The sequence below is a fragment of the Papaver somniferum genome, chromosome 6 (genome assembly GCF_003573695.1).
Source record: "Papaver somniferum cultivar HN1 chromosome 6, ASM357369v1, whole genome shotgun sequence".
Classification (NCBI taxonomy): Eukaryota; Viridiplantae; Streptophyta; class Magnoliopsida; order Ranunculales; family Papaveraceae; genus Papaver; species Papaver somniferum.
In genome coordinates this window covers 38,730,639-38,802,727 of record NC_039363.1, presented here as the reverse complement: position 1 = coordinate 38,802,727, position 72,089 = coordinate 38,730,639, and the positions used below count along the sequence as shown (strand labels likewise).

The 72,089-nt window shown below is 35.8% G+C and overlaps 1 protein-coding gene across 2 annotated transcripts; it reads left to right on the top strand.

Annotated features, from left to right (window-relative positions):
• The first annotated feature begins 37,329 nt into the window (after positions 1–37,329).
• LOC113287347 (katanin p60 ATPase-containing subunit A-like 2) lies at positions 37,330–42,902 on the top strand. 2 transcript variants are annotated; one of them, XM_026536081.1, is made up of 11 exons: positions 37,330–37,658; positions 37,914–38,063; positions 38,159–38,217; positions 38,879–38,944; positions 39,070–39,177; positions 40,519–40,585; positions 40,877–40,961; positions 41,116–41,276; positions 41,453–41,554; positions 41,908–42,130; positions 42,532–42,902. In XM_026536081.1, the coding sequence occupies exons 1-11, from the start codon at positions 37,620–37,622 to the stop codon at positions 42,663–42,665; spliced, it is 1,194 nt and encodes a 397-aa protein (XP_026391866.1). In that variant the 5' UTR covers positions 37,330–37,619; the 3' UTR covers positions 42,666–42,902. The 2 variants fall into 2 exon arrangements, with proteins under 2 accessions (XP_026391866.1, XP_026391865.1); XM_026536080.1 differs by having other exon boundaries at positions 37,332–37,658; positions 37,887–38,063.
• The last annotated feature ends 29,187 nt before the right edge of the window (positions 42,903–72,089 follow it).

The following is a 72,089-nucleotide window of genomic DNA, read 5'->3' as shown; positions in this document are numbered from 1 at the left end:
TTATCAAAATTTATTCGGCAATGATACATGTGTCTCAACAGACATGTTCAATTCATGAGTCTCAGAACATTTACAAATCACGTTCGACTCAGCAATACAAGGACTCATCGTCCCATGAAGTCAGCAACTAACTCCACAACCACGAGATGTCAATCGTGTCACATGGGGGATATTAACTAGGGTTTGGTCTGGAGGTCTATGACACGTGTATTCATGCACCCGATGAGAACGTGAGCAAGTCGTGCAATCAGCTGGAAGAGTTAGCAAAGAAGTGGATGGAAAATCAACCAAGTCTCTGCACGATGAACAACTGGTTTTGACATGATTTTCCACTTCCCCACTCTTTGACTCCAGCAACTGTCACACTTCATGGGATCAAGGTGTTTACAATTCAGCAATATAAAAATGCCTCTGAATCCTGATTGAAACGGACAAGAATTTCTCGACAAGTTCATACAGACAATCTTTCGTCTACACGAACTCATCGTCTGAGCAGTCACTCTCAACTGAGTAAATTCAATCATTCAGAAATTTCTTACGCAGAATACACAACACACCTACAATCTCGATCACCATTGATCTCACACATTTCTCAGCTTCCCTCCTACAGATCAACCCATCCTCTCTTGTGACCGAATTGAATCTGGAACGACCATTGTCTTGGTTTAGGCCGGAGTCCTACAGATTGATCTCTCGAACTTAAAGCATTCCCTTCTTGCAGTGCATCTGTGTGAGGTTGAGCATTTGCTCGGTTCAATGAGTCTCCGCACGGTCATCTCCTCAATTCTGTAAAAACTAGCAAATCGTTTTCCCCATCTACAGGTAGTGTCTGTAGCGGCTTAATACCGTTTGGTGTTCAAATCTAGACGAGCTCCGGGGATTTTTCTGCAGTTTCGGTTTTCTGCAATTGCGGTTCCACGTTAACAAAACTTCACGTGTCTTGTGTTTTCCATTTCCGCATTATATAGTTTATATTATAATATAATTTATACAAGTAGTGTGTATTCAATTCTAGTAGATACATCCATATAATTAAGATCAATTACGAGACTTGTTTCTTGTGGAATTCATATCTTGAAAGATAGGTAACAAGGTTCATACTTAGAAGAATTCGGATCTAAATATATTGGATACGACTAGATTGATCTTGGATATTTATTTTTGAGATCGTCCAAGTACGTTTATTAACAATAAGTGAAAAAGTGGGGTCAAACAACCTCACCCAATATTTCTCTTAGCAATATGTATGGAATAACTCCAATATACATTTCAAGAGAATCAACTAGACAATTAGACTCAATCTTAAGAAAAGTATATCAAAGAGCTATATCTCAATATCTCAATTCAATCCGCAATCAAACAAATAAGAATTTGCAAGCCTGATTGAATATAAGAGAAATAACTTGAACGGTACCAGAGACCAATGTTCAAAGATCAATCAATTTCAATCAACAACCAAAGGTTGGATTTACCAATTGATCGATTCAACATACAACCTGTGATATTTCAATTATACAACTAAATATAATGCGGAAAATAAATAACACAGACACCAGAAGTTTTGTTATGAGGAAACCGCAAATGCAGAAAAACCCCGGGATCTAGTCCAGATTTGAACACCATACTGTATTAAGCCGCTACAAACACTAGGCTACTACAAAGCTAACTTCGGTATGGAATGTGTTGAACCCTAATCAATCTCACACTGATTCAAGGTACAGTCGTGCTCCTTATGTCTTTGATCCCAGCAGGATACTACGCACTCGATTCCCTTAGCTGATCTAACCCACAACCAAGAGTTGCTACGACCCAAAGTCGAATACTTGATAAACAAATCTACATCACACAAAAAAGTCTATTGAATAGATAAATCTGTCTCCCATAGATATACCTATGAGTTTTTTGTTCCGTCTTTTGATAAATTAAGGTGAACATGAACCAATTGATAACCGGGACTTATATTCCCGAAGAACAACCTATATTTATCAATCACCTCACAATAATTTTAATCGTTTAATGAAACAAGATATTGTGGAATCACAAACGATGAGACGAAGGTGTTTGTGATTAATTTTCTATCTTGCCTATCGGAGATATAAATCTCAAGCCAATCTTACGTTTGTACTCAATCACGATAGAAAACAGCAAGATCATATCACGCAACTACAGAGAAAATAGTTGGGTCTGGCTTCACAATCCCAATGAAGTCTTTAAGTCGTTAACCTACAGGGTTTCGTGAAAAACCTAAGGTTAAAGGAGAATCGACTCTAGATTATACAACTAGTATCACACAGGAGGTGTGGGGATTAGGTTTCACAGTTGCTAAAGTTCTCCTTTATATATATTTCAAATCAGGGTTTGCAATCTAAGTTACCTTGGTAACAAAGCATTCAATATTCACCGTTAGATGAAAACCTGATTAAATTCAAGCTAATATATTTCAACCGTTAGATCGAACTTAGCTTGTTATAGACAAATAAAATGTACTTTCATTTAGGTATGAGTAACCGTACCTAAACGTGTACACTTAGTCGGTTCAACAATATTTAACCAATGGTTAGCCATATGAGCACTTTCATATCAACCTTATTCATCTTTACCATAACTAGTTCAAACGACTCAAATGAAACTAGTTAGAGAGTTGTTCAATTGCTTAGATCTCATAGAAGTATACAAGACACAATCGAAGCAAAATCGATTTTGATTCTCTCGAATCAATTCATGAACAATATAGTTGCGGTTTGCAAAGATTTCATTCCTTATTATATAAATGTTTTAGTTCATGAACAAACAGATTTTAGAAAATAACCTCCTTAAGTATGCAAACGGGTACGCATACTTAAATAGTCGGATTGAGTTTGTTTTTTACTTTCAAAATCCAGCAGAAATTCACGAACGTGAAACTTTCGCCTGCATGCGTACGAGTATGCATACTTACGCGGATTTCCAAAAACCGCCGGTAAGCGTACGGGTACGCATACTTTAGGTTCCCGGTTTTGGACTTTTACACAAATGTGAGAACACATTATATTTATATCCTAAAACGGTTACTTGTTCTAAACTCTCATTTCAATCATTGAAACTTTCTTAGAGGATGTTAAAATAGTTTTTATTCACAAATGATTAGCATCAAAGCGATTTCAAGTTATTGAAATAATCACCATAACTTTCGTCACGAGTAAAGATGAACTTGGCTAAAGAGAAATATTGCCAACACATATTTCGAGAAATAGATAAGCGAGATAAACTCGGCTCGAAATAGCAAATGTGTATAATTGAAGTCTATATAGCAGTACGATTTTTGTCTCAAATAGGAGATAGAGTAGATAGACTTTTGAGTGATAGATAAGTTCAAGTATCCACATACCTTTTGTTGATGAAGTTCCACAAGTTCCCTTGAGTAGTTCTCCGTCTTCATTCGATGAATGCCGTGGATTCTAAAGCTCAACCACACTTACTATCCTAATCCGAGACTTAGCTATAAGTAGACTAGAAATCAAGAGTTATAGTTATGGCAACTAAACTTGACAAACAAGCTTGAGATAACAACTCTTGCGAGTTCGACCGAGCAATGCTCTAACAATCTCCTCCTTTGTCAATTTCAATGACAAAACTATCAATACTATGGAATACAAAATAAATAAACTTTGTAGCTTCTCATCCACATGCTTGATCTCCTTGGTTCTTCAACATTAATCGAAATCTTCGTCATTTCCAAGTACTGCAATGATTCTAAATGTGTTCAACTCAGCATCATCGTTGTTGAAGATCCGTAGCTATAACAATGAGAAAACAATAGCTCTCAATCATTGTTATACAGTGTCATAGTATTATTACACAACATCAAAGTTCAATTGTATCACAACTTAGACAACAATACTATGGTGATATGTATCACTCCCCCTTAGTCAATACTTCATCTCACATGAAAACCACTCCCTTACCTAATGATCAGAAAACCATATGTATGTTTAGTGTGAACTACACATTATTTCTCCCCCTTTTTGTCAATAAAATTGGCAAAGGTACGAAAACTAGTGGGATCCTAATGAAATTTCCATAGATATACTTCATGAACAAAATAAAAACACATATCAACTTTTTAGATGAAATCATATAGCTTAAACTAAATGCATTCATCAAGGAGTTTATAAAGATACAAGATAACCCCTATAACATTCTACAGACGCACTCCCCACAAAGATTTGGCAATTAAGCACAAGTTCAATTATATTTTTTTGATACTAAGAGAAAATTTTATTAGATTGTTGAATTGGTTAGACCATTCATATCAGCATATAATGCTTCCACAATAAAGTTTAGTGGATATTGCATCCATCTATTACTAAATTGAAACAAGTGAGAATGTTTGGCTAGCTTATCAGCTGGTTTATTGAATTTCCTATGAATAGATTCGTAAGTCCTCAAAGGATGTCTACTAAGAAAACTAATGATATCAAGAGCCAGTGCCTGCGATTCCCATCTTAACCTTTGGTAAGCTCCATTAGCTGCTGTCACCACATTTTGAGCATCAAGTTCAAAGCATACTTGTTGTAATTTTAGCTCCCCTGCCAATAATATAGCTTCCATCAGCCCCTCTATCTCTTCTTGTTATGCATATAGGTGTCCACGTTCATGGATGCGACATCCTTGTTCAAATTCACCTGCGGAATTGCGAAGTATTAGTCCAATTCATGTATGATTAACAGTTAAAACAGATTTAGAATAAGCATCACAACATATTGAGTAAGTCAGTGCATTAGGGGGTATCCATTTGTCCTGTGAAGAGTTACTTGAGTTTTGGTTATTGTTACTTATGGGTTTCTTTCTCATACATGATCCTGTCATGTGGTAGGACTTTAAACAAGCCTACAATAAACTGCAAGCGCACAGTGTCTATAACATAGATAACGAAAAATACAGGTCGATCTCACAGGGAGTTGTAACGATGCGAAGGTAAACTTCTAAGTTCTACGATTACTAATTAAAGACGAAAGAGTGAACAAAGGGGATTTTGTTTTCCGATACGGCTAGGATTGATGATTATACTAAAGAAACAAATGTAAAACAAATACAAAGATAACTACGGTTTCGAATCCGCCACCTAAATGTTTAGAACTACTTAATTTGATATACTAGTTCTCTTTTAATCAAGGAGTTATAGAGGTTCTAGCCTCAAACTACCTTGAAGATGTGATAGATCACTTGCACAAATTGATGATTTAACCTCAAGCCAAAAATCTGTCAAACCCAAGCATTGGTTGTCTTGTTACAGCACAACCAATCAAAGACTGAACTATAAGTGTCAATTCCTAACATTACCTATCTGTTTAAGGCATAGGCAATCACAAATTGAACTAAATTAGTTTACAAAGCTTGAATACATAACAAAGAATTGATCAAACTATCAAGGATGCATGACATACAAGGTGAAAGTAAATTGTTATGAATTCAGAGATTAAATCATGCTTCTCAATATAAATTCATGGAGAACAAGTAGAACAAAATCAAGAAATTCTAATTATTTAGGGGTTTCATCTCAACCCTAGTTAGAAAACTAAAACATGAAGAAAAGTGAAATTAAACTTAAATTAATTACTAAGGATTGGTGCACCGGCTACTCCGGGCATAACCACAACACATACCCACACCTTCTATTTATACCCAGAATTCAAAATTAGGGTTTACAATGTTTTCCCCCAAATTCCCAAATTCAACAGTGACAAAATTAGGGTTCCACTCACCTAATTCGATTAATTAAATCACACCCATGTCGTCGTTGTTCCTCTGCTTGCTGTCTTTTCTCCGTCCTCAGCTATTTTTCTCTGCCACGTCCATCAATTCTCCTTCCCAATTTTCAAAACCCTAGCAGTAGGGGAAATCAGTGAAATGAATTGGTAGACGTTAGAGAGAGATAGGGTAGTGATGGGTTGGTGGTATAGGGTGGTGATGATTTGATTTCTCGAGCTCTGCTCGAGTTGGTGGAGGCAGCAGGAGAAGGTGGTGGGAATGGTGGTTGCAGAGGAGGTGAGAGAGAGAATAACGAAGAGAGAAGGGGGTTGTTTGGTTTGGGTATAGATATTTAGTACTCGGGTGTTGGGCGGTTGTAGCAAATTGGATGAACAACGAGGATGAGCCGTGGGATATGGAGATGATGGATCGATCTAACGACGAGATGGAAGGAAGCGAGGAGCGACCGTTGGATGTGAAAGTACAACGAAACTGACGGCTCAAGATGGAGTTAGGTGCTATAGTGTTTTTCAGGAGCTTCAGATTTTGATGCACTATGATGAAGCGACCGTACGATGCTGAGATGATCCAATCTGACAGCTGAATATGAAGGCGGGTATGGATATTGGAAATGGGTTTGGGTGAGGGTTTTGGGCCTTGGGTATGCCAAGCCCATATCTTCTTTAAGAACAATTATTTCTCTTCAATCCCAGTTCTAGCCTTTTGGTCTTGCGCACAACATTCTTCGCGGCTTCCTTGTGTGATTCCTCTTGGCTTCCACCACTTTTCTGCTCTTTTTGCTCCGTAATTCATCCAAACTTTGTTTACAACCTAAAAATGCAAAATTAATTAATAAAAATATTTATTCTTGAAAACAATGAAAATACAGAATATGGGATAAAATGTAGAATTAATGCACAAAAGATGAGTTAAATGCCAAGAAAAATATATAGAAAAATGCACTTTTTAGCACTCATCGAATACCCCCAAACCTGAATTTTACTTGTCCTCAAGTAAAACAAAACTAAGGAAATCCTACCTATACCACTGTCGCTGGTCTCTCGAATGCATATAGCGTATGCACTAAGCCTTTTAAACCACTAAGTGTCCCTAGTGGACGAGTGAAGTCTCGTGAAGGTTTGCTTAGAACGTACCTACAAAGTTCTAGGACAAAATATAAGCTCAGATTCCATGAAATGTGACATGTGCAAGACAGTAGAAGCTCACAGCAAAATGGAGATGTCAATCTAGCTATCAAAGGCACAATCCTAGCACTGATAACAAATAAAGACATGTGATAAGAGTGTAAAGTGTATCTACACATGTGTAAAGAAAGATCGGATGTTATGACTACTAATCACCAAGAGATAGTTTCTCAGGCTAAGAACCGAGGTCGGAATCTAGCTAGCTGTCCGGACTTTACGAGAATTGTGAATGAGTTGGAGGTATTTCACAATTACTCGCGTTGTACATCAATGGCATACACCCTTCCTTGCTTATAACACAAAAACACAAAAGATGACTCTTTACATGACTCTTATTTACATTGACTACTCTCTTTTATTTTTGGAACAAGAGAGGATGGAATTGATAAATACTTGATTTTTTTTTATTTTTTTTAACAGAGTAACACTTTTGATACATATACAAAAGGAAACAAAAATTACATGACTCTTAGCAAGATGTAGCCCTTTTTGATGCACCCAGTTAAATTCGATGGTTGTTTTTCTTAATGTAACCTCCACCTTCTATCCCAACCAACCAAAGAACAAGCTAGTCAAGTTTCGTTCAGTATTCTAAAGTGATTGGCAATCATGATTTCCGATAGAACACCTCAAGGATGAGGCTATACATGTATTGGTAGATCGTGCGCGTGCAAGTTTCTTATCACATGTGAATTGTGCTAGAATTAGGGTGCCTAAATATCTAGACTAAGAATCCTTATGTTTACATACATGCACAAGAGTCAACATTTCAAGGTAAATGAGCTCCATTTTTATTAATTTTTTTTTTTTTTTCAAAAAGAAAGAGTTCTGTTTTCAATTATTGCATGCTATCGTGGTATCTACTCTTTACCCCCAAACCTAAACTAAACATTGTCCTTAATGTTTCAAAAGATGAACAAAATTGTAATACAACATACGAAAACGATCATGTTGAGTAGAGAAAAGGAAAGAGATTACCAGATGTCGGCGGAAGTAATTTTTGAACTCCATTATTCAATGCTAGAATCCAACAAGAGCTCAGCTGATAGCATAATGGATTAGCACAATATATACAAGAAAAGAAAAATAAGACTCGACTGACTCGAGATAGAGAAATTGAACATATACCTACTGGATTATATACAAAGAAAATTCACCATATATATACAACCTAAAGAGTTGAGGATCAACCCAAACAATGACATGGATAAACATCAACAGTCTTACACATATGTAACATGAAAGTGCAAGTAAGACTGCAAAACTAAATGTGCCACCCCCAAACCTGGATTTTTCAACAGAGATACTTTTGGACACAAAATCTACCAATTTCAGGGGTGCATCATGCACAAGGTCTAATTCATAGTGGACATTGTTAGGGACGGGCAGAGATACACATTCCAACTGTGGCTCCTCAAAGGTATCATATTTTTCCGAAAAATAGTCCAAGAGGACTTGTGAAGCACACAAATCTAACCCAAGACTTGGAACTGTCCACAAAGTGGGTTTAATAAGCTCTCGACCGACATTAAGGCAATCATGTTGTGACTTAAGCAGGAAAACATATATGTCTAGGTTATTTTCATTTGTATCATTACACGATTCAACACTCCCTAAGTCAGAAACAAGTACAATATCATGCTCATGTTCATTAAACAAATCAACAAATCCCAACTCAGAATCATCATCATCAAAAAATTCAGTCTCATGCATAAGAAAACCAGAAGAAACATCATGTTGTAACCTAGGCAAGGAATCAGACACATCAAAGTTATTTTCATGCATATTATCATTGGTATCGACAGAAAATTCAGCATTCCCTAAGTGACAAACAAGTTGTGTAGCATGCTCACTTTCACAAAACAATTGCACAAGACCCAAATCAGTACCAAAATCATCAGGATATTGATTGCGATGAATATCAACATTAGAAGAGACATTATCAATGGAGGTCTCTACACTATGGTCTAACAATTCAGAGTCACATGACTCCAAAATTGAATCTTCATGCAGAACTAGATCCTCTAACCTCATATCATCATCAGAGTAATACACATACTCTTCCCTATTAACAGCTTTGGTGTCCTTAGTCCACTCATTTTTCTCTACATGAGGTTCATATTCATTATCAGTTGCATGAGTAGGACTGGACACACTATTTTCAAAATTTAATTCATCATTATCATTGTAACAAGGATTTTTCCATTCTGGAGTGCAAGTCTGTGAGTGAGTGTCTTGTGTGTCATAAAGAGCATCAACATGATGTGTTCTAGATTGCCTCAGGCCATGCAACTCAGGGCAGTTTTCAATCAAATGATCTGAGCTATCACACGACATACAAACATGGAGTTCAGTTTGGGTACATGACCTAGGGACAATAACATTTGCATTTCTACATTTTTCTAGAGCTTCAACTCTCCTAGTCATGCAATTCATGTTTGTATTAGAGTCAAAATCAGACTCTAACTCATGGGGGTTACCCATATCATGTGATAGTATCCTGGTTTCCCTAATGGGTTCCCATTGATGGGTTTGTTCTGCTAGTTCAGCAAAAAATGACCATGCATCATCCACAGTTTTTTCAATAAATTCACCACTACACATGGATTCAACCATGGATCGAGAACTAAAGTCTAGTCCCTCATAAAGAATGGCGACCAGTCTCCACTTCTCAAAACTATGGTGTGGACACTCAACCAACAAATCATTAAACCGTTCAAAATAATTATAAAGAGTCTCTCCATCTAACTGGACAAAATAATTTATACTTCGACGAATGCTAATGGTTCTATGATATGGAAAGAACTTTTTGAAAAATTCTGTTGTGAGTTGGTCCCAAGTGGTGATCGACTTCGGTCTCAGCATGTAAAACCATGATTTAGCCCTTTCTTTTAAAGAAAATGTAAACAAACGCAATTTTAAAGAGTTCTCGGACATGTTTTTAAATTGCATAGTCCTACAAATTTGCTCAAACTCTCTTACATGATGATAGGGGTTTTCAGCATCAGCCCCTCGAAATATTGGAAGAATTTGTATCATGTTTGCATCTAATTCAAATGGACCATCGGTCTGGGATAAGACAATACATGAAGACATACTTATTCTCGCAGGATACATGTACTCATGGAGAGTACGGGGTCTATCAATTACAACATCCATTGTTTCAAATTGGGGTGGATTATCAACTGCTGAAAGTGGGAGTCGAACTAGGCAGTCCAGATGGGTACTAATTACGAGATCAATCTGGTCTACACATCAACCAAGCATTCATTCTGATTCCCTAATACCACAGATGCAAACACATACACAGAAGTATACAAGGGTATTTACCTGTGAGAACGACCCAGAATATGAACAGCAAAAATGACCTGCCTTCCTTTTTCTTCTTTTTCTTTGGCCAATGCAGTGGTCTTCTCAGCACCTTTGCCAACAGGCTAGAGTCGCACAACGGACTTGCCTTCCTTTTCTTTGGTCTGCACAAAAGCTTGCAGAAGACCGCCGGTACAGAACTGGGACTAGATGTACAACAACTTTATATCCCTCCTGCTAGTTCCCTTTTCTTGGTTTGCACAAAATATTGCAGACTACCTGTTAAGCTCCAGAAATGTTATCAGTACCAAGACATGAAAGCACGATACAAATAAGAAAAATGACAAATCTAAACTAGATTGTACTAATAAAAAAGAATAGATTGCACTGGACTATAATGGTTATGAACTAAAAAGAATGTACACAAAGCTACCACTACCTAATACTAAAGCTAAAAAATTATCGACACTAGCAGTAACAAACTAAAAATGAAATGTTAAAATTTTAAATCACTAAAAAGCTACTGGACAAACAAGATATATATTACATATGCAAATGAATAAGAAACCAAAGAAAAAGAAAAGAGAACCAACGCCTAGATGGGATCTAATCTAAAATATAAAATCAAAAGATTACCAACTACTACATGAAGACTACTTGAACTACTGTATGGTGACAAAATCTGACAGTTTCAAATTCAAATTACTGAACTCTAACAAACATATATACTAAAGGAGCTTATACTACCACTAACTAACAAAAACGTCAGCCTACAGACAAGCTATAAGTGGAAAATTAAGAAAACTAATTAGATGCAATTATGTAGTTACAAAATTCCTACTGTGAACTAGTGAAATGTTAAAGCGCTAACACCTAGACCCAACAAGCTAAAAAAAAAAAAAAAACAAATATTACTAGCTACAAGACAACAGAAAATGTAAACAAGAATACAACAAGAAATGTCAGAAGATCCTACTAGTACTAAATGGTACAGGACAAAGTTTAACCACGACTAAATTATGCTACTACAGAAAGCTAAGGCCATCACTGTAACAAAACAAAATGCAAGGCTAATCTATATATACTGAAATCAAAAGATAGGTTGCAGGATGAACACTAAACCAAAATGAATATACTACAGTTTGTAAACAACAACAAAAAACTAATTCAGACTCTAGTTTACTATTTCCAAACAAAATACAAAAATGTATTAGACTACAAGTTATAAAATGTACTTAGCTAGAAGCTACAGACGAAAACTAAAACAAAATAAACAGACTAAGATAAGAATAACTAAGCAAATTCAAGAGAAAAAATGTACTATTTACAAATCCTAACTACAAACTAGTAAAACAGAACCTATTAATCTAACTACACCGTTTGACAACTCCCCGGCAGCGGCGCCAAAAACTTGGTAGGACTTTAAACAAGCCTACAATAAACTGCAAGCGCACAGTGTCTATAACATAGATAACGGCAAATACAGGTCGATCTCACAGGGAGTTGTAACGATGCGAAGGTAAACTTCTAAGTTCTACGATTACTAATTAAAGACGAAAGAGTGACAAAGGGGATTTTGTTTGCCGATACGGCTAGGATTGATGATTATACTAAAGAAACAAATGTAAAACAAATACAAAGATAACTACGGTTTCGAATCCGCCACCTAAATGTTTAGAACTCCTTAATTTGATATACTAGTTCTCTTTTAATCAAGGAGTTATAGAGGTTCTAACCTCAAACTACCTTGAAGATGTGATAGATCACTTGCACAAATTGATGATTTAACCTCAAGCCAAAAATCTGTCAAACCCAAGCATTGGTAGTCTTGTTACAGCACAACCAATCAAAGACTGAACTATAAGTGTCAATTCCTAACATTACCTATCTGTTTAAGGCATAGGCAATCACAAATTGAACTAAATCAGTTTACAAAGCTTGAATACATAACAAAGAATTGATCAAACTACCAAGGATGCATGACATACAAGGTGAAAGTAAATTGTTATGAATTCAGAGATTAAATCATGCTTCTCAATATAAATTCATGGAGAACAAGTAGAACAAAATCAAGCAATTCTAATTATTTAGGGGTTTCATATCAACCCTAGTTAGAAAACTAAAACATGAAGAAAAGTGAAATTAAACTTAAATTAATTACTAAGGATTGGTGCACCGGCTACTCCGGGCATAACCACAACACATACCCACACCTTCTATTTATACCCAGAATTCAAAATTAGGGTTTACAATGTTTTCCCCCAAATTCCCAAATTCAACAGTGACAAAATTAGGGTTCCACTCACCTAATTCGATTAATTAAATCACACCCATGTCGTCGTTGTTCCTCTGCTTGCTGTCTTTTCTCCGTCCTCAGCTATTTTTCTCTGCCACGTCCATCAATTCTCGTTCCCAATTTTCAAAACCCTAGCAGTAGGGGAAATCAATGAAAGGAATTGGTAGACGTTAGAGAGAGATAGGGTAGTGATGGGTTGGTGGTATAGGGTGGTGATGATTTGATTTCTCGAGCTCTGCTCGAGTTGGTGGAGGCAGCAGGAGAAGGTGGTGGGAATGGTGGTTGCAGAGGAGGTGAGGGAGAGAAGAACGAAGAGAGAAGGGGGTTGTTTGGTTTGGGTATAGATATTTAGTACTCGGGTGTTGGGCGGTTGTAGCAAATTGGATGAACAACGAGGATGAGCCGTGGGATGTGGAGATGATGGATCGATCTAACGACGAGATGGAAGGAAGCGAGGAGAGACCGTTGGATGCGAAAGTACAACGAAACTGACGGCTCAAGATGGAGTTAGGTGCTATAGTGTTTTTCAGGAGCTTCAGATTTTGATGCACTATGATGAAGCGACCGTACGATGCTGAGATGATGCAATCTGACGGCTGAATTTGAAGGCGGGTATGGATATTGGAAATGGGTTTGGGTGAGGGTTTTGGCCTTGGATATGCCAAGCCCATATCTTCTTTAAGAACAATTCTTCCTCTTCAAGCCCAGTTCTAGCCTTTTGGTCTTGCGCACAACATTCTTCGCGGCTTCCTTGTGTGATTCCTCTTGGCTTCCACCACTTTTCTTCTCTTTTTGCTCCGTAATTCATCCAAACTTTATTTACAACCTAAAAATGCAAAATTAATTAATAAAAATATTTATTCTTGAAAACAATGAAAATACAGAATATGGGATAAAATGTAGAATTAATGCACAAAAGATGAGTTAAATGCCAAGAAAAATATATAGAAAAATGCACTTTTTAGCACTCATCATCATGTTGTTCAGATATTGGATGTTATGGATAACTTCTACAGGTTTTGGTTTCTTTCCATCAAAAACACTTCTACAGCGTTCCTTCCATATTTCCCAGCTTGCATTTGCCATTTTAATCACCCAGTCACTGTCCAGTCTGATGAAGTCATTTTTGAACCAGCTTGTAACCCATCTGTCTACACTTGTATCAGCATTCTCCATGCTCCTTCTAGCTCCAGGTATTGAGGTCCATACATCTCTAGAAAATGGACAGTCGCATAATATATGCTTAGTTGTCTCCACTTCCTGATAACATAAACTGCAATGATCTCCACTAAATTGTGTGACTCTGCCCATGCGTTCGCTTGAGGGGATCAAATCATTCATACACTTCCATAAGAAAGTCTTAATTCTCGGCAGTGTTTCCAGATTCCAAAGCTGCTTCCACAGTGCTGCCATGTTAGCATCATACACATCAGCTGCATTTGTCTTTGTCTCTAGGAGTTTCCTATAGGCAGATTTGACAGAGAACTATCCATTTCTGGTCAGTGTCCATATCAACTTGTCTTGTGAGTTAACTGGAATCCGCATATGTAGAATGTTATTAGCATCCTCAGGAGAGAACAACTGCTGAATTACTGTGATTTTCCATGACTTGGTGTCATGGTCAATAAAATCATTGACAATGATGTAATTCACTGCCAGTTCGAAATCTGCAATGGATACCGGTAGTTCATTTTTCCCTATGATCCAGTTGTCCTTCCATGTAATGATATTCTTTCCGTCACCTAGAATTCAGAAATTATACTTTTGAACAAAACTAGCTTCTCTTGAATACTTTTCCATGCCCATGTCGAGTTCTTCTTTCTTCTTGAGTGCAGAACTGAAGTATCTAGAAAATTCTGTACTTTCAGAGCTTTGGCCCATTCCTGGTGAGAATTATGACACAACCTCCACTTAGCCAGCAGTGCTCTATTAAAACACCTAAGTATCTAAATCCCATTCCACCAAATTATTTTTTCCTGTTTACCCTGTCCCAAGAGGTTTAGTAAACTCCTTTTCCATTCCGCTTATTCCACCATATTTTTCTTTGTACACTGTCCATTTCTTTTATAGTTGCTTTCCGAATTCTGAAAACTCCCATTTGGTGTGATGGCATAGCATTTAAGACATGCTTTACCATCACAAACCTTCCTGATTGATTCAAAAATTTACCATTTCATCTCAGTAGTCTTATTTTAATTCCTTCCACAATAGAGGAAAAAGAAGTAGCTCTTTTCCTATTGAGAAATAAGGGGATACCCAAATACCTTTCATCCAATGAAATCTTCTTCATCTTCAACCTTCTTAGTAAAATTCTGCAGCGTCTTGAATGAAGGTGCTTGGAGAAGAATACTGCAGATTTATTGAAGTTTATTTGTTGACCTGACACATCACTAAAGTCGTGAATGACTTGCAGCAAATTGTTGACATTATGAAGATCTGCTTTCACAAATAGCAGGCAATCATCAGAAAATAGCAAGTGTGACACTGGTGGTGCGTTCCTTGCTGTTTTGATTCTTTGGATTTTTTTTATCTGCTTTTGCTTTGGCCAGAGCTCTTGTGAACACCTACATTGTAAGTAAGAAGAGATGGTGATATTGGATCACCCTGACGAATCCCCTTAGATGGTTTGAATGTTTTGCATGGGTGACCCATTCAACATGATCTGAACTTCCGTAGTACTGATATATTCGTGTATCAAATCACAAAAATGAGCAGCAAATCCAATACTTTCCATTATTTTCTGCAAGAACCGCTCCACACGATCAAACGCCTTTAACATATCTAACCTGGTTTAATTGGGGGCCCTAAAAATTAAATGGGGGCCTGCACTATAGGACAAAAAAGGTCACCCCACCCTAATTTGGTTCATCCCTTATAATTTTTTTTTAAATGGCTGAAATGCCCCTAAATAATTAGTGATAATCTTAATTAATTAGTGATAATTTTATTTAATTAGAGTTTAATTTTTTTTTTCCAGATTTTTTGTCTGCAATTTTTTGACTGATTTTTTTTTTGCCCAGATTTGTATGAAAAGTCGTCATGGTATAAAAAAAATTTAGTGACGACCCTAAACAGTCGTTAATGTTTCGACTGTTTCAGTGACGACTCTAAACTGTCGAAGATTCATTAATGACGGAAATGTACGACAGTTTTGAGTCGTCATAAACATAATCAATTCCCTGACGACCCTTTGTAAGAGTCGTTATTGGTTTGATTATGTGTATGATGACTGTAAACAGTCGTTAATGTTTTAAAAGTGTCTTTACAGACAGTCGTTAGTCTCTTAGAAAAGTCGTTATCGTCGTCGTTAATGGCGGAAATGTACGAAATTTTAGAGTCGTCATGGTATTGGAATTTTTTCAGTGACGACTCTAAATTGTCGTTAATGTCTATGAAGGGTCGTTAATTAGGGTCGTTGTTTGAAAAAAAAAGAATATTAACCAAGGGTAAAACAATATATTCGCGATCGGATTAATACGCCCCTGAAAATTTGGGGTACAAATAAAATGTCATGTCCCCCATTTAATATTTATGGCCCCAATTAAATTAGGATATCTAGATTTAATACCATATATCCCATTTTTGTTTTTTTTTCTTCTCATACAATGTATCAGTTCATGTGCAAGAGTAATGTTGTCTCCTATCTGCCTTCCAGTGACATAGGCTGCCTGCATTGGTGAAATCAGCTTCTCCATCAATGGTTTTAGACACAGAGCCATAATCTTTGTAATAAGATTATAAGTGGTATTACATAGAGTTATCGGCCTGTAATCTCCAGGAGTTCGAGGCAGTTGAACTTTTGGTATTAAGCAAAGCTTCATCTTGTTCATTTTCCGGAGCATTCTTCCACTTGCAAAGAAGCTTTGTATCATTTGTATAACATCATCCTTGGTAGTTTCCCATTGAGTTTGAAAAAACCCAGGTGGGAATCCATATGGGCCTGACGCTTTCCACGGATGCATGCTTTGTAAAGCATTAAAAATTTCTTCCTCCTTTGGGACACTGGTGAAGATAATATTTTCATCTTCTGTGATGCAGTTTGGCAGGAGATTAAAAAGCTATTCATTACTCTCTAGATTAGTTGAACTCATTATGTTGGTGAAGTGTGATGTGAGCAGATCATAAATATTTTTCCGACCAGTACACCAGGTACCATTGGGTTTGAGAAGTGATTCAATACGATTCCTTGATTTTCTCATGTTCGTTTGTTGATGGAAGTACTTGGTATTCTGATCAACTTCTCTAAACATTGTATCTTTAAACTGTTGTGTGTAAAACTCCTCTTCACGTGCATGCCATTCATTTATTTCTTGCTCAATCTGTCTGACTTGTTGTGTGATGTCATTAGAAGTATTGGATTGTTGCAAATCAGTTAACTTCTCTTGTAGGCATTTTATATTATCATGAATATTTCCAAAAGTCTCCCTATTCTATTTGGACAGATCTATTCTAGTTGCATACAGTTTTTTGTCTAGTCTGTAAGCAGCAGAGCCATTTACATCTTTTTACAGTTTTTTGTCTAGTCTGTAAGCAGCAGAGCCATTTACATCTTTTGACCAGGATCTTTTAATTTGATCCCTACAAGAAGTCTCCCTAAGGTAACATTCAAAAAAATTCCAATTCTAGATTTTACTGTTTCATTTGGATAAAAATCTAAGAAGATGGGACAATGATCAGATGCTAGGAAAGGTAAATGTTTTAGAATAACATCAGGGAAGGACAAGATCCAATCAGGATTCATGGGAGCTCTATCTAACCTAGATTTTATTCTACCAGTGCCATTCTTGTTGCTAGTCCAGGTATAAGGGATACCATGATACCCTAAATCAGATAGTCCTATACTTTGAATGAGCTGCACAATTTTTGAAGCTGTAGAAGAAGCGTCGGAGTTATTAGCTCTCTCATCTACATGCATAGTTATGTTTAAGTCTCCTAATAAAATCCATGGTGCATCTATGTTGAAACCATCTTCTTAGGTTTCACAAACATTTTTAATAAAGCTCCATTGGTCTTTCCTTTCTTGTGGGTATGGAGAACCATAAACACAAGATAGGAGCCATTTTGGCTTAGCAGGGTCATTCTTAACAAGACAATGGAACATGTTTCTATATTGATTAACAATATACAGTTGGAAACCATCTTTGTATAGAAGACAGATGCCTCTATCTCTACTATTGAAGCAACATAAAAAAAATAGGAAAACCTAACGGTCTAACATGCTGAAGAATTTTATCTGAGTTTATTTTTGTTTCCTGCAAAAAAATAATGTCAGGCTGTATCATTTTATTGAGATCAGATAAATAATTCTTTGTATCCTTCGCAGCATAACCATTGCAGTTCCAGGAAATGATGCGCATATTGGAGAAATAATTGTTGAAGATAGTAAACAAAGTAAAATACGAAGAATTTCTAAAACTTGCATTGTAACAAACATACGGAAAAACTTGATTAGAAAGTTTTGAGTATACCTAAGCAGTCATCTCCTGACTAGACATTATGGTTTCAGATGTGTTGGTTCCTGATTCCGTTGCTTCCATCATCGAGTTCTTATGAGTTTCTATAACAGTAGTTACAGTGTTGCCATTAGTGGTGGGTGGTTGAACATGGATATCATGCGGGTTCATTGATGGTTCATTATTAGGATAGAGTTTCTCATTCTCTTTGTTTGTCTTGATTCATCACTGGCTCCATTAGCTTCTTCTTCATGATTCATCTCAAACAAAGAGATTTATTTGACCATGCTCCTTTCATCATTTCCTTCATAGATATTAACTTCATTACTTAGATATTCTGCGTATTCTTCTTCTGAAAGATTGTCAAGGTACAAGAGATGGGAGTATGGAGGCATTTGCTGTCATTGTGATCTATGACAAAGCATTTGTCACAGATTTTCTTAGGCTGAAGTTCCCAATGGTATCTAATCCAAACTTTCTAAAATGTAGCAGTGTTCCACCAGCCGCCCCTACGCACCGGTTCTGTGAGAATGATTTCCAACCTAGCTTTAACCGAATTTCCATATCTAGGCCTGCAGTTTTATGGGTGTGTAGATATTTTCTTCCCAATAAACCCAATTGCTTAATCCACAAATAAACTGTTTAGGTGTTCAAGCTTCAAATATTTGAACTGTAAAGTGAATATTTGGTGAGTAAACTTATACTCTGAGATTGGTACTCCATTTGTGTATTTTTGGACAGCAAAAAGTGCTTCCCCTACGATCCAAGGACCGTTTTGAATAACCTCATATCTTTCTTCTTCTGAGTTTAGTCTCACCAACATCAAGTTATTTCCATTGACTCTAATCTGCTTATTCTTGTAGCTCCTCCAAAGCGAGTTGATGTGTGATATAATAGTTCTCATATCGATCTTGTGTTTCCAAATAAGTTTTCCTAGAATTCCAAAATTCCACTCCTCTGCAGCATCTTGAACAACTTGTGAAGATACTACTAGTCTTCTCCTTTCTGGTAGATCAATATTGGCTCTTCTGAGTTGTCTTGAGAGTTGATTTTTGTTTTCTGAGGAAGTCGCCATATTAGGGTTTCTTGAGGTTTCTTTGGCGTATTTTATATGCCGAAGTTGAGAAGTATTGAGTTGGTACTAATCAATATAGCCTTTTAAACAAAGTTTGTTGTGATAACTGTAGACTTTCTTAGAATAAAAATATTATTTCTTATATATTAGTGTTGAATTTTTCTTGCGGTAGCTGTAGACTTTCCTAAGGAAATAAACTTTCCTCCTATATGGTAGAATAAAATCTTGCGAATTTGGTTGACAAGGATTTGTATTCAGCATAATATATTTTTTCTGAAAAGGAAATAATATGATAGTTATGGCTCAAGCTTTGTTTACGGCTGTTCATACGCAGCAGTTTTGGGGGTAATTTTTGAATTTGAATTTTTCTGCAATGGAGGTTTCTAACTATGGACTGGTATGGGGAGGGATTTCTGATTTGACTAGATTGGGTTTGATCTAAGAATATTCCTAGACTGATACTATTGATATAGACCATCATAGAGATGATGGTTAGCACCACTGTTGTAAGCTTTGATCTTTGCAATACCACTGTTCTTGAATCAGGAACATTCCACATTGTTGAATATAATGTCACCACAGGATCCCACAAAGTAGTCAGGAAGACCTGCAAATTAGTTTCCCATGAGAAGAGATTGAATCATATTAGAAAGTTGCAGAAAGATTAGGAAGATTGAAATGATTGACAAAGAGATCAGAATAAACCTAAATTTATAAGACTTCTAAAAACGCAGATAACATATATTAAAACTTGAGAAAAACTCCATTAAAAAAACTCCACAACTTTTAATGAAGCATATCATAAAAACGGATTGAAAACGTATAAGAGGGATCAAAGAAAAGAAAGAAAACAACACAAGTTCAATTAAGAACTCTCCCCCATAAAATTTCATTCCCGAAAGAACAACAAGAGCGACCGTACTTTCACGAGAAAAGAAGGATTTCTTTGGACATTAGCAAATCACGTGAAACATGAATGTGTATCCAAAAATCTCAATTAAATTAACCACAAGAGAACTTATAATTAATTTAATCGGAAATGTTGACATAAGAGAACTTACGGAGCCGCACAGTATTTACATAAAGATATGGATCAGGGAAGATCAATACTGCAGAATAAACAAAGATTCATTCAATTTTTCATCACTATTGCACAATGACATATAATAGACTTTAATCTTTGTAAACAAGAATTCATCCTATTTTCCATCAATATTTGCATAATGGCATAATATGCTTAACTTTTGTTTGTCAAAAGTTCATTCTATCTTTTATCAATACTTTCACACTGACATATAATAGAGTTAACTTTTGAACACGTACGGGATAATCATAGTTCACGGACGCAAACACATATCCCATAACAATTTTCAATATATAAAACCATAAAGATTAATACTTCAAAATCATCTTCCAAATAAACTTTAGAATTTAAATAAATAAATCTAAAAACATTTCAAGATGAAAATCGTTGGAAATAGCTATGTGTACTCACAATAATTGTTATTCCAAACCCTAGTTATCCTTCTTAAAACATAAGAATAAATTCTCATAAGAAGTTTCCTAGACATTAAGACCTTTGAAAAATTCTTTATCATCCCCGAACTCCTTGTCATCAATAACGATTGGGACATAAGATTCATGAAGATATGAGTTGATATCAACAAACCTTCTTGACTGATGTCGAACTAGGGCCTTCTGAATTTCAAGAGTCCTAAACACAAAAGCCTTTATTTGTTGCACTTACTTTCTTAATTCCTTCAATTCTTCAAGAACACCAGAAAATTTCTGAAGATTTGAAGGGACAACCCTTGGTTTTCTCACATTCCTCCTTTTTCTTTTCAAATTTGAGTGAAATGTCTTTTTCCTTCATGATTGATGGCTTAACAATCATATTAACATCTTTTTCATCAGAAGTTATGAGGCCTGGAGTCTCCATAACAATACGGGTTAGTGAGAGGAATTTCTAAGAACAAGCTCTACAAGCAGACTCGTGATAAAAGAGTTTCTTAGATAAGTAAAAAGGAATGTAGGGTTAAGGAACCTTTATACATTTAATGGATTCACGTACGCACAACTCTTACCCTAAGAAAGGAAGAATTGTCTATTTTCACCCTCTTTTATTGATAAAACATAGACGAGTCCTTTCAATATCAATTAGATATGAAAAGATGGAAGAATTCTAAGACAGTAAAAAAATAAAATAAAACAAAGAAAGAAAGAACACCTTTTCTAAAGCCTGTGGAATGCCAACTCTTGTCTCTTTTGAACCAGGCGCGTGAGACAAGACACTTAACCAACACAATTATGTTGTGCTGGGGTGAACTACATTTGTCCGCCATACCTTTCTTGAATGGAATTCCTAGTTCTCTGTTTCCCAGACTGTTCAGACCGAAATCGTTTTCTTAATGGTCTAGACACATCTTTGGAAATTAACTTCTTTGAAGAGGAACAAAGATTACATACCTTAGTCGATTCCTGAACAAGTTTGAGCTTGTTAGCTAATCGATTTGCACTTCGTTGAAGTTTGTTGACATATCTTATCTTATGTTTGTACTTGAAACATTTTGACAACTCATGACCTCTGAGAGTACAATAACAACATGTCAAACTGGAGGAAGGTTTATATATCACATCTGTGCAGGATGCTAGACATACCGTGGAACCTGCAAAATTAGAAAAAGAATTTCCAGAGAGCAAAGAGAAATCCATTTTATCCTCCAAAGTGGTTGAAGTTTCTTCTGGAAGAATATCGAGATTGATGAACGTATTGCTACAATTGTCAAATCAGCATTTTCACATAAGAGTGCAACATTTTATTTTTCGTCTTTATTAGAATCATAATGGTCAGACATTTCATCAAGAGTTACAGCAAGACCTTTGTTTCCAGTGTACTTTCTACGATTTGGACACTCATTTGAAAAATGACCAAAACCTTTACACTTGAAGCACTGTGGCATATCCTCGTCATCAGTATTGTCAGTATCCCTATTTTTAGGAGGAACACGATTATAAGGTTTAACTGATGACTTCGGTTTGTCTCTAGTGAACCGTTTACTTATCTTCAAAAGAAGATCTCTAAACTGTCTTGTGATCAATGAGACTGACTTGTCAAGATCTTCATCTGAAGAATCAGTCTCAGAAAGATCATCATCAGAGATGTCAACACTTTTACTTTTATCAAGTAATTTAGTGTTCTTTTGTGTCTTGGAAGCAATATCCTTTCCCGATTTGGATATATGATCATGATCAAAGATCTTTAACTTCCCAACAAGAGTATTTCTGGAAAGCACATCAAGGTTATTTCCTTCAATGATGGTGTGTTTCTTAGAATCGTATCTAGATGGCATAAATCTGAGAATCTTCATCACAATGTCCTTTTCAGGAATAATCTTACCCAATGCAAAAGATGTATTAACAATTTCAGACACTTTATGATTAAACTCATCAAATGAATCTTCATCTGCCGTACGAAGGTTTTCCCAATCAGAACTTAGGTTTTGAAGCCTAGCTTCTTTTTCACAAGTATTCCTTTCAAATACAGTTTCTAAGATATCCCAAACATCTTTAGACCGAGTCCACGTAGTCACATGGTGCTGAAGATCTGGGGTAATGGTGGCGTAGATGATTGCATTCAACGGTCAGAATTTTGCTTCACAGCAAGAATCTCGGTAGCATCATAATCACCAATATCCTTTGGAAAAATTACAGTGCCTATAGTAACAACCGGAGGATTATAGCCATTAACAACGTAAAGCCGTGATTGAAAATCACGTGCTTGAAGAAAGGAACGCATCGCAATTTTCCACCCTAAGTAATTCGAGCCATCGAAGACTGGTGGTACGTTTATTGAGATAATACTTCAGTCCATAGAGTCAGATCGCTACAAACACAGACTTATGAGGTCTTGAACGTGTTTGCCTGCTCTGATACCAATAGAAAAAGCGGGGGTCTAACAACCTCACCCAATATTTCACTTAACAATCTGTATGGACTAACTCCAATATACTTTCAAGAGAATCAACTAGACAATTAGACTCAATCTTAATAAAAATATATCAAAGAGTTATATCTTAATCTCTCAATTCAATACGCAATCAAACAAATAAGAATTTGCGAGCCTGATTGAATATAAGAGAAATAACTTGAATGGTACCAAAGACCAATGTTCAAGGATCAATCAATTTCAATCAACAACCAAGGATTGGATTTACCAATTCATCGATTCAACGCACAACCTGTGATATTTCAATTACATAACAAAATATAATGCGGAAAAGAAATAACAGAGACACCAAAAGTTTTGTTAACGGGGAAACCAAAAATGTAGAAAACCCCCAGGACCTAGTCCAGATTTGAACACCACACTGTATTAAGCCGCTACAAACACTAGCCTACTACAAAGCTAACTTCAGTATAGAATGTAGTTGAACCCTAATCAATCTCACACTGATTCAAGGTACAGTCGTGCTCCTTACGTCTCTGATCCCAGCATGATATTACGCACTTGATTCCCTTAGCTGATCTCATCCACAACCAAGAGTTGCTACGACCCAAAGTCGAAGACTTGATAAACAAATCTGTATCACACAGAAAAGTCTATTGAATAGATAAATCTGTCTCCCACAGATATACCTACGAGTTTTTTGTTCCATCTTTTAATAAATCAAGGTGAACAGGAACCAATTGATAACCCGGACTTATATTCCCGAAGAACATCCTAGTATTATCAATCACCTCACAGTAATCTTAATCGATTAACGAAACAAGATATTGTGGAATTACAAACGATGAGACGAATGTGTTTGTGACTACTTTTCAATCTTGCCTATCGGAGATATAAATCTCAAGCCAATGTTACGATTATACTCAATCACGATAGAAAACAATAAGATCAGATCACGCAACTACAGGGAAAATAGTTGGGTCTGGCTTCACAATCCCAAACCGGAGGTGTGAGGATTAGGTTTCCTAGTTAATAGAGTTCTTCTTTATATAGATTTCAAATCAGGATTTTCAATCTAAGTTACCTTGGTAACAAAGCATTCAATATTCACTGTTAGATGAAAACCTGATTAGATTCAAGTTAATATCTTTCAACCGTTAGATCGAACTTAGCTTGTTATACACAAATGAAATGTACTTTCATTTAGGTTTGAGTAACTGTACCTAAATGTGTAGTCGGTTCAACAATAGTTAACCAATGGTTAGCCATATGAGCACTTTCATATCAACCTTATTCATATTTACCATAACTAGTTCAAATGACTCAAATGAAACTAGTTAGAGAATTTTTCAATTACTTAGATCTCATAGAAGTATACAAGACACAATCGAAGCAAAATCGATTTTGATTCACTCGAATCAATTCATGAACATTATAGCCACGGTTTTCAAAGATTGCATTCCTTATTATATAAGAGTTTTAGTTCATAACAAACCGATTTTAGAAAGTAACCTCCTTAAGTATGCAAACGGGTACGCATACTGAAGTAGCCGGATTGAGTTTGTTTTTTACTTTAAAACTCCAGCAGAAATTCACGGGCGTGACACTTCCGCCAGTATGCGTACGAGTACACATACTTACCCGGATTTCCAACAACCTCCGGTACGCGTACGGGTACACATAGTTTAGGTTCCCGGTTTTGGACTTTTACACAAATATGAGAACACACTATGTTTATATCCAAACATGGTTACTTATTCTAAACTATCATTTCAATCATTGAAACTTTCTTAGAGGATGTTAAAATAGTTGTTATTCACAAACTATTAACATCAAAGCGATTTTCAAGTTATTGAAATAATCAACATGACTTTCGTCACGAGTAAAGATGAACTTGGCTAAAGCGAAATCTTACCAACACATATTTCAAGAAATAGATAAGCGAGATAAACTCAGCTGGAAATAGCAAATGTGTATAATTGAAGTCCATATAGCAATACGACTTTTGTCTCAAATAGGAGATAGAGTAGATAGACTTTTGAGTGATATATATGTTCAATTCTCCACATACCTTTTGTTGATGAACCTCCATAAATTCCCTTGAGTAGTTCTCTGTCTTCATTCGATGAACGTCGTGGAGTCTAAAGCTCAACTACACTTACTATCCTAATCCGAGACTTAGCTATAAGTAGACTAGAAATCAAGATTTATGTTTTTGGAAACTAAACTTGACAAACAAGCTTGAGATAGAAACGCTTGCGAGTTCGACCGAGCAATGCTCTAACAATAAGGTTCACAGACTCCAATTGACCCCCCCAAAAAAGGTTCACAGACTCCATTGTCTAGACTTTCTGATTGAGAAGAGATAAAGATATAAACTTTATACACATATTGTCAAAGATCACTAAGTTGGTCTAGTTTGAGTTGTGTTAGGTTCGTCCATACAAGTTTCCAATGAAAAAGTTAGTGGTGCACTTGGTACCCTCTTATTTTCAATTGGTATCAGAGCAGGCAAAAACCTTTAGACCTAAGAAGTATGCGTTTGTAGCGATCTGAATTACGAACAAGAGTACAATCTCTATTAATGTACCACCAGCCTTGGATGACACAAATTACTTATATATGGTGGAAAATAGCTAAGCGCTCCTTCTTGAAGGCTTGTGATTTCAAAACAAGAGTTCAATCTTTGTTAGAGCTATAGTTCTTCTAATGATCATGTTCCTAACTCTAGCGTTTCTGACTGTTTCCTGCAACACAACCTTCCTACTCCAGAAGAAAAATTAATCTGTTGATTGAAGAAATTCACTCAGCAAAGATTAAATTTCAACCGGAGAAGGAACTAATCTCTAAAAAGGTTGCAAGCATGGAACATGAGCTTGATAAAATGAAGAAGGAACAATCAAGGACTGACAAACTTATTCATGATCTCAAAGTTCATAAAAAAAGAATCAATATGTGACGAGAAATCTAATAAGAACGATAAGTACGAGAAAATTTTTGATGGGGCAAATAAAGATGGGAGCATGGGGGATGAATCAAAATTTGACATTTGTCCCTCTTTTCCTTACCGTTTTTAACAAATCAACATTTTTTTTAAACCCTTCCCCAAATCTGATCAAATCTTATTAGTATCTATAAATGTTAACTAACCTTAATTAAGGTCTAACCTAATGATGAAGGAGGTATAATTGTTCCAAAACTTGGGGTAATCAGCAAGATTAATTTTGTATTTATTAGAAGCTTCAAATAAGGTTATGGAGTGTGATCAATCATTCATCCAAGTAATATAGGTGAGACGGATCCTCCTTGGGGTAATCGGCAAGATTAATTTTCTAATTATTAGAAGCTTTAAATAAGGTTATGGAGTGATCAATCATTCATCCAAGTAATATAAGTTAGACGGAGCCTGGTAATGCGATATTTGAGAATCCACGTCAATAACTCGGTGTAGATCTAAGACTAATATAGAGATTAAAATACTGATATTATCAAAGGAATAAAAACACTGATGTCTAATTTAAAATAGCGATTTACAACCTTGTTCTGTTTGTTCCTCGGTTGATTGGACGATGTAAGAACCGAATCGGTCCAATTAATTTTGAGGTTTTGCTATCTATATAGAGGGGGAAGTTCCTTAGTGGGATAAACAATCTTTGATCATTTTAATTTAATAAACATTAAATCTTTTAAATCTCTAATGGAGACCTAGTTAAACTGTAGTTATAGGATGAGGAAAGAGAAAAGATTCGGAAGAGGACTAAAGTTGCTATTGCCGATGGTTTTAACAATTCGTATGATAGATCTTCAAAATAGATTTTACCTCATAAACTGTTCGATAATTGTCATTATTTTTTTTCTTTTAACTTTCTTCGATCATATATGTTTTGAGTGTTTCTTTGTTCATGCCTTCTAGATTTACATAATTTAACGATCACGTTGCACTGTTAGAAGATAAGTATTTTTTTTCCTTCCTTGGCAATATTCCGTCCATAAATATAGGATAAGTCACTAGCAGTTAATTAAAAAAAATGTGGAAGGGAAATCAGGTTTAAAAGCTGAAGACCTTAATTAGCTAAAAGCGACAAGGAATAGGGGAATAAATGTCGAATTTCTATTCATACCCCATGCCCCCATCGGTTCCTGCCCCTGTCAAAAAAATTGTCGATAAGTACACCTCCTATAAACATATTTATTGGGCTAACTCCTTTATCTCTTGTTGAGAGGAATATCAGTCCATCTGTAAAGACATGAAACCTTTGTCTCAGTGTTATGTAAAGAATGAGATTATTCTTCTGATGATCAATGTGTTTTGAGATTCAAAAACTGAAAAATCCTTGTTCTCACAATTCTCAATCTTGGAAGAGGAAGGGATCTCATACATTGAAAAAGACAAATCTTTTAAAGGAGATTGAGAATATTATACTTGACCTTCGGAGATCTATCAAAGTGTTAAGGAACAAGTTGCGAGCAAGAGACATTCAAATTCCTTCAGGTAAATCTTCAGATTTTGTTCTTGATCCTTCGGTTTGTATAGAAAAAATCCAATTGAATAAGAATTTCTTAACGAAATTTTATATTCTTGAGAAACCTCGCAACCCACCACCTAGTGGGAGGAATTTCTCTTTGCAATAATATTTTGTTTGGTTCTCATCATTCTATTGGGTGAGAACTACAACCTAAAGAGGGTAGAATTTTCTAAACAAACTCTTTATTTTACCTTCTATAGGAAAAAGACAAAACTAGTGAAAAATATCTCGTATAAAACTCAGAATTTCTCAAAAAGTTGATATATGCTCCTATAGATAATTCTTGTAGTCTTCCTTACACCATGAAGTAAGTCATATTTTGACTTGGTGTAATCACAACGTTTAAGTCTAAAAATGGAATGACTGGATGTGAGTATCAACATGTCTTGTTTACTTATGTGATACTCTCCTTGCTTATCTGACTCATAAGAAAGAGACGAGAACAAGATCCATGAGATTATCTACAGAAGTTACGAAAGGTACAGTAAGAACTCCATATATTAATAAACTCTATATATTAATAAAATATCAAAATTCCAACTTGAGCCAGTTGTAAATAGTAATAACCTCCACATTTTAGTATTAATAGTTTTTCTAATCCCGTCATAAGAAATTTACTTCCATATAAGTCACTATTGGAAACGTTACAGATCTTTTTACATCAAAATTTAAGATGAAGCAAAATACTTATCTATAGTTGTTTGAGAAAAGGATGTAAATTTTTGGATTCTTATCGCATCTTTTGATCTGCGGATGCGTAAGACCTCATCACTGTGAACACATTCTTGTTGAAGTCAAAATATTTACAACTTGTCGAGCATGTTTAACGCTTCTTGGCATGAAACATTTGGTATCTCTGTATTATAATCATTAGGATTATCTCCATCTAATTTCATCGTTCTTCGATTAAAGTATATACGACTTGTTGCTCATTTGGATGCTTAAGGAATACATCCGTATCCATTGTCATTTCATATTTTGAATTAGCAAAAAAGTCATTTTTCTTTTGGTATACCTCCCTATATTAATAAACTCCATATATTAGTAATTTTGTGAAGTCCCAAGACTATTAATATATGGAGTTTTTACTATATGTACTGATAAAAATTCTCTTCATTACGTTGATATATAAAATTAATAATGCTTTTCTCCGGATATTTTGTTTACCATAAAAGGTCTACTTTTAGAGTTTAGAAGTTTGAATCTTTTCAAACACTGGTTAGAGAAAGGTTAAAAAGATAAAAAAAAGTGTATGTCTTTCGACAAGAATTTTATTAGATGATGCACCACGGTTCCGTAATTTGGATGAAAATAATTCATGGACTTAAGAAGGTTATAAAAAGGGAGAAGCCTCCTCTCATTCATTCAAAGAATTTCTTGCATCGAAGAAGCCTCCAATCATGTTGTCTTCTTCCAGTATAACTTCGGAAGAAGATAACTACTGGACAATACAGTTCCCTACTAATAGATTCGCTTTGAATATTTTGATATCTACTCTATAGTCAAGACAAGGTTGTTGCCACACCTTGTAATGATCTGTCAAGCTTCCATCTTAATGAGTTTAAATAAGATGTGAAATATTCCTCCAAAAGAATTGAAGACGGGATCGAGAACCTTGAATCCAGGTTGACTCTGATTGGGGAAGAATTAAAAGCATACATAGATGTTGAAGATTACACCCCCTACAACTCCAGTATAAGATATTTTTAACTATCTTCTTTTATTTTTACTAGTTAACTCCTTTTAGGAAATTATTGTTAGTTTAAGGAGGAACATTATCTTTTGGAGTAGTTTTTATGTGTTACGTTATCTATTCCAAATACTATCATCTTACACCTTTAAAGTTTAATTTAATTTAATTTAATTTTGGAAGATGACCCGCGATACTTTATCTTTATGGATTATATATGCATATTGCTTATTTTGTGAGATTTGTTCTTTGTTATCATATTTCTGGTGATTAGAAAGCATATCTCATATGTTTTCTTAGGTTAAACTCTTAACTCTTGTTAACATAGGAGTAAACTATTTTGAGAATTGCAGTTTTAATCTCTCCACGGTTAAACTTTGTTAATATACTGCTAGGGACTCCACAAGATGTTCTCTAAGAATTTGCTTTCCTCCTTGAATGCATAACCGTCAGGGAGTGGTGAACCTCTACATCCATACATGGATATGAAAGTTATAATTCTTATGTTGAGTTATATTGCATAAATTGTCCTCTTTGTTCATAACTGGCCTAAATAATAATTTTTGTCGATCATTATTTTTCTCACGAAAATCTTATGTCTTAGTGCCTCTAACATTAAGATCGTTATTTTTATTTTCTTTGATCGTAACTGGCGAGAAGAGAGAAAAATATTGGGATACAAATCTAATTTGTTTGTAACTAGCAAGCAAATTTTTTAATGTCCAAGAAAATGCTTCTCTTGTGATTATATTAAGGTCGTTTATGTTGTTCTTTCGGGAATGACATCAAATAGGGGAGAGTTCTTTTTGAACTTGTGCTTAATCGTCATATCTTTGTGGGTAGAGTGGATGCATAATTGTAGGAAATGCTTGTACCTATATATCTCCTTGATGAAGATGTCGAGTTTACTTGGTGAAATCATCTAAACTAAAAGCTGGTATGTGTTCTCTAGTCTTGATACTCTTTTTCTTAATTTAGACCATTATATAAGGGGGAGTGGATCATAGTCTATAGTTTTTACCTATTTTGCAAAAGAAGTAAGTATTAACTAACGGGAGAACATATCACCATAGTATTTCTTAAAAGTTGTGGTGCAACCGAACTTTGAGGAAGGTAACAATACTATGTTTCTGGATAACAACCATTGATTAAAGTGATTTTCATTATAATAAAGCTCTTTAGAGTATTCTCATAAGTTGGGAGAAATCTATGTCTCTGTACACCCAAGAGAACTATCACGACAGATCGTCAACAACAAAGGTGTTTAACGAACACATACAAAACCATAGAAGAACTTGAAGTACAAAGAATTCAATACGATGTTGAATAACCAAGGAATCAAGCATAGTGGATTTTGAGTTGAAAGATCATTTTATATTGAATCCATACGTATTGAGCAGTTTTGTCACTAAAATTGACAAAAGGGGAGATTGTTAGAGCACTGCTCGGTCGAACTCACAAGTTTTGATATCTCAATCTTGTTGCCAATGTAAGATGAACAAAACTATATCTTGATTTCTAGTCTACTAAGTCAAGTCTCGGACTAGGTATAGAAGTTGGTAATTGAGTATCAGACATCAATGAATAACCCTCGCGAAGAAATTTGGAGATCTTCATCAACAATCTATGTGAAGACTGAACCATTCTATTTACTCACAATCTTGACCATTCTATCTTTATGAGACTATGTCGTATGACTTCTAGTAGATTTATTGCAAACAAGAAATTTCGAGTCAATCTTGCCTTGTACAACTCGTGATATGATTCAAGCAATGGATGTTCATTGGTTCTAAGTAATCTTAGTTCGAAACAATTTATTATTCAAAGAAATATTTTTGTGTCATATGGACCCAAGCAGTGATATTTGTATCAATGACGTTTGGGAAGGTTTAAAACATCAAAGAGAGAAATTCGAAACTACTCTAATTTGGACTCATGGTAGGTTGGCGAACCATCTCACAAACCATATATATATATATGAGTTTTTGGAATATTGGTTCGCAAATCGTAAGTCCATAATGGGACATTTCACCAACCCGGTTCACGAACCATGGTGATCTGAAGTTGGTGAAAGGCCTAACGGTTGGCGAACCTAGTTTATGAACCATTGACATCTGAGTTCACAAACCGTAGCGCCCTGAATTCATGAACTGCCTAATAGTTCACGAACCGTTTCACCAATGGTCTTAGTGAATATTAGCTGATGCTCAAAGACTTATCTTTCAGAATATGTTTAGCATTACTATGACTCTCATAAATACCTCTAAGACATCTATGACCACTAAAACACCTTGTGTATGTGGATCATGATTAAAATCTTAAGTTCATAAATGAACCACGATATTTCTTATTAGTTCGCATATTTGCCAAGAACAATCATTATACACGGTTCACGTACCGGGCCACTATGTATATTCTTATATGTGATTTCAAGAAAAACTTCTCACATGCTTACGTGAAACGCTAATTGGAGTTTCATCTATATAGAAAAAGTGTTTGCTTGAATCTCAACTTATCTTAGCTTGAACTCTAAGAAACCCTCAGTATTGAACATCTATAAATAGAGACACTTATTAAACTGAAAAATTCAATCCTGACACTTTGTGTGCTAGTTGATTGCTAGATTCGTCCTCTGTTGACGTAGGTTTTCTATGAGAAACATAATTATGTGTGGACTTAAATACTTCACTTAGGGATTCGTGAAGCTAGGTACGACTATCTTTACCTTGATAGTTGATAGACAAATTTTTATGTCTGATTTGTCTCAATCATATATGTATTGTTAATGCTCATTTTTGTACTTATTATAGTGTATTATGTGTTTTACATGTATTTTCGGGAAATAAATTTTTGTTGACAAATTGGCTCAAAAAGTGATAGTCACCCTGAAAATTACTAAAGGCACCCACGTCTTTGATAAGTGGCACCCCTTCTCATTCCTTTCGAAAATGAATTTTTATGGGAATTTTACTTAAGCAAAGAAAGATTTCCTGTGTAATAAGAGAGAATATCCTGTATAACAGAAGAGAATATCCCGTGTAATAAGAGCGAATATCTTTCCAAGATTTGATTTATCTAACAGCGAGTTCAAGTTGGAGAAGGAAACATTGTGAAAAATAAAATAAAAATGATTCCCAGAGATATTTTCCACTAATTTTTTTTTTTGGAGTTATGGAAGGAGATATTCGAGAAGATAAGAGGTGCTGTGTTAGAGCATAGCTCGCTTGAACTCACCAAGCGTTGGTATGTCAAGTTTGGTTGTCATATTTTAGTATTAAAACCCATCTAGAGTCTCTTTATTAAACACTAGAGTAAACTTCATTTAGGTTAGACTAAAAATAGTCTAGGAATGTTGAGACGTACAAGTATTACTCCGAAGACCTGAAGAATGTAGAAGTATTCTGTATTGAAAACATAACATGCGAAGCTATATATATTGTATATAATACTCTAGTGATGTGACCTGGTCATAATGGTATGATCACAGTGTCAAGGAAAACATATTACGAAGTATGAACGCTTATCTTTTGGAACTTCGTAAGTACGACATCAACATAATCTATTGTATATAGTTATTTTATTATCTGTTCATTATATAGGTATGATTTCATCCTAGAAAACTATGTATTTTTATATTAGTTTAAGGAAGTAGATGTATGAACTTGTTTTCATAATCGAAAGGAAAATCATAATTGGTCTTGCTATTCTTTGAATATCATTTGAATGACCAATGAAATATGACTTTGATAGAACCTATCTTAACTTGTTGAGATTTATGGTATAACCGGTCATAGCCTATATAATATAGTTTGTTGCAATCGGTCATGAGCTTCATTGCAAATCTAGTTGTGACCGATCATAAGTTATATTGGAATGCAAGTTGTAAAACGGTCATTACTTACTTTTGGAACCAAGGTATAACCGGTCACAAGATGCATTGGGAAGTTAATTGTAATCGAATCACAAGCTATCTTTGGGAAGCAAGGTGTAACCGATCACAAGCTAACTTAGGAAGTAAGGTGTAACCGATCACAAGCTACCTCTGGGAAGCAAGGTGTAGCCGGTCACAACCTGGTTTGGGAAACATGGTATAACCGATCACAACTTACATTGTGAGGTTGGTACAACCTATCCCAAGAAGCAAAACCGAGTTTCCAATATTTACATATCTCTGTAAGTTTCGTGTGAAGCTTGGAATTAGGGTTTGCTAAGAAACTTATAGATGTCAACATATTTGAACATGTACGTAACTCTTATCAATTATTGTTCAAAGATATTCCTTGATACTCAAGGTGATCCATGGTACGAAAAATTGAAAAGCATTTAATTATGATTTTCATCATATATGTTTTAATTACCAGTAATTAAAGCATATCCCCTGGAAAATATTATTAGTTAATGTGTTAGACTAATAATAGAAGTTTTCTATGAGAGTTCTCGGAAATATAGGTTTGGCATTTAAGTGGAAATAGGAAAACTGAAATTAGGTACTTTAATGCATATCTTGAGAATATTTTCGGTTTCAAATTTCCTTGTTTTCCAAACAACCTTGGTCTATAAATACTTGAGTTTGAATTTCTTGCAAACTATCCTAAGAGCCTGGCAACTTCATTTCTTGTTGTTTATGGTGGAGCCATCTATTCGGAGAGGAAAATACCCTAATTAGGTGAAATATCTTACGACCGTACGTTTAAAGACTTCTGTGTGATCAAGAAGCTCTACGAGTACCGTTAGTGGGAAACTAGATAATTACAATGTTATTAGTTTTCGATTATTTATTTTATTGACTAACAGTTGTTGAAACTTTTATTGCACCTAGTTTGTTTATTCTTGAGAATCTTCTATTTTGATATAAGATTCACTCAGAGTAGATCAAAGTATCGACGGGATCTTTAGAACCATCTTCGGATCTAAAGACATCTTGTGATAATCCATTGTTAATAGACTTCGTTCTGTGCGTGATTGATCACAAGAGGATTTAAGTGTTGTTGTGCATGTATTTGAAGGCAATAGAAGATTTGAAGATGAAAAATAATTCTAATTAGTTTTCGTATCTTGTGGATTTAGTGCACAAACCTTGATCTGCTGGGATCCAACTAGAATCAATTTATATTTGATAGATCTGATTGATTAGTTGTGTGAGATCGACATCGCTTTATAGTTTCTCGATTAAACAGAAGAGCCTTTGTCAATGACTCATCAAATATGTTTAGCAAGATTGATTAGAGTGGTTACCAAACAGATTCTTCCTTTGTTGTTTGGAATACGATCCAAAGGACTTGTTATTCACGTGCGTGACTCTAGAAGTCGAAGACACAGGTATACTGAGGGAACTAAGTAGATAGGGATAGTCTGCTTGGTTTCAACTATACGAAGTTGGTACTGGATTTTGTATAGCGGCTTAATTATGAGAGTATTCAAACTGGACAAGGTCCGAGGGTTTTTCTGCATTTGCAGTTGCCTCGTTAACAAAATCTTGCGGTGTCTTTTACTTTGTTTTCTGCATTATAATTGTTATTATAATTAAGTAAAATACACAAGTACATTAACTATATAATACTTGATATTGATCATATAGAGTTTCGGTTATTACCGAACCTATTATCAAGTACACACTTTGTTGTTATATCGTCTCGATCTTGTATCCATAGTCAATCATACAAGTGATCTTGTTGTTATATTTTCTCGATCTCGTACCCATAGACGACCACACGAAGTGTGAACCGAATTAGCTGTATTTTCTCGACGTTGTCCATAGACGATCACATTCGGTAAAGGACTTATAGGTGGATAAATTAAAAGATTGTGGTGTATTTTGGTACCCTCGTCTTTTTATGCTGGGTATAAATAGGAGTTGGGGGAAAGACACTTGAAGAAGAGAGGGAAATTTGAAGAAAAATAAGTTGCAGTTTCGCCGATTTATCTTTTCATCATCTTTTCTTCTTTGTAAGCACTTTTGAGCTGTATTTTTATAATCTGAAAGAGTGTTTACTATGAGGAGCTAAATCCCATCACTATGACCAATATTTCACAATTGTTTGGTAACTATTATTGATTTTTTATGACTTTTTTCACTTATTTTAATTGATTTATGATTTTCACTAAGTAGTTGTGATTTTGTTTGATGGTGATGCACCATGCTTCTAATACAATTGATATTTTTAGAAATCTACTTTTGTCAAAGAAATAAAGTCTATAAAAGGTTTAAGATTGTTAAGAATCGATAAATCCATCACTCAAATATGATTTATGGTGGAATTCTGAGTTCGAATTTCTCTTAGTATTGTTATCATCTTTTATTTATTTGCTAGTTTAAATCAAATTAGGTCTAAATCAGGGATCTTAACAAGCCCGAGTAACGAATTACTATGTACCACTTCTACAATCACATCAATAGTTATGGTTTCTGATTTTTCTTTTTTGTTATACAAAGTTCTCTTTGTCTTAGACTTTGTGATTCCTCAAGATAGGTATCTGAAAACTATCCTTAATTGATTAGTTCATGATTTAAGTTGACTACTTAGCGCAAGTTGAATAGAAACTTAACTCGAGTCAAAACAAACTTTAAACCATGTTCAAGAAAAACCTTCTCTAACAAGATTTGAATGTTTGGGTTCACTATTAAGTAATAGGTGTGCTAGCACAGCATCACACATGACAATTATTTTTCTGTCACAGCACAACATAAGATAACGTTACACGCCTTTTAACACGTCACAACACGACTGAATCTCTGACACATCACAACATAACACAACACACGAAACATTAAGCATGTGACTTCGTGAATTGAACTGTGCTTTGCCAGCACATTTTACACCTCTAGATTCGGCTACCTTGTTGTATCGGCAGACTCTACTGACTCCATACACATTATTGCAAGATTATCTTGGACCACATTGGCTTCTAATGTAAAGGCAGTAGCAATGTGACAAGAACTATCTTAGTAAAGGATAACATATATTATCCTCGGCATATGTTCTTAACGACCGTAAATCCTTAGTAGAGTAGTAGATGCCATTGAGTCCCTCGAAGATGCATCTAAAGATGCTACATAGCTTAATCTGAAGAATTCCTTTGAGTATTCAATAAGAAATGAGTAATAAGCAGTCAGATTTAGATTTATTCCTTGAGAAAAATCAGTTTGAGATTTAGAATCGAAAAGTGATGATCTAATATAATATGAGAATACAAGAATCTAGCTCCAAAATTGTCTTTGAGTAATCTGATTCTTCAGTGCCATAACTATACTCTTCGTAACAAACGAGTTTATAGTATGATTTAGAGAGGAGTGTCTGTTCTTAAGCTAGAAAACCTAACTCCGGAACTCCTAAAGTCTTTATATACCATACTAGTGAAATTACATATATATCTTTACTATCAGATATCATATAATTATCAGTCGGATATCAACAAAACCTTATCTGTTTCGTTATTAGGTAAGCATCCATTATAAATATCCGATACCAATATCGATATCCGATATGGCGGACAATATCCTAAAATGTGTAGTACAAATGAAACAGATAGCGGATATTTGGGTATTGTGGGACTCAAAAGAAGAGAGTTTTTGTAAGGTTAAGGCTTGGTTCAAGGTGAACAAGTTTGTGCAAGTCCCTAAGTGGGTAAGTTTTGTATTTCTTCCCTTTGATGCAATTAAATGAAGTGATTGTGTCATGTTTTAAGTGTTTTTGGTTGGCTGATTGTTGTTGACAAAGTATGGCAATGTTTTAATGTATTATGGGGTGCATTTGAGAAGATAAGTGAAGAGAAAGAAGGTAAAAAACTTCCGCTTTAGAATTGTTGAGTTGGTTGTTTGCATTGGTGTAAACTTATAAGGCTGAAGTGCAGGTGGGTGAAACTTTATTCACAGAACTACTGTGTTACCGGATTACGCCTGTACAGAAAATTTGTCTGGGCCATTTGAAGGTGTGACAGGTATCCATTTACAGCCCTATGAATCGAGGGTGGGGTGACAAAGGAAAGAGCAAAAGACACCATCATAACATGTCGCAACCTACTTAACTGGTGTAAAGCGAGTGTAAATGCTCACAGTACTAGAGAGTTGCTTCGTGTACTTTCTAGTTGAAATGATTTTTATGTTTTTCCTTGAAGTAGCGGAACTGTTGGAGTTTGTAGAAGAATTAAAAAAATAAATATTGTAATTTGGTCGATCAAATGCACATGTTCTTAGTGTGATGGAGATTCCCCCGTCAACCACAAATTTTTAAGATCTCTCTCAATTATTTAGTTTCAATAACTCTTCTTCTTCTTCTTCTTCTTCTTCTTCTTCTTCTTCTTCTTCTTTCCTATCTGTCTCTACAACACCAGAGAGATAGAGAGAAAGAAAGAAACTTTCAGATCTCTCTTTCTCTCTCTCTCTCTAGCAATGGCAGATGAACCTTCTATTACTCGATGGTCATTTCAGGTACTACTACTGTGAATTCTGTCAAAGTAGAATTCAATTTGATCTCGCGGTGCTATTTTCTTTTTTTATATATACTTCCAGATTTTTTGATGTTAAATTCGTGAAAATTAGCTCTAATGTTCCATGAAACATGACTTAGCTAATGTAATTCTGTGGGAATATTATGTCAGCAAGATTTTAGTTGCTATGAATCTGTATTCTAAAGGGAATTATGTCTTGATTCTGAAGGATTTTAAACTGTCTTATGATGCAAAGTTTGGAAGAAAAAAGGAACCTGTCAAGAAAGATGATGAACATAATCAAATTACTAATGCACCAAATGGTTATGAAAATTCTTCAATGAATGGGAATGGACATGCACAGAATACATCTGACCTGGCTATCTACGAGCAATATAGGCTTCAGGTGTGTGGCTTTTCACAAATCCAAGTCATGATTTTTGTTATCCCATCCAAGAGATGAAGTGGTTTTGATACACTTTGTTGTTTTTTATGTTTTAGGGGCAGAGGAACCTTTCAAATACTAATGGAATTGCTAATGGGGGAATCAGTGATAAACCGTATGAAAATGCTCTCTTATCTAGATAACTAATTCTCTGCTAATTTTGATTTGTGCTGGAAAATGAATCAACTTTTACAATTGGTTGACTATGATTTATTGTTCAAGTGAACCTGGGTTAGACTTAGATCTATATAGTTTTATCCGATACTTACAGCAAAGGCGTTCATATTTCCTTCTCAACAAAAACGAAAATTACTCTGACATATAGTATGAATACAGGCTACTTCACCTACTCAAGTGAAAGATATCATAAATTGTGTAAAATTGTAAATCACTTGATTAACCAAGATAACTGCCACAAAAGTTGATGTATACCCCCATCTGTTCCTTAAGAGTGTCAATTCTTAGTGTAGTTGTTCTTATTTGGTAGCTTTTAATGCATGTGGTAAGTCTCGCTTCAACTAGAGAGGAGATGCAGCCACTCTTGTGTTTCAAGGTTTTTCATCACCTGAATGGCTAGGATTTAGGACCATGTTTGCAGTGATTTCTGTGGATATAACAGAAACATCTTTGCTGCATACACATTTCCTTCATTTATGAACTCTACGGCGGCATTTACTTTTTGGCGCTCTACAGTATAGAAGAATACGGAATTCTGTAATTTAGACTGATAATATATGATCACCATCTGAAAACTTATACCAAAATGGTTTATGCAGGAAGAAATCACTGTTTCCGCCGTTTGAGTCTGTAGAAATGCGAAACTTGGCTGAGAGTTTAAGTAGGTAAAGTTAATCTTACATTACTTTTTTCATCTTTACTTATCAAGGGCCTAATGTACTGCAATTTCAATCTAAACCTGTAATGGTAGTGTGTTATTTGTGCTTTACTTTCTCCGCGTTTTCTTCAGGGATATTATCCGTGGAAACCCAGATGTGAAATGGGAAAGCATCAAGGGGTTAGAGAATGCAAAACGTCTTCTTAAGGAAGCAGTTGTAATGCCAATTAAGTATCCTAAGTAAGTATCTACTGCATCATGCTATATAGAAATAAAGTTCTCCTAATTTTGTAAAGACTTAACTAGTTAGCTGCAGCCAGAAAGGTATAATCTTTATTATGTGGTTGACTGCAAATTGCATTGCTGATATCTGGTGTCCTGTGTGAGTACATTTTTGTATTCTGTTCTATTCCCATCTAACAAAAGAGTGACACAAAATAGATAGTCCTTGATTTCACTAATCGTCTTTGATGTGCTGATGTTCTAAATTCTACCTGCACCTCTTATATTGACATATATATAGCAAACATGGAAAAATATCAGTTTACATTGAATTAGCAGTTGGTGGAAGGGTATTTTAGAAATACAGAGGGTCTATATTGGAAAGACTTTGATAACTTTGGCAACTAGCTTGTTCCTCCTCGGCCTGGATATAGCGGAGAACCTCTATTTTGAGACCGGCTACACCAGATGTTAGATAATGCTGATACTTTTAACTCTACTAAACTAATGTTTTAAGCATTTATGAGCATCAGTATTACTGATAACTTTTGTTCATCATTTGATGACACTTCAAATCGTGAGTTTGATGAATGGCTAGAATTCTGTAAGGTGTTCCAAACTCGAGGAGCATAGCTAACATCGTTGCATAAATCAATCTCTAGACTGACCTCCATGTGGTTGTGAAAAGATAGTAAATATATTCAAAAGACAACATCTTTTCTCCATCTGATGGTTTTGAATTGGCTTGTGATGATGGGATCAGAAAACGGCAACCCTTGTAATGACGGGTTCTTGTGGTCTTTCTCCTGAGTCATCTCGTAGATTAATGTTGTATATTTCCACTGGGTGGGTAAATTATATTATTGTTGCAATGATACCACCCTTGGGTGCTGGACGTTGGTTGAATCTTTTGCAGGATCATGGAATTTATGTGAACTGTCTCATTATACTCGTGAATCAACATTTTTTATCCAAGGACTTTGAATTTTTCGTGAGAGATTCATGGAATTTAGTAGAGAACTATGCTGTAGACTGTACTAACAATAGAAATACGCAGTGAGAGCTAGATTTCCTTAAAATTAAAACTCAAAATTTGTTTACTAGTGATACTCCTCCGTAACTTTTCTCTAGATATGTTCCATAATTGAAGAAGCTAAAATGGCAAAGGTATGAGGAAACAACCTCTCCTCATCCCAATTTACCCTTTTTATCCTTTTATCATCAAACTTCTTTGAAGTTCATGTACCTCTCAATTGTATTTTCTTAATTTTTTGGGTTATGGAGACAGTCTGGCCAGATGAAGTTAAGATAACTGAAATCTTTAAATTGCATTTGTAAACTCTTCTCCTCATATTTTAGGTATTTCACTGGTCTTCTATCACCGTGGAAAGGTATTCTGCTCTTTGGCCCTCCAGGAACTGGGAAGGTTAGCTAGAAACCTTTATGTTCTTTACCAAATTCTGTTAATTTTTTTTTTTTATTATTTTTTTTGTCTATTTTATTTTCTATCTCTGTAAGGTGAGTAAATACTGCAAAAGGGAAATTTTGAGCTATATGTTCCTTTTGGGTATTTGTAAATCATGTAACATTACCTAAGTTCAACAACAGAGGCTTTTTTCTTTGTTGCAGGGTAAAGGATTCAAGTATTATGTACACAATGTATGCTGTATTTAAATCTTATTTCCACTTCTGATAGCAATCTACTTGTGTACCACAGACTATGCTTGCCAAGGCTGTTGCAACTGAATGTGGGACTACTTTTTTTAACATCTCTGCTTCATCCATTGTCAGCAAATGGCGTGGTACGGCACATTTGTTTACTTATTCTCTTAATATTATGTTTTCTCATATCTCATATGTCACTTTTCACATTCTCTAATAGTATGTTCTAGCACAAGCTCTCATATTGGAAACTGGATTTCTTGTTTGATTCCTTTAATCTATGTGAAATTGCAGGTGACTCGGAAAAATTAGTAAAAGTATTATTTGAACTTGCAAGGCACCACGCTCCATCAACCATATTTCTTGATGAAATTGATGCAATCATTAGTCAGCGAGGTGAGGGACGCAGTGAGCACGAAGCAAGTCGACGCCTGAAAACTGAGCTACTTGTTCAGGTGAATTTAAGTTTCATTAGAGCTATACATTCAGCCATTTGACTATTTGAGAAACTTCAACCACATTGCTTCTCATCTCAATAGTGATTCCTACTCTATTCGTTAAAATGCTTTTGGAAGTTGAACCCAATGTGATATATATTGTTTCTCATTGGAGCACTTCAATTAGACTGCAGATGGATGGTTTGACCAAGACAGATGAACTTGTTTTTGTTTTGGCGGCAACAAATCTTCCTTGGGAGCTGGATGCAGCTGTGCTTCGACGTTTGGAAAAACGTGTATCCTTTTGGTTGTGTATATGCACATTCAGTATTCTATATGGTATCTCAACCTTTGTGTTCACGGGTTTTATGTGGCTTTTAAACCATAATATGATGTACTTCGTCACAAAGTTGATGCTAGGTATCTGAAACTAAACAACAGCTCACACTAAGGAGCTATTATATTTTATTCATTGCAAGAGCAACCAACCTAGATACTAATATGACCAATTGCACCTAATCTGGTTTTAGTACTGTGTCATGGTATGTGGTCGGGTATCTCATTGTTTTGTATTCTTTGGCCAAATAAATAAAAGTATACTGATAAATAAGGGGGCACGAGATTCTTCCTTTACCTTGCATTAAACTAGATCCTCGTACCTCTTCCGGAACCAGAGGCGAGAAAAGCCATGTTCGAGGAGCTGTTGCCAGCAGTGTGTGAAGCAGAAGATCTTCCGTATGACCTGTTGATTGAAAAGACTGAAGGCTATTCCGGTTCAGATATCCGCTTAGTATGCAAAGAAGCAGCTATGCAACCCCTGAGACGGGTAATGAAGGAGCTAGAGAACAAGGAAGAGGTGGTACCTGAGGAGGGTGAGTACCGACTACGTTTTGTTTTACATTCTTTAACAGTAGGAATGCTGAATAAAGTAATTTTGAAGCTGTCATTGGAATTAGGTGTTGTTTGATAAGTATATAGCCAAAATTTAATTGTCTTTCTTTTCAACCTTGCCACTTCCCTCCCCTTCCCTCCCCTGCTAATACAGAGCCATCAGCCATAATTCTAGGGGGAAGCGATGTTTTCCCCCAAACCACAGGGTTGAGGATGATTCTAAGTAACTGACATCATTATCACCAAAGGGCAAGAGCTAACCTCGCCTTCACACAATGACAGCTGGATTTTCTTTTTTACATATGATCATTTGGTATTTAGTCAAAATGTTTTTCTTTGGAGAAAAAATAATTACCGAGTCACTGTTGTCGGTTGTGTGCAGAGTTGCCAGTGATTGGTCCAATCAGACCCGAAGATATCGAGACAGCATTGATAAATACAAGGCCATCGGCTCACCTTCATGCTCCACGATATGACAAATTTAACACCGACTATGGCAGCCAAATCCTCCAGTGAAGGCCATAGTGCATTATTTATTTTAATTTTGGGCGTGGCTTCAGATGTTCATTGGGTGTATACATCACTATCTATGTCTGAATTTGAGAACCAAATGTGCGAACTTAGATGTTGTGTGTAATTGTTTATCTTCAAGTACATAAGACTACGGTTGGCTGTCAATGAGGTTTTTGTAAGATTGTCAGCTATAGTTTTCACAATATAGGAAAAGGAAATGTGCCGTATCTTTTATCACTATTTCTCCAGTTTTTCATTGTATTTTGTCGGAGAACAGGTTAACATTCCAAACAAAAGACACTATGAAGAAAGTGAAAAGGAATTGCTGTTTGATGTGGGATGTTCTTCAGCTCAAAATGTGGTAACAAAGACACAAACAAAACAACTAGAAGAATCATCAAAGCCCACTTGATCAAGAAAGCAGCCTGAAACAATAAAATCACTCCAAAGAAAAGTCCACCATCAATCCCACCAGGCTTTGAGAATGCTGCTCCTGCCCATCTAGGAAATGATATGCAAAATCATGAGGCCACCAAGTATCAAAAGACCAGAACCTGCTAAGCACTTTTGAGGAAAAGGAAACTCGAGAAACTAATCCTAACAGCTCAAAGAAGAAAAGGGGAAGCATGTATACTGGAGACACTACAGATGAGGTAGCTAAGGAGGACAATGAGAATAGAAAGAGAGCCAGCAACTTTGAGCCTAAAATGGAGAGCCCAAACATATGGTACAACACTGTCACAGGAGACAATACCTAAAGAGATTCGACTATCCTAATCTTTGGATATGCCCTTCTAGGGGTCTCTCTGGACGTATTCCTCTTTTATGGAAGAGTGGTTTTACTCTTAGCATTCTTCAATCTACGGATAAGATGATCACACATTATGATCTCTTCTGATCCAAGTAAACCAGAACTCCTCTCTACTTTTCTCTATGGTTCCACGTACCATGATGAGAAAATATAACAATGGAATCACATTAATAGTATTGGGCAATCAGTGGGTCTTCCATGGGTTCTAATTGGTGATCTCAATATAACTATGTTTGCCCATGAAAGATCTTCCAATACTAGACCAACCACCACTGAGTATCCTATCATCCAACAAGTGTTAGATTGTTCTGAGTGACTTAGGCTATATTGGGTCTCAGTTTACTTGGTCAAATAAGAAATCTGGACCTGATAATGTTAAAACTAGACTAGACAGGGCTATGGTTAATGGTCATTGGCTGCACACTACAACAACTCAAAATTGTTTCGTATTGATGCAATAGGCTCTGACCATTCACTCATCCTTTTGGTTACTAATTGTAATGAACATCAAGGTAAAAGGCTCTATAGATATTTTAAGTGTTGATTCAAAGACCCTACCTGTCAACAAGTGATTAGGGATGCTTATAAAACACAAGTTAGAGGATCTAACGCTTTTAAAATGGCCAGTTATCTTAAAAATGTTAAATATGAGCTTAAGAAATGGAATATTTCCCATTATGGAAACATTGATCAAAAAGTCCAATCTTTAACTGATCAACTCAAACATCTGAATAGTAATCCATATTTTATTCAAAATAATGAGGCCACAAGGGAAGTTGAAAAAAGTCTTGAGCTAGCTCAAAAGGCTCGGGAATCCTTTTATGCCCAAAAGATAGAATTGAATTTATTAAAAATCATGATAGAAACACTTATTACTATCACACCAATGTGAATTAAAGAAGACATTTTAATCATATTAGTGCTCTAAGACTTTCTAATGGCATGTGGTCTGAGGATAGAGCTAATCTTGAAGACCTTTTTGTTTCTCATTTTAAGAACATATCTACCACTACTAATCATGTCTTGAATACAGATTTTCTGAATTGCATTGATAAATGTATCACTGATGAGGACAATGACCATATTTTGAGTCCCATTACTCTTGAGAAGATTAGGAATACTACCAAGCAAATGACCCCATGGACTGCCCCTGGTCCAGATGGGTTTCCCCCAGATTTCTATAAAAAAAATCTGAATTTGCTTGAAAATGATGTTTTGGAAACTGTCAAAAGTTTCTCTGATTCTAAACATCTCTTAAAATAAATGAATCACACATTCATTTCTTTATTTCCTAAGGTGAATAAGCCTACTAGTCCAGCTGATTTTAGGCCTATCTCTCTTTGCAATTCAAACTATAAAATTATATCCAAGATTTTAGTAAATAGAATGAAACCTTTACTAGGTAAACTTATTTCACCATACCAAGTTGCCTATGTTCCTAGTAGAAATATTCAAAATAATGTGGTGATTGCTCATGAGTTGGTTCATTTTATGAAGAAAAAGAAAGATAAATGTGGTATAATGGGCCTTAAACTTGATATGTCTAAGGCCTTTGGTAGAGTTGAATGGTCTTTCTTAATTGTTGTGCTTAAAAAATTCGGGCTTTCTGATCATTGGTGTCAATTGGTTTTCCAGTGTATTAGTACCACCAATATTTCTATTCTCTTGAATGGTTCACCTTGATCCTCCTTTACACCTACTAGAGGTTTGAGACAAGGTGATCCCTTGTCTCCATATCTGTTTATAGTGTGTATGGAGTCTTTCTCTAGGTATCTCATCCATGCTGAGCATAACAATCTCATCCATGGACTCAAAGTTACTACTGAGGCTCCTAGTATATCTCATCCTCTTTTTGCAGATGATTGTCTGCTTTTTACTAAAGCAACTCATTCTGAAACTAGTAATGTAACACCCGTGTTTTTAGCATGGCGCATGCTGAAATATGCGCCATGGCATGGGATGAAGCTTCACCTCAAGCTTCATTGTGTGTTAAGAGGAACATTGGCATATAGCCAATATCGCATCAAGTGATGCATTAGGCCAGTTGGGAGGATGGCCTAGAACAAAGTAGCGCCAAAATGGCGCAATACGCAGGTCATTGGACTATGGACAATATCGCACCACAATGGTGCAACAGGCCAGAGCAGACTGGCCTTAGAAATGGACAGCCAACATGGCTAGACATCAGGTTGGCAGTGACAGTGAGCATACATCTTGGTCAGTCATTCAGAAATTCATGGCAACGGCCATGAATAGTGAAGCAAGCATGTCAATATGCTCCCCTTTCCATACTTTTAGATATTCCATTAAGACATATATAGGGAGGGGTACTTGGTTGAAGGTTCACATACAGACCATGCACCAAGTAAGATAGCTTTGGAAATATACAGCCATCACGGCCCTTTACGGGACTTGGCTCAGGAAATGTTCAGCCGTCATGGCCGGACATTAGAACTGGCATGTGAGCCAGAATTGAATGTACATCCATCATGGTCGTACATCACAGTTGGCCAGGGTGGTGAAGTGCAGCCATCACGGCCTGGGGAGTTGATAATGATTTTTTCTCCCCCAGTCTAAGTTGTAAAAATGTCTTTTAAACATATATAGGGAGGGATAGTTGGTTGAAGGTACATATGCGGACCATGTACTAAGTAAGCTTCGTAGCTCAGTCGGAAGAGTATAAATGATGCCTAAGGCTTATTTATAGTTGTGTATCCTCGCGAAGAGGGCATTTGATGTTTAGGCATCGTTATGCCATATTGCGGACCAAACATGCATCACTTGGATGTATTTTGACCGAACGACCTATATGGACTAGGCCATTACCATTATTGCTTGGCCACGGCCCTGCAAACGAGTTGGCTTAAGTTGCTTGTCCCTTCGTGGATGAACTACGGTCTGTGCTTGATCACTTTAGAGTAGGGAAGGGTACGTAGGCAGCCGCAATGAGTTGCAACATTGCCGGTCCAGCACTTTGTCGCTCATATCATCTAATTATGAGATGATTGCGACATACTGGCCTCTCATATCATCTGGCTCGGTAGATCGACCCAAGAGATGATTTTGGACAAACTTGATGAGGAAAGTTTCATTCCATTCACTTGATGCTCATACTTCCTATCAAGGCGTTCGACATAAGCTAAAAACCGAGTGTCGTAATTTAGCTAAAGAGGAGTCCATTTTGATGAGAAACGGCCCAAAGATCAAGACATGTCGATCTATAGATCCACATAGTCACCAGAATTTAGCCAAATTCCATTGTTTAGGTCCTCAAAAGGTCGTTTTAGCCTTTTTAAGAAAGTCTTTATTTTCTTAATGAACCTTTTGCGGGAAACGAAGGTAAGTTGGAACGGTGTGGAAGTTAACTTAATTGCATCATGCTCCACGAGCATGCTTGCAAGGGAAAATGGACGTGCGCTTTCCTAGCTTTAAAGGCCCGGATCATTGCATCATCATGGCGCATCGGGGAAGTTACGGCCTGCGGGACAACGCGCCAAAGGCGTAATTTTTCGGTCCGTCACAAGTAACCTCATGTCTTTGATCAAAGACTTTAGCAGTATCTCTGGTCAAATGATAAACTTTGAAAAATCTGCATGCTTTTTTAGCAAAAATGACCTCCCTGAGCATTGTGAGTCCCTTATCAGATCCATGAATGTTAAAAAGGTTGAACTTAATGAAAAATATCTAGGTATCCCCTATTTATCACTAGAAATATAACTGAGAGTATGTCACATCTAAATACTCAATCTGGTAGATCTGTTCTTGTTCAACATACTTTACAATCTTCCTCTAACTACCATATGAATTCTTTTCTTATACCAGAATCCATTATTCATAAAGTGGAGAAGTCCCAAAGGAACTTCTGGTGGGGAGAAAATGGTCACAAAGACTACTACTTTAAGAAGTGGGAAAAAGCTTGTTCACACAAGTTACAGGGAGGATTAGGATTTAGGAACCTGAAAAAAATGAACCTTGTTCTTTTAACTAAAACTGCTTGGCTTTTGATTCATTCTCCTAATGATCTGTGGGTTAGAATATTAAAATGTAAGTATTTCAGGAACTGTCATCCTTAACATTACAAAAAACCATGGAGCCAGTCTTGGGTTTGGTCTAGTATCTGTCATGGTTTGGATATCCTAAAACAACATGCTTACTGGGATTTAAGAGATGGTTCTGTTATTAATGTTTTTTCTGATAATTGGATTTTAAACCCAACTATGCCTCTTTGTCTTAGCTATCCTACTCCTAATTACAAAGTCTGAATTTATAAATCATGAGACTAAGTCTTGGAATGTTGTTTTAGTCGAGGATTTTTTCACTAGAGAAAATAGCCAGAAGATCTATAGCATGAGAATCCCAATCTCAGGGTGTGATACTCTAATTTGGCCTTATAACAGGAATGGTACCCTAAAATTTAAATCTGTTTATAAGCTTCTAGCTAATGAGCTACCACATAACTCTAGCCCTAATCCAGATCTAGAGACACATAAGGCTCTTTGGAAGTCCCCACTTCCGCCTAAAATTTAGTTATTTTTGTGGAAGTGTGTTGAAAACATTCTCCCTATAGGCAGTAAGTTAGCTAGATACAACAACAGTCATGATAATAGGTGCAAATCGTGTAATGCAGGTGCTTGTGAAACTCCAGAACATATGATTCTTCATTTTGATTTTGCTAGGAATGTTTGGTCCAACATACCAGCCGTTAGTCATGTTATTTCACAGGATTTGGATAGAGACATCAGCATTAAGGACTGGATATCTAAATGGTTGTCCACCAAGAATCTACAAGATAAATCTGCCATTGTTTTTACTGCTGCCTGGTGCATCTAGAAAGACAGATGCTCAAAAGTTTTTGATAATAAGTCCTTGAATCCTTTATTCACTGCCAGAACTGCTATTAGAATGGCTGAGGAAATTGTCAACTCTCTTTTTTCTACATCTATGACTAATGTTCATGCAGCTTCTGTAACAGAGGAGAATTTTCTCAACTCCATTCCTCATGATAGTTTACTTATATTCTGTGATGCATCCTTTGAAAAGGATATTAACAATTCTGGTGTGGGTATTGTGGCAATGTCTTATGCAAGTGATTTCAAAGGCTGCAAGCTAGTTTCAGGTTCATATGCTTGTTCTGAAAGTGTTGAGAGTATGTCAATTCTGGAGGATGCTAGATGGATTCAAGCAAAAAAAAATTCAGAACATTTTCTTAATTAGTGATGCCAAAAATGTTATGGATTATCTCAATAATTTCAAAGGCCAAACTTGTTGGTCTTCTTGCTCTATGTTAGATGATTGTTTATTTATTTTAAAGGATATTCATTCTATTAGGTTTAAGTATCTCAAAAGAGATCTTAATAGTGTTGCATACTTAGCTGCTAAGCATAGTAGAATTGGGAAAGTCACGGGTGAATGGGATGAATCCAATATTCCCTACTTTCTCCAACATGTTGTAAACCTACATTAATCAATGAATTTTTCTTCTCCTAGCAAAAAAAAATCAGAAGGTTCAATAACCGAGACCCATATGAGTAAATGATCAGGAAGAGGAAAGCTAAGATACTACTTCAAGCATCTTCGTTTGAACCACAAAAACGGAGTAGGGTTAATTAACATGACATAGTAGAAATATTCATTTTTATCCCAATATTGCGGGGGGGTATTCCAATAGTAAAAGCTGGGGGATCTCTGTTAGTTAAACAACACCGTTCAACAATCCAGACAGTAATGCCTACTTATCCTGAGATTGACAGCTCCGCGAAAAATTGCAAATGAAAGTATTCTACATCTGCTTGAATTGATTTGGATAGCGTGCAGGTGTCTGGTATTTGACATTCATTGGTCTGTCCAAACAATTTGGTATTTTTGCTTATGGTCCTAACCCTGCTTATGATATAATAATAGGGAAAATTAGACTCAGGCCCAAAAAAAAAGAAATATTATTCTTATTGACATGTCAAAAATGATTTTAAGTTTATGTGAAACCCATAATTATTTGAAGTTATGAAAAATATTTGCATAATTCTTTATGCATCATATTTATTCACGGGTATTATTGGTAAGCGAATTAGAAAATATGACATATCTAGAAAACCATGTCGTGGAATTTTACAAATCTTATCTCGTTGGAATGCTTTTAATAAGATCTACATAACTAGTACAAACAATAATATCAAATTTAAGTTTTTTACGAAAAAGTCGGAGGTGATTATTATTTTAGGCATTTTCGTAAATTGATTACACCTTCAATATGCAGCCACCACAAAAGATGCATAACACAATACGCAGACATCACAAATTATACATAACACGTTATGCACCCATATTTTGGTTAATGTATCCACTAATTTAGCTATGCAACCACTAAAGCTGTATATATGCCTAAAGAATAACACTTCAACAGTATAAAAAAATTAAACGCATAACGAATTATGTAGTCATTTTCTCGACCGCATAACAAGTTACGCACCCATAACAGGTTATGTAATCATTGTTTTGGTAGATTTTTGTGCTTACAGAAAAAATCGATGCACGGTGCCTTATAGAACCATATTTTCGGACTATATCGGGTTGCATCCATTTTTTCAGATGGATAAGAGATTATGCAACAATTTTTAAATTTCCGTGCTAACAAAAAAGTGGTTGTGTAATGTGTTATGCATCCATTTTTTCGACTGTATAACAAGTTATGCAGATATTTTTGTACCTGCATGACATGTTATGCAGTCATTTTTTTATGTTGATTTCGGTTCTAACAAAAAAGTTGATGCATAAGGTGTATGTAACCATTTTCTCGAGTTACTAACTAAAGGTCCATCCAACGGTCAAAGGAAAGTCAACTATCAAGTCAAACGTTAACTGATTTTGACTTCGATTCCAAATACGATATCTTAGTCATTCGGTGTCCGATTGACGCGTTCAAGTAGTCCATTTTACGTAACTTTTCGACACCTATCAAATGGTACTAGTTTCATATCCAAATTATTGTATGATTAATTTTTATTAATTAATGTTTGTATTTATTTAATTGAGTAATTAGCGGCTCAATTGTCTCTTTACTGGTTTAATAACGTTGATGTGCTTACTGGTCCTTGCAATAAATATCCCAAAACAGTAAGAAGTACTAATAATGCTCATATTTTGATAGTTAACCAAAAAAAATCATTAATAAATTGTATTAATATCATTTGTATATGGTTAACCAAAAAATTAATAAACATAAGACCACAATGATAACCCACCAAGTCGTGTGAACAAAAAAAGATGAAGATTATTAGCATAACAGAACCAACAAATAGCCTCACGTGAAAATTAAAGCAGCAACAATGAACGCAGTTAATAGTATTTGTATTTGTTCCATATTGGATACCATGTGAAATACTTTCTGAGAACTACTGTGTGTTGTATACTGCCTTTTAATCATGTAACAATGTGCTTAATAGTGTTTGTATCTGCTTTCATTTTCGCAGTAATCAAAAACCCTACGTAAGAACTTTTTTTTGCACGTGCATTTATTGAATTTTCTCTGAATCTAACCTTGTACTACTGACTTATAGTTAAAGGAGAAATTTTCATTTATCTCGGCAGAGTTATGTTTGGTTGTTCATCTAAGCCAATTCAGTTAAAAGCTCCATAGATTATATCTATAGTTATTACATTTGCAAATATTGGGGATGATGCTTTGAATATGTAAGTCCCTATATTTAAACTTAACGAGGACATTAGACCATTATGCAGACATGCCAAAGGATATATCAGCTCAACTCGATTTCCCATTAAAGTGATGAACCCTCAAGGACATGAATATTACCATCCCCGCCTATTTTCCCGTTATATGAACATGTAATTCACACAAAGAAAAAAAGGATTTTGAAAGAGGACAATGTCATCTTTATTTGATGATATCATCAAATATTTTTATTCAACGACCATCCTTCTCTTCTAATGGTCATTTCAATAAAGTGGGTTAAAGAATTTTTAAAGAAAAATAAAATCAAAGGCAATTTGGTTAAGAGAGAGTGAAAAAGGACCAAACAACAAAGATATCTAATATTGAATATTGATACACATTAATCTCTTAGCATGAGTTATTTATTTTGTTATTCTCTCTGCTTTGTTCTTCCCTTCATATCTTTAGAAACTTTCGTATTTCTTTCTTCTAGTTTGTTCGCCATTAGTTGGCATTAAGGCTTAGTCATATGGGTGCTAATCTAGAAGCTAGATTAGCATTCCACGTCAGCCAGTACTACTTCCTAAGTCCTATGGGAGTGTTAATCTAGCAGCTAGATTAGCAGCCCACGTCAGCTGGGACCACCGCCCAGCGTTGTTTGGTTCAGCGCAACCAATTTCAGTCATCAGATCAAATTTTGTGATTTTTGTGAGCGCTAAACCATTCAGCATAAAGGTGATTTTTGTGGTGCTAACCATTCGGCGCTTCAATCTCGCTGCTACTTCACCCGCGAGCACATGCTAGGAGAGAGAACTAGTGTTAACATGTAGCCACACTTTTTTTTTTGAACTGCAACACTTTTCTGCTAATCTAGCCCAGAGGACTTAGTCTAAAGACAAAATTCTAGATTCTCATCTAGAATAGATCTTGGCATTTCCCTTTCGTAACCCTAGTTTTTCTTTTATTATTCGGTAAGTTATTTCTTAACCATGGGAGAACCAGTCACCATGGAAGATCTTACTAAGCTCGGAAAAGATTTAATAAAATGGTTTGATAAGAAACTAGATAATTTTACCAAGCTTATAAAAAAACATCTAAAGGTTGAGGATAAGGAAAAATTAAAGATGAAGGTAAGACATCACATACAAAAATTGATTTCAAAGAAAAAGGTATACATCATTTCTTTCATGATATTGATATACCAAATGAGATATTACAAAAGTTGATAAAGAATAAACAACATGAAAACTTTCTCAACAATCTTAGGAAGAAGATCTCAATTCTTCGGTTTGATAGGGATGATGATGATGATACTCTTGAAGATTGGTAGGAAAAAAGATGGACATAGGATAAACGTCTCAAATCAGGAATTATGGAACTCTTCTAGAGTATAAAGTAAAATCTAATATTCCAAACCTTAATGAAAGTTTCAAAATTTAAGACCCATTGGATTGGTCCTATGAAGTTGAAGCATTCTTTGAACTTTTGGAAGTACCTGACCATTACAAAGTAAACCTTGTAGCTTATAAACTCAAGGGAGGTGTTGTTGCTTGTGGGATAAGCTATGTGAATATCGTTTCAAATATGATAAACCTCTTGTACGTACTTGGAAAAGTATGAGAAACTACCAACAACAGATGTTTGTAAAGTTGCAAGCTTGTAAACAAGGAGCAAGATTAGTCGAAATTATGTATCGGAATTCTATAATCAACCAACTGCTCCACAAGCCCCCTCCTTTATTCTTCCTAGTCCTGCAGAACCTTCACTTTTATATTAACAACATCATGTTCTTCACGTCAAACCAACCTGAACCTGCAAAACCTTCACTCCACTTTTCCTATTGGGAATACTAGTGTTTTCGTAGCTATTGTGGTGAAAAAGCTACAAATACATACTCTTAGTTCTCATTAAGATTTTAAATCTATGACAGGGATTCCGGAATAAATACAGCCATTTCTCAAATAATATAATATTTTATTTTCTGATGAACTTCCAAGTCGTTACCTCCTTTACATGACTTACAACATAAATATTTCCAATTCCTAGATTAGATGAGATGATTGATATGTCCATTGGTTCAAAGGTATTTACTATACTTGATTTCCGCAGTGGTTATCATCAGATTCGTATTAGAGAAGGACATGAATGCAAAAAAAACTTTTAAAACGTGAAGGTTTATATGAATTGCTTGTAATGCCATTTGGGTTATCTAATGCACCTAGCACTTTCATGTAGCTCATGAATCAGGTTTTACAACCTTTTCTTATTAGAATGCAAAGGGACAAATGTAATAGATCCACTTTGAAGTTGTTTATTTCAACGATATTTTGATATACAATCACTGTAAATAAGAGCATATCTTTCATCCCTCTCAAGTATTTCAAGTTTTTGCTGATAATGCACTCTTTGCGATTCTTAAAAAGTGCACATTATTTCCAACAATGTCACTTTTTTAGGATACATAATTTCTGATAATGGGATTGCAATTCACAACTCGAAAATTAAGACTATCTCTGAATGGTCTACTTCAACGTGTATTCGTGATATTAGGAGTTTCCATAGTCAGTCATATTTCTATAGAATTAAGAATTTTAGTTCTATAGTTGCTGGATTAATTGATTGTTTAAAACAAGAGAAATTTTTGTGTACTTGAGAAGCAGATAAGAGCTTTAATATTCTTAAGGACAAGTTATGTAGTGCTCAAGTACTTTTCAATGCCAGATTTTGAAAAACCATTCAAGTTGATTGTGATGCTTCTATTGTGGGTATTGGTGTTGAATAACTCAAAGTGGTCACCTGTTGCATTTCATAGTGAAAAGAATTCCATCTATAGAAAAAAGTGGTTTGCCTATGAAATTGAATTGATTTCTCTTGTTCAGGCTTTAAAATATTAGCATCCATATATTATTCATAGTGAGTTTGTAGTAAATTCTGGTAAGAAAGCTTTGAAATTTATCCTAACTTCATTTAAGGTCAGTCGAATGCATAATCGTTGGCTATCTACTATCAATCAATATACCTTTTCCACTCGACATAAAAGTGGTTGATTTAATTAAGTTGCAGATGCTTTGAGTAGACGTGCTCCCTTTCTTTTCACTCTTCTCAATGAGAGCATAACTTCCAACTATATCAAAGATTTATATGTTGTTGATGATGATTTTCCGACATATGGGGTCAGTATGGACATATGACTACTGGAGTCAGTGACTTTCTTATTCAATATGGATTTTTTTTAAAGGTAATTGTCTTTGCATATTTTTAGGTTCTTTGCATTTTCATTTAATTCATGAATTACGTGGTAATGTCTTGGTGGACATTTTGGTTATGATAAAACTATTGCTTTAGTTGAAGTATTATTATTGTCCTTCTTTAAAGAGAGACGTACACAATTTTTTTTCAAAAGTTCATGTTTTCCGACATTCAAAAGGCAACATTCAAAATACAGGTCTTTATACACATTTACCAGCTCATGTAGCTCTTTGGGTTGATAGGAGTATGGATTCTATTCTGGGATTACCTCGTACTGCTAAAGGAAATGACTTTGTAATGGTTGTAGTTGATAGATATTTTAAGACGGCATATTTTGTTTCTTATAAGAAGACAACAGACGCTTATAGTGTAGGTTACTTATTTTTCAAAAAAGTAGTTCGTTTACATGGAATGCCTAAATCTATCACTTCTAACCGTGACACAAAATTTCTCAATAATTTTTGGATATCTCTTTGGATGAGGCTAGGTACTAAAGTGAAATATAGAACTGTTGCACTCCCTCAAACTGATGGACAAACTGAAGTTGTCTACTGATCTTTAGGAAAATTTGGTAAGAGCTAAGATTGCTAGCACTAAAGAGAAGCAATGGGAAAATTTTCTTCCTCATATGGAGTTTACTTTCCAATTGTCTATTATAAAGTGCCGAGTCATATACTGGATTTGGTAGTTCTTCCTAAGCTTTCAAAGTCTGATGAAAAATTTGATCAACTGGTGGATAAAGTTTCTCAATTTCATAAATAAGTAAAATCAAATGTCGAATAATCTAATGCTAAGTACAAAGCAATTGCTGAAAAACACAGACATCTAAAGACTTTTGAGGAAAGAGAACTAATAATGATACATCTTCGAAAAGAACGTTATCTAGTTAACACTTACGACAAAACAAAGATGACTAAATATGGTCCTCTCATAATCTTGAGGAGAATCAGTAATAATGCTTATGTTGTGGAGTTTCCTTCGAATTGGAACTTCCGTAACATTTTCATTGTGTATGAGATCTTCACGTCCCATGGAAAGAATGGTTCATTGTTTTACTTAGACAACTCGAAGACAAGTTACTTTCAAGAAAGGGGGATTAATGTATAACATCATGTTTCCTTTTCTTTATAGTATTTTTTTTTCCTTTTCTAATTCATACTCCTTTAAGAATTCTAGTTATTTTAGGTATTTGCTTTTATCTTAATTAAACATGCCTTTTTCTCATAACATGGGACATCTATTATTGAATTTTATTACATATTAATATTTTAGGCTGAGTCATTAATTCTCTTATTATCTCTTTATTGTTCTTCCCCTTGTATTCTTTTTATTTCCTTTGCATCTTTAGCAACCTCCATGTGGCTTTCTTCTTGTTTGTTCGACATTAATTTTGATTTTGCAGGTGAGAGTTAGTCTTATGAAGCAAATAGCATGAACGACTTGCTCCTTAGCATTGTTATGTTGTTTTGTTTATTTTTTTGTTGTTAATTATTAATGCAAAATTACATGCTTCTCGATTCTGGTACAAATATTAATTTTGCATTAACCCTCACCTTCAAAATCAAATCGAGTCAGTATGGGTGATCATGATTAATATAACTCTCTCATATCTGTGATGTACTAACAGATTATTGAATTTTCTTATTCATATGAGTTTTTATTTTCTATTAAGTTGCTTGTTGCTTGTTTGTTGTTTGTTGTTTGTTTTATTTTACTATGAAATCTAAATTTTTTTCATTCTTGGATCATGATAATTTATAAAAAAGATTCCTTTTTCTTTTTTGTTGTCTGCTAAAAAAATCGGATCAAGACATATCAAGTATCATATACTCAACCTTTAGTGGACAGCTTCACATGATGAATTCAAGTGACTCCATGAATAATATCTTAATTATCTGTTCCTTAGATATGTCATGTTCATGTGACTGCATCAATAATATTATTTTTTTGATATATGTTATGTATTTTTTTTCTAGAGGAAATAATATAGTATGCTACCATCGTCAACAAATAACTTCCTAAACACGATATGCTAAATATCCTACTAGATTTATATAATATGATTATATTTTTACAAATAATATATTATAAAAATACTCCATATAACCTCCTTCAATGGTTTTTGAAGACATTAGTGGAAAGGGGAGGGTACCAATTACACCACCAACTTTTTTTTTCGGAAACCTGCATGGAAAAAACCTAATGCAATCACAAGTAGGTCAATAGTAAAAACCCGTGAATCATATTGTGTGTAGATTTTTTTCCTTTCTCATCCATAATCAATATGTATAAACCAAATGTTGGTGTACCTGATTGTGTAGAATAGTTCTTAGATGATCTCAAAAATCAATATCCAAGATTAATCTAGTTGTATCTGATAATCCGAAGTACAACAAGTACGAAACTTGTGACCAATCTTTCAAGATATGAATTCTGCAAGAAAAATATCTTGGTTAATTCCAAACAATAAGGACTTAAAAAAATCTAGATTGATTATGTAATACTTGTGATATTCCTATTATAAAGATTAACAATATAATGCAAAAAAGGAAACTAGACTAGACAGCAAAATTTTGTTAACGAGGAAAAATGCGTTGGCAGACAAACCTCGGGATTGCGTCCAGCTTTGAACACTGCACAATATTAAACTGATACATATACTAGCCTACTGTCATTCTTTGGACTGGAATGTAATTCAGACCGAATTAACACTTCGGACAATTCAGCTGCATTCGTGCTCCTTACGTATCTTTAGTCTCACAATATTTTTATGCACTTGATTTCCTTAGATGACGTCCTTTATAGCCTAAGAGTTGCTTCAGCCTCAGTGAAGACTTTTAATACCTATCTGCCTCTAACAGAAAAGCTTATTTTATTTTCCTTTTGATATGTAATCTAGGTTTGGAAATCTGTTTGCAGCAGACAAACATAACACTAACCACTAACCACCTCTCAACTATACAAAGTTGCGGATATGGAACATTTAAACTCTTATCATAGATGCCTATATCACTAACCACCTCTCAAGAACAACCAAACAAATCAAAGAAGAGTATAGACATTGAGATGACGAGGGTACCAATTGCACCAATATATTTTCTTATCAACCTACTATAAATACACCTTGTATAATCTTATAAATACATAACTGTCAACAAATTATTTCACCAAGATGTACACTTGGTATATAACACAAGTTCTAAGCCGAACCAATCTTTGAGATCATCCCAAGTGTTTGATTAACATAAATTGATACTACTTTAAGTATAAAAATAATTTTAATGCATAAATAAAGTAAAGGCACATAACAAGATTTTGTTAACGAGAAAAACTGCAGGGCAGAAAAGCCCCGAGACCTAATCTAGTTTTGAATACTCTCGGAATTAAGTCGTTATACAAATTGATTACCGAAAATTTTTATAGTTGAGATGAATTAAACTATTCCTAGTTACTCACTTCCTTCAATATCCCTGCGCCTACAACCAATCTGGTCTACACACATGAATTCCAAGATAGGGTCACTATTTTAAGTTGCTTTACATGATGTGCAGACTTCTGTTCTCAACTCCTTTGGATCGTAATCCGAAACAATAAGTGATCAACATGTTTCAGTAACCACTCTATCAGTATCCTAAATCAACAAGTTAATCAGAGATAAGGTTGAGTGTAAAGGATCTTCCGTTTAATCAATATAAACTCATTTGTTGGTCAAAGATCAACTAAGACCAACAATTACCAAAATAACTAATCTCAGTTTAAAAACTATCAAAAAAATTCTCAAAAGAGAAATAATTAAATTGATTACCGATCTACACAACAAGTATGATGTCTATCGAATTAAACCGCTTGTCAGGATCCCAGTCAATCAAGTGTGGAAGAAGTATCACAAAGATCAGAATATTAAAAAAAAAATATCTTATAGTCTTCAAGCTTCAATATACTTATACAAATAACTTGATTCCCACTAATGATTGATCACATACAAAATGAAGTCTATTAACAATGGAAGATCACTAATCTTATCTTCAAATCTCGAATCAATAAATAGATTTGAAGTCGTCAGTTCTTGAACTAGTTCGAGTGTCTTATATCATAAGAGAAGGACCACAGAATAAAAAAACTAGATATTTCAAGATTTAGCTCTACCATTAATCAATAAAATCAATAATCGAAAACTAAAATAACAATACGATTTAGTTTCCCGTCTACGGTACTATTAAAAGCTTCTTGATCCCAAAGAAGACTATAAATGAATATCACATAAGAGATTTCACCTAACTAGCATACTCTCATTTATCAGCAAGTATGTAAAATACTACAAGTAGGATTCTCATACAAACGGTTAGACAATGTGTTCTATAATGAGTTTCTACGAATACAAGCTTCACTATTTATAGTGCAGAGATGAAGCATGTTTGGACAACAAGGAATTACCAAATCTTAATGATATGCGATAATAATATATTTTCATTTTTGACAAATTCCAACTGTAATCCAACTCATGTAACTAAATCTCTCTTGGATGATAACTAATATTAGCTAGCATGTAACATATATTTTATTAATATAGGAACAAGAGATATGTTATCCCCTACTGATTGACATATGCTCTTAGTGGAGAAAATCTTGAGATATATTAAGTGAAATATTGTTTTAGGTCGTACTCTTGGAGCTAGTAATTTGACAATGCTCAAAGACTATACTGACTCAGATTGGGCAGGATTCCCTGACACATGAAGATCAAATTCAGCTTTCGTTGTTTATCTTGTTTTTTTGTTAGTGTCTTGGTCTACTAAAAAGCATATTTTTATATCCAAGTCATCAGTTAAAGAAGAATACAAGTGTTGACTGTAGTTGTTTTTACACTTCAATAGATTTCTTATCTATTAAAGAAATTACATATATATGTTACATAGCCTGCTAATTTCTTCCGTGAAAATACATATAATATCTCTTTGACTGCTGTCATGTGTTCCATGTCAAAACAAAACAGATAGAGGTTTACTACCATGCAGTTAGGGAGCTGGTTGAGAGGTGAAATACCATTTGTTATTGTAGGTAACTCATGTTTGCATTGAAGATCAGTTGGATGATTTGTTTACCAAGGGACTTTGCTATCTTATCTTCTACAAGCTTTTTCATTAACTGATTGGGAGTTCTTCTTCTGCTTCAGTTTCTGCTCTTTGTTGGTGCTTCAGATTCTTCAGCTACATCAGCTAATAGTTATGTTTTCATTGCTTAGCTTGTTTTTGTTTGCTTCTTAGAAATAGTATCTTGTTTCTCGAACTTTTTGTTTTTTTCAAGGGCGATATAAAACTTATAACACTTTAGGTCATCGAAAAATTTGTACATGGCCTACAACTAGTTAGGAAAAGCTGAACAATTAGTATTTATATAATGAGGTTTTTCGTGATTCCACCACGTGTCTCATTATTTATTTTAATATTACTACTTGATCATCATGAAGGATTTTTGTTTCCATTACTCGGTCGTAATAATTCTGGAGGAGGAAGTGTCTCGGATAATTACTTAGTATTCCATATATTAGAACATACACCTTTCGGTGTATGCAAAGATGATGACGTCGATGTATATCATACAAGGATCGATTGGAAAGTGCCTTTTGATTCTCACACTTGATTATGCTTGACATCCCGGGTATAATATGCGCATGATTTTCTTCACCAATTATTAAAACTGCTAATAATTCTATTGAAAATTTTAAGAAGTTCTTTCTTTAAAGCATTATGGTCATTTACACCTGTAGTTGGTAGTAGGTGCTTGAGAACAAATGATTATGCTGTGAATAATAAATGGATTGTGGTTGCCTCTTCTGCCACAATTAATCAGGAATTATTAGGACCCAAAGTAAAGTCTTTAATAAATAAAAAATCAAACCTTTGACTGATGAGTCCAAATTCTGAATCGAGCAATTAGAAAATACGGTAGAAAATGTATTTCATCTTATTAGTCTCATCTCTTTTGCAGTAATAATGAAACTACTTCGCATCTCTTTCTTCATTGTAGTTTTGTTGGAGATGTTTGGTTGCATTTCATACAAGCTATGGGTATTCATTTCACTTTTCCTGATGATGTCTCCACGATGCTTGTGTCTTGCAGTTCCATAATTGGGATGTGCCAAAGAATCAGATTTGGAACTTGGTTGCAGCAACTATTTTATGGTGTACCTGGAGAGAAATAAATGTTCGTGTGTTTACTTCTAAATCGCATTCGTCTGAAGATATTATCAACATGGTTAAGTATGAGTTGTTTCAATCGTGTCTTATCTTCAAGGAGTTTGAAAATGTTTCTCATAATGTTGTAGTTCAGAACTGGGTCCATGTTTATTTTGATCCTCCACGGTTATTTAAAACTTTTGTTTGCTTTGGGATTCAGGTAGCCTTTACCTGATTTATTTTTTCCCTTTTCTTTGTTCCCTTTTCTGTTATATTCGGGTAATAGAATCCTTTTGTACCCCTCTATATGCACCTAAATTTGAAATCTTACTCTGGGGCACCTGATTTTAAAAGTCGATCCAGTTTTATTCACTACTAAAATCAACTGGCTTGTACCATCTTTCTAATAATTTATCTATATCCAAATTTATAATCTTACTACGGGGTATCGAGATCCAGAAGTTGTATTGAAGTCTTACCAGAGTAAATATGAAACAGTTGGATGCACCCAGTGAATTTACGGATTACTAGAAAGAATATTAACAATGCATCAGGATCATGGTTTGAACCAGTAAAAATTTAAGAATCCATTGGGATCATGGTTTGAACAAAAGAATAGTTTATGATTGTGGATGGGTAAAAATGGTTTACTGGTTTTTTAGGGAAGTGAAGAGTCGAGCGTGTTGTCGAGACTCCTCGACCGAGCAAACTACTGAACCTCAAACAGATGCACTGCAAAGGGAGTGCTTAGATTTGAGAGATCAATCTGTAGGACTCCGGCCTAAACCAAGTCAATGGTCGTTCCAGAATCAATTCGGTCGCAAAGAGGAGATGGGTTGATCTGTAGGAGGAAAGCTGAGAATTGTGTGGAATCAATGATGATCAAGGATTGTGGATGTATTGAAGGTTTTTGCAATAATGATGAACTGTTGAGTTCGAATAAGTTCTGTAGATTGATGAATTCGTGAGAGTAATTGCTCGAGAAATTCTATGTCGATAATTACTGATGATGGTCATCATTCGTTGTCCTCAATCATGGATTCAGGGACTCCTTTATATTGTCAGAGTCGTGAACACCTTGATCCCTGTAAGTGTGACGGTTACTTGAGTGAAAGAGTGGGAAAGTGGGAGATCGTGGTGAAACCAGTTCCATATTGTGCGCAGACTTGGTTGATCATTCACCCACTACTTTTCTAACTCCTTAAACCGTTGACACGACTTACTCACATTTCTCGTTGTGGATGAATCCACATGTTGTAGGCTGCCAGACCAAAACCCTAATTGATATCCCCCAATTTGACGTGATTGACATCTCACGAATCGTGGAGTCTGCATGAAAGACGTGTATTAATTAGTCAGTTGTTGACTGATTAGACATTGAGTCTAGGTTTTGTTGAATCGAGCATGATTGAAGAATGCTCATCGATTCATGAATGTTAATATTGCTTGTCTGAGCGAATATTGTAAATTTAACAAGTTGTTGAATATTGATGAGTTATTGAATACATGTGGATTATTCGAGCAACTGAGCAAGTATTGATCGATTCGACGAGTTATGATAAATTACTGAATATTGATAGTTGGATCAATATTCGAGCAAATGAGCAAGTATTACTCAATTCGACGAAATTATGATAAATTACTGAATATTGATAGTTGGATCAATATTCGAGCAACTGAGCAAGTATTTCTCAATTCGACGAATTATTGATAAATTACTGAATATTGATAGTTGGATCAATATTCGAGCAATTGAGAAAGTATTGCTCAATTAGACGAATTACTGATAAATTACTGAATATTGATAGTGGATCAATATTCGAGCAACTGGGCAAGTATTGCTCAATTAGACGAATTATTTATTTATTGGTGACGTGACCCAATAAAATATTAATTAAAATATTGGTAGATTACCGAATATTATATAATTAATCCGTGTGTTGTTTGTTAGATCAACATAAATTTATTTAGTGTTTGAACTTGCTCAGAATGATGATTTGTTGAGTGTTTTTTCGAAAACCCTAATTTTGAGTAATTGCTCATTAGTTGACGAATTGCTGAAAATAGGTCATGAGCGAAGGAGGGACCGACCACATGGGACTATGGATGTCCATGTGATGCCCAATTGCTCGAGTGAGCGTACACCAGGGTCCTGGGTTGACCGGGTGGTGAAGGAATGACGATTAAATGTTGGTTTCATCATTTACTGAAATAGTGCTCGATTGGGAATTAGGTGATAAAAACCTAATTATAGAAAAGTGAGGGACCGACCAAGGTGGCATGAGACCGGCCCTTGGTGGTCATGGGACCGTTGATGGGCGTTTGCGCAAACTCTGAGTTAGTTGTGAAGAGTTTGGACCCAATATGAGTGATTGCACAAATTAGGTCAAAAGTGTGAAAACGTGTGGGACCGGCTTGTTGCAAGCCTTAGAGACTCCCTTGGTCGGTCAAGGGAGCATTCTCGTGTCTCCATAATGATCGGGTTTCATTTATGAGAGTTTTAAGCATTTTTTGATGTGTGTTTGAGCAATATTTCGGATTTTCACAAGATGAGAAAAATAACAATTTATGAAAGATTAGGGATTGCAAGGTGTGGGACCGACCACAGCTAGGGCATGTCCGGCCGACTATGTTGCCCGGTCCCGCAACACCTTTCCCTATTTTCTATTATTATTTTTCGTGAAACTACACAAAATTGGGGAAACCACAAAATATGGAGAAACCATGAGTTTTGCTCAAACAAGGAAAGTTGCTGAGATGGAGGAGTCTTCATGAGTTTATGAAAACAACAAAAATAAGGAAAAACAATGGAGGAAGCATGGGACTGGCTAGGGCGCGGCCGACCGGACGGTGGGCCCGGCCTATGGGCGCTTCTCCATTATTTTAATATTATTATTTTCTCTCTCATGTTTTGTGCGGGATTCCTCATTTTTCCATATTTAGGATGCGCGTTCGCGCATTTGGGTACTCGTTCGTGCATCATTGTCGAGTACACTTGCACTATTTGATGGGGCTTATTCAGTGGTAGTCCAGATGCCCGATTGTTGAGTATTTATTATTAATTTATGAAATTCAGTGGAGAATGATTCATGAAACTGAGTAGTTTTTTATTATCAATTCATAGGACCAGCCTTGGATTCGACCATGAATTCGGAATAATAAAATAGGTATTACCATTCCATGGGATTATGGATTCGACCATGAAATCAGAGTAATAAAATAAGTGGTGATATTACCATTTCATGAGACCAGCCGTGGGTTCGACCATGAAATCGGAGTAATATATATTACCATTTCATGATATCATCCATGGATGCGATCATGAAATCGGAGTAATACATTTATCTATTACCATTTCGATCATGAAATATGAGTAATGAGATAAGATAGATTATCTTCTAGGAATTCATTGGTGAATGCCACGATAGAATTTAATATCTTGCATATAGTCAGTGAATCAGCGAGTGTTGCCGATGTCCTGAAGTCGTTATTGCTCTCAATCTTTCGGAGAACCATATGGATCTATACACGACCTCTCTCATGTAGTTAGGGAACAGTGAGTATCGCCGACGTCCTTAAGGAGTTATTGCTCTCAATCTACGGAGAACCGCCAAATTATGTTATTCTACGTATAGGGCACAGCGAAATGCCAGGGATTGAACGGTCAGCTAGTGGAGGATTTTCGAAAGGCATATTCACCGTGGCTTCGTAAAATATGAATTGTTGCTTGTTCTAAATCCGTGTCAGAAACATGCATCATGATTTTATGTTTTTGCCCTTTGTTGAAAATCCATCATCTACATTAAGTCCCCTGCTTAGTGAGGGACTGTCATGTTCCGCAGTAAGCATTAAATAGTGATTTTTAGTCGACGAGATCAGTGGTCGAACTCGGTCTACAAAGGTATTTTCATAATCCTCGATTTGCTCCAATGGTGTCATGTACGAGCAAATGTTAGGGTGAGGACCCTGATGGTGTGATAAAGTGTGATTCCGTGAGCATGGAGAGATGAAGTATCGCTGATTTGGCCGGTCCAAAGTCTAGTTTTGGTCGATTTAGGATTTATGGACCCAAGCCCAAAAAATGAAACCCGTGTTTTAAGAACAGACGTTCGTTCGTTAGTTTAAGAAACAAATAAAATAGACCCGAGTCTAGTGACATAAAATTTTGTCTAAGAGCTTTCACGAAACCAAAATTGTTTATGTGAGATTTCACAAAAGGGAATAAACTCTCATTTCAAAGGTGGATGCTCATACGAGAGAATTTTTTTTTTTTTTTTGAATAGACGTGCGTTTGTTAGTAATAAAATTTTGTTTATGAGCTTCCATAAAAAATTTATCTTCGAGCTTTCAGAAATCTTTTAAAAATATACTCTCGTTTCAAAGACAAATGCTCGCGAGAGGGAGCAAAAAATATATATACATATATTTTCAAAGTTACGTGAGTTTCACGTTAAAATATATATTTTTTTAAAATCAATGTTTTGATTTTGAACAACTATTGAAAGTAGAAAATTATTCACGGTGAAATAATATCTGTATGTGAGTTTTCGTAATTGTAGAATGGACGTCTGTCCAATTTTTGAAAAACCAGTAAATGTTCACACAGTGAAAATTTATGTGAAATCAAATTTTGATTTTCAGCGATTGATGAAGGCAAACAATTGTATATGTGATGAAATAAGGTATGTATGAGTTTGGTGATTTTATAATGTATGCACACATGTAGAAAATCAGCGAATGTTCACATGAAAAGTTATGTGAATTATCCACAGTTTCATGAAAACTCAGGTGTTGACTTTAAATAATGAATTTTGCTCGTCTTGGCAAGTGAAGAAGCGAGCAAGTTTTTCGAGGTTTTTACGTTATTATCACTAAGTTCGTGAAACCGTAAATAGGTAAGAGTTGAGGATTACCATTTTAACGCGTATTGTTATTTGTATATCCATGACTCCTTGTATTTCGCCTCAGATAGTGGTGACTTCTGGTTACAACCACTCTTCAGGATCTTCCGGGGAAAGATCCAGAAATATCAAGTCAAAGATGAAGAATTCTGCAGGCCGAGGTGAATCAACCTTTCAGAGACGCTGGAAAGCTGATGCATTGTGTGTCTCTCAATCATCTGGGAGTCTTCCGTGCAAAAATATATGCTTTCTTGGCATTAGCAGGTGCGGAGAGAAAGCAGAGACGTGATGAAATGTCATAGAAGAAAAGAGCTGAAGATGAAAAGCTCATATCTCATCAGCAGAAACACTGTGAACTTCAGTAAGTGAGACTATCAGCTGAAGATGAAGTGCGGCCTTGCGTTGATGGCCTAGCTCCTGACGTGGATGAATGAAGAATTTCGTTATAATTCGTCATTAGAAAATTCAGAAGTTAGGTCTTCATTGGATTTGCTGTAGAATCTTCATCCGATGTCGGATTTTCGCGATCTACCCATGTATCCTCATGCCCAGAAAATTTCCAATATCTATCAAAGAAGCTTTTCGTATTTTGAGCACGTTTAAGGGCTGAAATTAGAGACACGGTAAACTTCCAGGAAATTTTCAGCTGTCATGTAGTCCACAGTTTTGGACACATCTTTTTGCTCGTTTCTCCAATTGCTGTGAATTTTGGGTATGTTGTAGAGGACATCCATACGAAGAGAATGGTATATGACTCATCCATATATGAGTCACCAATTTATCCCAGATTTCTGCTTTGTGCGGTACAGTGAAAAATCATCTTAGACGAGCTTGTTGTAAAACACTCATGTTGTGTCTTTAGACCAGTCGCTTGTGTCTTGAAAGGTTGATGAAGGATTTTAATGTCATTTATTCATTTGAGATCAGGACCCCTTGATTGATACATGAGAATGGTGTTTGCAGTGCCATCTTGTTTCTGTCAGTCGTAGAAACATCACTTCTGAAACCCTGGTCACGGGATCATAACTGAGGTTGCTCTCAAGAGGGGATGATGTAATGACCATGGTTGCATGTCCAGATGGTAGCATTCCTTTTAGGATGATTGATTAGCACTGGGGATCCCGGCACCACGATTCTTGGACTGTGAAATTGATCGTCATGATCAGTGGACCGTCAGTCCCCAGTATTTTGTTGAATCTCTCTCTTTTGTTTTCCCTTCTTCTGGCAAGACCTAGATAGAGGACCCAGGTAGAAAATTGATGTAAAGATCTAGGTGGTCGAAGTTGGAGGTACCTTGATGAAGGATTTAGCGATGGTGGACACCAATCGACTGTGGAAATTATGAATCCCGTCCACGAATTTCTGCTTGCGCGTTGTATGCTCTGGAAGCTGTAGAAACCTCATACGATGTCGGAATTCGATGATTGACCCAAACTTTTGAAGCTAAGAGACTGAGTTATCACATGAGAAAAGAATCACTCAATTTGGAGTTGTAGAGGTCAGCCAACGAAGCGTACACATCTGTAATTTGCAATCCTGTACAACACTTTCAGATTTCGTACACCTGACGGTAAAGGCCATATCTTTCAGCACGTACGTCTTATTGATGCGCCCTTTTGGTATGTTGTAGAAGAGACATAGAAGAACATATTTAGTTGAGGAAGTATTGTCCCATTCCTCACCCATTGGTATGTTTTTATAAACCCATGGGCTGAAGCATGTTGTATCTCATTTGTAGAGGTGATGAGAACATCTTGCAGAAGACTTTGGATTGTGCCCGTCCGTCGTGCAAGCTTTCAGAAAGACTTTCATGTGAAAAAAAATTCATGTCTACACACCTTGATATGAATCATTAGTGCTTGGAGAAGTCCGCTTTATCGAGCAATACTTTAGAGAATGGTTAATTGATGAAGCCCTGTCATGAGGGTGTTTCTCTTGAGTCAGTTGTTGATGCTAGATCACGATTAAAATTTCTCCAGAAATTCGTATTGATGTTGAGACCATGAACGGAGTTCCTCCACATATCCTTGTTGGTGCCGACATTATGGTTGGAGTTGCTCCAGAGACCGAAAAAGTCTAGAACCATGATTATCGATATAGCCTTTGCGCCTTCATCCAGTGAGCCTTTTACATTCACGAACTAGTTGGTGAGTTGAGCATTCCTAAGATGAAGATGTTCTAAGATTTCAACCCAAATTCTCCTGAATATGACTTTACTACGAAGTGGCTTCGTCAGGGGATCGATGTTGTTGCGCAGTAGATAGCAGCAACAGTCTTCATTCTGGATATGATTGGTGAAGAGAGGAAGTTCCCCAGTCGTGCAGGGCCTTGTGATGTAGAGAGGTTCCGTTTGACGATGTTTCATGGAATCACATCAGGTTACAATGACTTGTTATGTGGATAACATTTATTGAAATGTATTAAATTGATATTTCCAATAATATCAAGTCCCCAGTGCATCCCCCATTCACTTAGTAGAGTTGAAGGAGTTTGTAGCATGATGTTGCATCTGCTTCAGAAGTATTATCATGGGATAGTGAAGACTTATCGATTGTAATTCATCTATACTTTGATCGTGTCAGTGTTGAACCAGTGTGTCATCGTCGAGATGTTATGCTGAAGCTAGAGGGGTTATTATCGAAGGTGTACTCTTTGATTGGGAGTATAATTCGAAGGCTTCTTATGTGCTTGAGCGCTGAAGCGTCGAATATATTATGCTTGATCGTCTAGGCTCCGTGTATCTTCTGTCGATTCAGCATTCCGCTGCGAGGGATTCAACATTTGTGCAGACATCAGAGATTTCTGATTTTGTGGCACTCGTGGAAATTCCTGCAAGTCTATGGAGAAATTCCCAAAGTGTTCTTTTCCATGCTTCCGTCATCTCTCAGTGGTGAATGTCATGGTGAGATGCTCGATTCGAAGCGGTGTCAGGTTCAACCACTTGGTAAAATATTGCTGGAGTGAGATTACCCACTAATAACGTCTTGTAATAGCAGAGATGCTAGCTGAATTGAGTCCCCATGCTAGAATAACGTGTGAGGAAATGAAAGACATAAACATGGAAGGAATGAGACTTGCCTGAATGCGAAACCTCTTGATAAATTTCTATGTATCTTTTGCAGGTTATTGTTTCAACGTCAGAGTTCGAACTTCCTCCAAGTGCTATGATGATGGAACGTTCATCAAATCTTCTGGCTCGGAACTTTCTTTGTTGGAGAGATGTGCAACAAAAGACGCTTTGTTTGTATTCATGTTTTCAGCATGGGTCCATGCTATCGCTTCATATCTTGGATCTTCCTGATTATGTGAAACTTGGTATATGTTCAGGTTGAACGTATTTTCACCTTGAGAGTGATGTAGACATAAGCATCTCTGAGCGTTCCTTCATGGTCTCTGACTGAGACAGGAGCATGAGTGGCTTCTTGTCGAGTGATGCCTGCTAAGAGTCTTTATAGGAGTAATATTGATCGTTGTGCCAACGTCGATTAGCACTCTTCTGAATTCATTTCCCTTGAGATGCACTGTGGTGAGAAGTCCACAGTCGTACATCTCCTTGTCTGTTGCTGGAGGTTCAGGGAGTATCTCCTGAATGTCTAATCGTTTCCCTGATACGATGTGGTTCAATTCAACAAACATATCATTTTCTTGAGTTTTCGATAAGTACAGTAACTCACAGACATGCTCAACCAGGGATTGAACTGCTTCTTTGACCGGCTGCTCAGAGAGTGTGAAGGTTCTGACTGGGAAAGGATTCTTTTGTACTCCTTCAGTCCATATGAAGTTATTATGGATCCACCTTCTCTTTGAAAATATTACAGTTGCCTGTTGGATGATTGGTGAACTTATGAAGGCATCAGTACCTGGGATTATTAATTTCTTCTTCAGTTGGTTGTCTCCTGATGAATGTCAATTTGGTTGCACCATCTTGAATCCAAACTTCCAGTAACTCAATAACTTCTTCAATGAGAAGAGGGAAGTTTGAGTGTTTCTGTTCATTTCCTCGTTTGTTGATGCAGGGTTGAGGTTCATGCATTTCAGGATTGGTTATCATTTCTTTGCGCCTCCGAAGGATCCAGAGAGATTGGAAAAGTATGCTTATGTTGTGGTGTGTCGGTTCTCCTCTTGCTTCCTTCAACAACAACGTTCATGGAAGGTTGGAGGTTGTATTGTCTGTTGAAGAGACGCTTAGTATCACGAGGTTCTCAGTCTAGGTCTTTCTCTTTCCAGTAAAACATGTGCGGCAGTTGCTGACTGCTTGGATGCTTCATGAAGTTCTGAGAAAGTCTGGAATCGCAAATTCTCCAGCAAGGCTCTGAAGATTGGGATCATTCTGTTGTGTTCATGCTCTCCTAGTGCCTCCAGGGATCGATAGACGTGTTCTCGAGTGTTCCCTGTTCCGTTGTATAGTGTGAACGTTGGGGAAGTGTAGCCCTTCGGGAAAGGAATTCTTTACGTAGCAACAGGGTATGGAGGTTGATGACGATGAACAGATGATGCTTTGTCTTTTCCTCGATCCTCCATGAAGCGTTCCAGGTCCTCACGAGTGATGAAGCCTGCAGGTTCCTTTTTTGGTGGGTTATCTTCTCCTGAGTTTTCTCTGACATCTTGTCAGCGAGAGTTTTGTGATAATTGCACAGCTCTTTCTGTGTTTTAGCCATGTCAGTTTGATTTTTGGCGAGAATTTCCCGGAACTTCATGAGATCATCTGTGGTGGGCGGATTTTCTATGACTTCCTTGGGATGCCGGCCAAAGAAAAGATGATTTCCAGTGTTGGTTTGAGGAGGAATGGTACCACCAGCGTTGTTGCTGGAAGCAGGAATAGTATCTGGAATACCACCGTTATTGCTAGCGCTAGCGTTGTTTTTGATAGGATTTGTAACTGAACCTGAACTAAGATCAACTATTTTGTGGAAATGTGAGATCGCAACCGAGAGATTAATCTCCCACTGCGATCGCCAATCTGTGGATGGGGAAAACGATTTGCTGGTTTGTTAGGGAAGTGAAGAGTCGAGCGTGTTGTCGAGACTCCTCGACCGAGCAAACTGCTGAACCTCACACAGATGCACTGCAAAGGGAGTGCTTAGATTCGAGAGATCAATCTGTAGGACTCCGGCCTAAACCAAGTCAACGGCCATTCCAGAATCAATTTGGTAGCAAAGAGGGAGATGGGTTGATCTGTATGAGGGAAGCTGAGAATTGTGTGAAATCAAAGATGATCAAGGATTGTGGATGTGTTGAAGGTTTCTGCAATAATGATGAACTCTTGAGTTCGAATAAGTTCTGTAGATTGATGAATTCCTAAAGTAATTGCTCGAGAAATTCTATGTCGATAATTGCTGATGATAGTCATCATTCGTTGTCCTCAATCATGGATTCAGAGACTTCTTTATATTGTCAGAGTCGTGAACACCTTGATCCCTATAAGTGTGACGGTTTCTTAAGTGAAAGAGTGGGAAAGTGGGAGATCTTGGTGAAACCAGTTCCAGATTGTGCGCAGACTTGGTTGATCATTCACCCACTACTTTGCTAACTCCTTAAACCGTTTACACGACTTACTCACATTTCTCGTTGTGGATGAATCCTCATGTTGTAGGCCGCCAGACCAAAACCCTAATTGTTATCCCCCAATTTGACGTGATTGATGTCTCACGAATCGTGGAGTCTGCATGACAGACGTGTATTAATTAATCAGTTGTTGATGATTAGACATTGAGTCTAGGTTTTGTTGAATCGAACATGATTGACGAATGCTCATCGATTCATGAATGTTAATATTGCTCGTCTGAGCGAATATTGTAAATTTAACAAGTTGTTGAATATTGATGAGTTACTGAATACATGTGGATTATTCGAGCAACTGAGCAAGTATTGCTCGATTCGACGAGTTATGATAAATTACTGAATATTGATAGTTGGATCAATATTTGAGCAACTGAGCAAGTATTACTCAATTCGACGAAATTATGATAAATTACTGAATATTGATAGTTGGATCAATATTCAAGCAACTGAGCAAGTATTTCTCAATTCGACGAATTACTGATAAATTACTGAATATTGATAGTTGGATCAATATTCGAGCAATTGAGAAAGTATTGCTCAATTAGACAAATTATTGATAAATTACTGAATATTGATAGTGAATCAATATTCGAGCAACTGGGCAAGTATTGCTCAATTAGACGAATTATTTATTTATTGGTGACGTGACCCAATAAAATATTAATTAAAATATTGGTAGATTACCGAATATTATATAATTAATACGCGTGTTGTTTGTTAGATCAACATAAATTTATTTAGTGTTTGAACTTGCTCAGAATGATGATTTGTTGAGCGTTTGTTCGAAAACCCTAATTTTGAGCAATTGCTCATTAGTTGACGAATTGCTGAAAATAGGTCATGAGCGAAGGAGGGACCGACCACATGGGACTATGGATGTCCATGTGATGCCCAATTGCTCGAGTGAGCGTACACCAGGGTCCTGGGTTGACCGGGTGGTGAAGGAATGACGATTAAATGTTGGTTTCATCATTTATTGAAATAGTGCTTGATTGGGCATTAGGTGATAAAAACCTAATTATAGAAAAGTGAGGGACCGACCAAGGTGGCATGAGACCGTCC

What these genes read in the sequence shown, in the direction of transcription:
- LOC113287347 (XM_026536080.1), top strand. Translation starts at nt 37,620, where the DNA reads ATGGCAGATGAACCTTCTATTACTCGATGGTCATTTCAG. An exon ending in TTGGCTGAGAGTTTAAGTAG is followed by an intron (nt 38,945 to 39,069) that starts GTAAAGTTAATC and finishes CGTTTTCTTCAG; the next exon opens with GGATATTATCCGTGGAAACC. An exon ending in AAACTGAGCTACTTGTTCAG is followed by an intron (nt 41,277 to 41,452) that starts GTGAATTTAAGT and finishes ATTAGACTGCAG; the next exon opens with ATGGATGGTTTGACCAAGAC.